This window comes from Rhamphochromis longiceps, linkage group LG16, assembly GCF_057381845.1.
Source record: "Rhamphochromis longiceps isolate RC_006_pf linkage group LG16, R_longiceps_female_GT1.1, whole genome shotgun sequence".
Taxonomy (NCBI): domain Eukaryota; kingdom Metazoa; phylum Chordata; class Actinopteri; order Cichliformes; family Cichlidae; genus Rhamphochromis; species Rhamphochromis longiceps.
In genome coordinates, this window is record NC_140572.1 from 24,332,892 (window position 1) to 24,404,980 (window position 72,089).

Below are 72,089 nucleotides of genomic sequence, written 5' to 3' on the forward strand. Positions count from 1 at the left end.
ATAAACTAAAGTGGGCTTCAATAACCTAACGAGCTTTCAAATACACATATAGGGTGAAATAATGATGTGCTTTCATGGTGGCTCTCTAGTAAATGGAGAATGAGCCGGTTCAACTCCAAACTGGTACTAGTATCACTCCAGAGCACGTGTTTCTTATTCGTAGTATGTTTTTGTCAGGGATCAGTGTGTTGGCCTCAGGACATAGCAAACTACCAACAAGAAAATTTATGATGAAACTCTACAAATCGAACACAACAATAAATTACAACTACCGTACAAGAAAGTAAAATTGTCTGTAAAATGGTTTTTAGTATTATTATTTACTATACAATGGAGTGGTCTGGGAAGAAATATCTCCCAGTTGCCACTTCAGCCTTTTGTTGATCTGGATGCTGAGACGACTGGGCGTTCACATCAAGAAGCTGTGTAGATAAAGGGGACGAGCAGGTTCTATTTCCTAAAGAGATCATTCAGTGTGTGCAGCAAAATGTTGATTTTCCATCACTCAGTTGTGGCGAGCGGCGTGTGCTGGGGTCTGTTGGGGGAGTAGCATCTGACCTGGTGACACCAACAGACTGAATAAACTAATGAGTGAGGCAGCTCTTTGATTGCAAACTGGACACTTTTGAAGCTGTGGTGGAGAGAAAGTCGCTGAAAATATTGTTATTTATCATAGATAAAGTGACCATCCTCTGCACAACTGACTGGACAGGCAGCGGAGCACCCTTTCACTCATTCAGCTGTGCTGCCACGAGAAGTGATACAGGGAATCATGTAGGGTCTTTACCTTACATTATAAAGCACCTTGAGACGATGTTGTTGTGATTTGGTGGTTTATAAATAAAAACTGGATGAAATTGAGTTATAAAACTGATGTTCTTTTTTTCTTTCTTTCTTTTTTTTTTAAAGTTTGGTTGTGTGTCATTTCACAACTATTTACCTGAAAGTAAATGCACGATTCCTTATGTCGAGATTTTAAACATGAGGCCAGAGATGTAAAACATTTTGAAGTATTTTCGCTACAAGAATCTTGATGGTAATGGATATCAGTGTGTATGATTATGAGTTGAAGCATTCTTGATCATACACACATTTGGAGTGGCAAATAATTACAGGGACATGTAGGGTTAATTCTGATTATTCTGCTTGTATTTTTTCTATCCGCCATTTTGGTCAGCATTTGTTATGTACCTCCCTTTCATCAAAAACCATTTGATTATTGTTTTGTAATTAATAAAGTATAGTGAGGTACGAGCCATTGAATGCCAAGCTCATCTCTCTTCTGACCAACCTCCTTGCGTTTGTGTTGATTACAACTCGGTGATGCTGACCCACTGTACAGACAAACTCATCAGCTAATTGCTAAGGGTATATAGAAAGGTCACTGAACAATTAAGGGAAATTGAACCTGCAGGGAACTGTGACTACACACAGCTGATAAGGGAAAAAAGTCAAAAGACAAAGGCTGACTCGTCTTAAGCGAGAAAAATAAAAACTGCAGTATCTTAAGAATTAAATGAAATCAAAAAAGAGACAACTACAGTGACACAAATCACAAATAATTTTTAAAGCAATCACATTGGTTTTACCCCATGTGTCTTTTGACATTTAAAGCTACAGTTTCCTTAAGCTAATTCTTGGACAATGAGTATATAATGACAAAAAAGAGAGCTGGCTTCCTTAAAATCTGCGGTCACACCTGTCCTCTCAAAATAGATTTGTAAGGTGTGTTTGGATCTATTGACTCTATTAATCACTTGTTAATCATTATCTGTTCTGCATTATGTAAACATGTCATTCTGATGCATATACCCAGATCGTTGATCGCTTTACTAAAGGGCTTTTTTCATCACCAAGTATAAAGAAGAATGCAAATGAAAAAAAAAAATCTCTCTTTTAAACCAACCTTGAGACTTTTCCACATACAGGATTTGTCTCCAACAATCAACTGCAATGAATTTTTCCCAAAATGTGTTCTTCTGTTCGTTAGCATGCTGTGTTGTTAATGAAAGGAAAACGAAAGACCCCCAAAATAAAGGAAACATATTTTTTTAAATTATTTTTTCGTTGTGCTTATATTATTTACGTGATCAGCAAGGTCTGCCATTGAAACATGTGGTGCATCCTATTCTTACTCTTTGTTGTTGTTGCAGTAATAATGTTATTGTAATAGTTAACCTTTGGACCTTACAAGTAGCAAGAATTAAAGGCAAAGAAACCTGTATTTTCTCTCACCTCAAGGACTAAAGAAAAAAAGTCTTTTTTTTTTGTGATTTTCAACTAGGAAGCATTTAGCAAGGTATGTCTGTGTTTGCATAAATGTAAAGTTACTGTTGTACTAGATTTTGCTGGAGATATTCTAGTGGCATTCCACTTGTTGAGTCTATAATTGTTCTACCTAAAAAGCAGCCAAGAGCAGGAATAGGAGAACAGATAATGGTTTTCAAAAATTGTCATGGTCTTGGGTCCAGTGCTTAAGGTTTTGTATTGGCCCTTTAATTATTATCATCATTATTATTATTTCAGTCTTTAGATTTGGTTAATTTTGTACTTTTTATGCGCTTAGATTTTCTATTCAGTTTTTAAAGTACTGATGAAATAAAGAGTCTTGTAGTAAATGTGCACAGGAAATCATAGGAATGTGTTGAGTTAGATACTACAGAAAATCTTTTCAGAGTGAGGGGTGGGGCAGAACAAACAAAAGCCATTTGATAAGGGCTTGGTTACAGAATGATGGTGCTTTTGTTTAAATAAGGGTGATAATGTAATCTCATGTTGTTTGACTCATATAGCTATTAATGACGACCGCAGTCTTTCCTTCCACCAGAGGAAAAAAAGGCTGCCCCTCCAAGAAAACGACAGCATCAGTAATTTCATTCTGTGCTCAGGATAACATATTGTTACGGTCGAGTTCAGCTAGTGCAGTGAAGAGGAATTATGATGGAGAAAATCTTATGATGTTAAACTAAACCTAATCTAAACAAATATAAATCTAAATAATCTCCCATCTCATGCATGTGTTTGATGCGTTGCATCAAAATGTTGTGGAAATTGAATTAAATGCTGCAGTTGAATATAAATGTAATGTGAATTTGTGAAGGGTCTTTGCATCCCTGTATCAGTGTCTGTGTGTGAGTGTGCGTACATGTGTGAAGAGCAATTCAGAGCATGAGCTTGAATATATGTTTGTATGTGTATATGTGTTTTCGTGCACGGAAGTGCTTGTTGATGTCTATTCTGTGCTCTTCTGCTCATGCACAGGCACTCAAGAGATGCCTGCACTAATGGAGGCTGAAGCTGTCGTAGCTGTATTGATTGCTCAGACCTGCAGATTATTGCTCTGAAGAGTGACCAACAACAACCCACTGAGGTAAAAACTTCTCTAACCAACAGGAGTCGGGCTGCTCTACCCTGAGAAGCAACATGTTTAATTGTTTGTGGTGTTCTCCGGCCCCTACTGCTCAGGGCCCTGAGGGAGGAAGGCAAGTCCAGGGCCTGACCTTTCCCTTCCATAGCCAGCCTCATTCACACATAGACTGGGAAATGTATCAGTGCTCCTCGCTTCAACATTGCTCCAATTACCAGACACAAACAAAATTGGAGCCCTTATCAACTGGAATAGGAACACTGAATCCTTTGGAGAATATGAAGCAGCTAATGCACTGATTTCCACAAAAGTCAGTCAAATATATCACAAAACAAGTTACGAAAAAAAGAAAAACTGATCTTTTTCTGATAATCTCATGTCATCTTTCTGAACTGCAGTGTACTGCAAGAGAATGGTATGATAACTGTATTAATTTCTACTTCCCACAAGGGTGTCATGAGCTTACGGGGGGGGAAAAAGTCATATTATGTTACAGACACCTACACTGAATGCCGTACAAATGCAATGAGTGAAAAAGCAGGACCGTGTTGGCAACTGAGCAGACTCCATCAGCATTCAGCTCAGTAGTTTGCAATTATAATGAATATTAATGACTGTTTTCTCATACATAATATTCTCATAATGACTCCACAAAGTAAATGCAGCCCTCCTAAAACAACCATTTATCATAACTATGTACCACAGCAATAACACTGTCAATGACTGCGAAGATAAAGCCATCAGTTCTAATCGCTCTAAACTCTAACATGCAAGTATATGCAAGTATATATATATATATATATATATATATATATATATATATATATATATATATATATATATATATATATATATATAACATGCAAGTATATGCAAGTATATGCAAGTATATATATATATATATATATATATATATATATATATATATATATATATATATATATATATATATATATATATATATATATATATATATATATATATATATATAGTTACTCAGTGTGAACAATAATGCTATATTATAATAAGCTCACTCACTATCATAGACATTCCCTACTGTCCCATGAACAAAAGCATTTCAGCAACTAAAACAAAATGAAATTCAACGGAGTGTATGTGCTTAAAAGAACTTCTTTACTTCCGTCAAATACCTTTCCCCGTGGGCCATTAAAACAACAGAGGAGCCAGGCTCAATCCTCACAGACATTATCTGTGAGCGACCGAACCCTATTTGGGAATTGGTAAAGCGTACAGAGAAATGGACCTGGGATAGAACACCCTGGCAAATTCCATTTCACATCTGAAGTGGTCTACTTGTGAAAGATCATTTGGTTTGGAGTGAGTAAACAGAGGGGACTCCATCGCTCTCAATGACTTATGTGTGAAAGCTGGGGATTACAGCTGATCAGGAAGTCTTGGAGCTGTTTGGAAAAGCATTGCCTTGCAAAATGAATCCAACTCTGGTCACTGTGTTTCACTAATATGTGCTTCTCTTACATTTGTCTTCACTATAGTAGGCAGCTGTGAATATGGTCTGGCAGGCAGATAGATAGATAGATAGATAGATAGATAGATAGATAGATAGATAGATAGATAGATAGATAGATAGATAGATAGATAGATAGATAGATAGATAGATAGATAGATAGATAGATAGATAGATAGATAGATAGATAGATAGATAGATAGATAGATAGATAGATAGATAGATAGATAGATAGATAGATCCAATTAAATTTTGTCTGCATAATGACAAATCACACTTATTGTCACATTACTTGTTGTGCATATGTGGGTTGCAGTTTTTGACAGTTTTAAACTCTTGACCTTTGAGCTAGTATTAAACTACTCATTCTCAAACACCAAGTATGTCTGAAATATTTGACTGATTACTTTTCACAAAGAGTATAATCCTCATTATCACGTGCTTCAGCCTTATCTTCATTTTCAGAGTTAACAGAGGCATCCAAAAATGGGAAAAAAAAGTGCAACTCTGCAGTGAACCTGGCATATTATTCTTGTGACAATGTGCTGTTAAAGAAATTGTCTTTATTCATTGTGTCAGGGTCACAGAAAGTGCTTTTAAAAATAAATAAATAAATTGGAATATTGTGAGCTTTTTCAAAAATGGCATAATCATTTGTAGTGCATGGAGTATGATCTAATGTATGAGTGTAAGGTTTTAAAAACTACTACTCCTTACACATTTGTCTAACTACTTGTATATAACTACTAGATAAAAAAGACCATCCTCAAAATATTATCTGGGTTTCCATTCCATATTTAACTAATGCTTATTTGCTTATGTGACCTTTAGCTTGCAAATTAGTTATGTCATATGTTTCTAGCATAATCTGCAAAGTGGATGACAAACATCTACAAAAGCTATTGTCAGCATACAGGGTTGAACATGTGGACTGAGAAATTATTGTCATATTTTTAATATCATCTATGATTTTCTAAAATATATATATATATATGAAATAAGATATTAAAAAAACATGGCATTGTATCTCATTTTTGTGTATCTCCTGATTCAAATGTTTTCATGGCAAATACAAATGATAGCTGTGAAAATAACACCCAGTTTGTACAAAAGGAGAAAAATAGCATAATTTCAATTCAGATATCTTAATTATTTCACTCCATTTCCATCAGCCAGAATAAAGAAAAATTGCACTGTATGATCATTCTACTTGGACACAAAAGCACTTAAGTGTGATGGGCAAAGTGGCACTCAGTTACTCTGAAGCTGATAAAAAGGGAGAGACATTAATTGAATGACCTTGGCATTACTGGTTTATTAAGCAAATGCACTTCAATGGAAAAAGAATAAAACTGGAGAAAGTTCTGCCTCATTGGCTATCTTATCACTGAGGTCTTTGACAGAGTCTTGAATGTTGTTTATTGTCGGTGAAAGCTTTGTTTAATTGTTGTGTTATCGGAAAAATTATAGAAATGCTAGTGTAGATTTCAGTAATTTATGACACGAGAGCGTCTTAATGTTCAGATGAAACTGGGTTAAAACTGAGTGAACACCAGTTTTAATGGACTGCTAATAAGATCGCTAACAGGATGTCTTAATAATAATATAATCAGAGATGCCACGCTGTCCTCCAAACACATCATGATATGTGCAAAAAAATAAATAAAAAAAATGCTGAATACTGAATAAGAGCCTATCATACTATAGTAACATGTTATTGGTGGTGAATACCTGAACTCCAGCTGAGGGCAGACACCGGCTGCTATGACAGATCCATCAAAGCAGCAGAGGCTGTCTCTCCTGATGTGGACTTCAGCGTGGGTTCTGCCTGCTGCTGAGAGCTGAGGCCGGCTCTGCATTGTCCACTGGCACCCAGCCAGACTGGCCCTGCTCCTATTGTCCTTCACCCTCCAAGCTCTGAAGCCTGCTATTCAATTAAGATACAGTAACTTTGTAATGCATGCTTCAAGAGAGCCTTTAAGCGCAGTTCCAATATTAGGACTGTACATTTGAATGAATGAGCCAGTCACTAAAGTTAATCAGGATCAGTAGACAGTAGAGAGTCTTCATGAAACTGTTTTTGTCATGCTTTCTTGCAGACCATATGACACCATGCTGTACAGTATGCCTTGGACCAGACTTCCAAACAGTCCCTGCATCATCTGGTGTATCTGTCACATCCACAATTACATTATTGCTGTTTCACTCACACGAGCCACTGTGTCAGAGCTCTGAAAACCAAACAGATGGAGCTAGTTGGCAACAGAAGGCATGCAAATCATGGATCATTTGATTGGAGTTCTTATTTAATTATTCAACCAAGTGGCCGTTTTGGCTAAGACTCAATACATGCTGTCTACTGTACAATATGTGTAAGCAACTGTTACAATCTTCAACTAATAATGAGTTACTTACAACTAATTGTGTTTTATGCACTGGCTTTTTTTTTTGGGGGGGGGGGGGGGGGGGGGGGAGTATACATTAAAAAAGCAAACATAAAATGCTGGAAATGTGCTCTCGCTTCATTTTTTTTAACTCCCAATTTTAGCGCTAATGATTGCTGGTTTAACCATTTGGCATTTTGTCTTCACTTTTACTTAGCAAAACATAATTCAGCAGTGAGTAGGAGGGAGCTACAGCATTTTCTATGTGTGCATTGATTTTGTGAAAGCAGCATTGCATCGCATATAACATACTAAGATTTCGTGAACACACAAGAGTAGATCATGAAATATGACTACAGCCACATACAGGTGTGATGTTCTTTTCATGTAAGCCTTGAATTGGAGGGGAAAAAAATAGTGAGAACTGGAGAGGCAGCAGTGACAATGAACCCAAATTACAATCATGTGAAACTAGACCACAGATTTCAAGTAGTGAAGTAAATTAAATGAAAATTTAGTGTTGGCTGAAATAGTTTGCAGGAAAAACAAAATGAGCTGTATTTAACATTCAGGCACAATGTTGAAAAGTGACAATTGCTTATCTCCATGGAGATCAATAATGGCTGCAGGATCATTGTGTAAAGTGTCTGCAGGTTTAATGCAGATAGGATGTCATTATTATTTTCTTTCTCCTAATGACCATCATTATGCACGGACACTGATTGAATTCCATTTGTTACCTACGTTTGAGCCTGAGTGGAATAATTACCATTTAAGTATCTCCATTAAAATTCATGCACGGATGTTCATACTCAGACCTTCTTTTAAAAATAACTAAAGTATTCATTGAATACAAAATGCATCAGATATAACACAGCCTTGCTTTCACACTTCAAAAATAATTACATGGATGCTATTAGAATGCATTCTTTTTTAGTTTGTATGTTTTTTATTTTTTTTAAGTGATGACAAAAGAAAAGCGAGAAACAGTTGCTGCTCAGTTGCTATCAATGCCTCACACTCTCTTAATATTTAATTAAAATGGATCTGCTGGTAAGTGTGATCAATATCCAGCACCCTGTCTAAATTGCTTTTTCAACCTCTCGAGTCACATACAAAATAAATATATTTCAGTCTTTGCATACATGTTCCACTTCTGTTTTTATAACACAGGGTAAACCGTGGTTGTGATGCACTGAGATATAATTTGAACTTTTTCTGCTGTTACAAGCATGAATGACAGCTTCAGACTCTATTGCTTCCCAAAGGAACTGAGTCATAGGTCTATAAGCCTATTTCTTTATCTATTGGTGCATAAATTTAGCAACAACAACACATGTCACTCTTTGTTTCTTCTTTAACTTGTAGGCATCTTGAGTGTATGGTCCCCCAAGTGGAAGTAACTCTGTTTATGCTGCAGGTAAATAAGGCAGTCTCTTCCTTAATATTGCCATCTTTCTGTAAATACACTGCAGTAGCTGAACAGTTAGTCAACAGAGGAGAACGGAAAGGGGATTTGGCCACACCTAATCAATCACTGACAGATTACTGCTAAAGCCACTTCCATACACATTAAAGAAGGACAAATGCAGAATTGCAACTGAACAAGTTCTAGTTTTAAGCCAACAGTGGGACTTCCTGGTGATTTATCAAAGTCACTGCTGCTGAGCAGCATGCCTGTGTGATTGTAGTTCACAGCAGACAGAACTGAGGCGCAGCATTGAAAAGAGTGTTTATGCCCTCAGCTTTGGCACTGTCAGCCTTGCGGAATTTACTGTAAATCACATTGCTTTTATTGCAAGATTTAGTAGCTTATCCTCTTGTGGGCTCTATTCACTTCAAGCTTGTCGCTATTAGGATTTTAGCCTAAGTCTATAAAGGGGCTTGGATACACATCTTGAAATATTGTGGGAAATCAAGTCTGTAATTTTTCACTATTTACACATCTTTCTCGCTATAATAGCCAAATGTTTCAATGCCGCAGCATCTTAAGTGTGTGTAAAATCTCTATTGAAGATGAGAATCACTGACTCTGATAGCCCAGAGATATTGTACAGTAGCTCTGCAAATTATGTTGTTTACACTATGAAGAGCCCCAAATCAAATTTGGTTAATTTGTGTAATGATAGAGAACATAAACACAGTGTGAAGCAAGGAAAATATTTTGGTGGAAGAACTCAATATATTGTTACATTTGTTAGAAGATGTGACACTACCTGTTCTATGGTTATTGTGAAACAACAATCGCAGTAAAGCTCAGTCAATAACTCTCCAAACCACTGATCTGGGGAATTTAAACTGTTACATCAAGTTGTATGCCCCGGTGCATGCAGCTGGTTTCTCCAGAGTCAGTGTTTCATGGCAGAGAAAAATAAATGCCCAGCAACATTGCTGAAGTGATCACACATGACATAAGAGTCTGTAGGCAGAAGGTTAAAAAACAGCCAGTCACATGCCATGTAAACCCCTAACCTCATTCCTGGGGAAATGAACAATTTCAGCTTGCGTGTGTGTGTGTGTGTGTGTGTGTGTGTGTGTGTGTGTGTGTGTGTGTGTGTGTGTGTGCGTGCGTGCGTGCGTGTGCGCACTTATGTGTGTGTGTGCATTTTGTGTGTCTGTGTGAGCATGTTAAATTTATAAACTTTTTATACTTCAAAAGTGTTCAAGCATGAGCATTATAATTTTTAAACTGATGTTATTCTGTGAGATAAATGAATATACTGAATATATCCTTTTTAGAAACTCAAATACATAAATTTTATAGATAGATAGATAGATAGATAGATAGATAGATAGATAGATAGATAGATAGATAGATAGATAGATAGATAGATAGATAGATAGATAGATAGATAGATAGATAGATAGATAGATAGATAAAATCATATCTGGCTAACCTTATTTTTTCTGAGGGTTTGATATGTGTCAAGGATTCAAGTGTGTGATGGACATGAACTGTGCTCCATGTAGCTGTATGTGCAGGTGTCTGCATGATGTGTGTATTGACGTGCTGTAGCAAGAGTTCAGGGAGGCAGCTGAGCAAAATAATTTAGAATGTCCTGCCTGCTGACACAAGGACAAAGGCACATACTGAACATGCCCATATGAGGAAGGAGACACCGGACAAAGCTACACATGGATATGCACTGCTGTTGTTTTCACCGTGACCTCCACAACACAGAGAGATTTTCACTGGCCGCTCCTACAAGCATGGACACTCAGTTTTGGTAATCTGAGACATTGTTCTCCTATTATTAGAAAATTATCTGAGCCCCCTCTGTCAATAATCAGCAGCAGAATGTATTTGAATTGACTTCTGTCATCAAGGCATTTTTCTTCATATCATCTCTAACAGAATAGACTTCCATGCAGCAGTAGCAAACGATTCTGGAGTGTATGAGCTTAAACTGCCATTTCCCAGAGAGTTTCAGTGGCTGCTCCATGTCCTGCCTTATGGGTAGGATTTCTCCAAAGAGTTTATGCAGTTGGAATTAGCATGGTGCAGTCAAGGGAGTACTGAAGGCTAAATCAATGCATCACTCCCAGGGCCTTGAGTATGGAGATGAGAGGGCATAATGCGACTTCTGGTGCCAAACCTCATATCATGTGTCTAACCAGGGTCTTTCTGCAGCACTACCCCAATGGAAAGAGATCACCTTCTTTTTTCAAGGCCACAGATAATACAGATCATAGTGAATAGTTTGAGAGTAACCTGCTAAAATATACATCATGACAATGAAAGGAAGATAACAGTTTACGCCACACAAAACCATGCCTTGGTAGTTGCCAGTTTGATACAAATTACAATAAGATGGCTTTTAGTTCATTTTAGGAAACAATGGGAAACAACTATGTTAGTTCTGTTTGAAATTAAAAAGATTTACCAGCACCAGCACTGATAGCTCATTGATTTGTATCGATCTATATATCTATATACAATATATAGATCTATATATATACCTAATAGTGTAAATTAATTTCAGTTTTATGGGGGGTTATGTGAAGGGTAAAGATGTGATTTCTTCTAGGCTTGATGCACTGGTTTCCAGTCTTCTTTTCAGTGTGAGGTTGCAAGGCACTTTGCATAGACTACAGTGTCTAACTACCTGCTGCTCGCTGTAAATTCGTACTCCCAGCAAACATGCATATGTCTACGTATTGCTTAATATTTTCTTACCCTAAACCAGTGCACTGTTGATGCACTGCATGTGGTTATTCACATTATTCATGCCATCATTTGGATCAACAATGGCAGAAAAAGCAGCTGATACGCTTGGTGTATGACCTGGAAAACAACAGATGCTTTTCATTCTCATTGTTGACTCTGTATATGTAAAATGTATGCAAAGCCAAACGAATTACGCATCATACCTACAGTTGAATAAATGTGCAAATACACATGTGGCTCAGAAGAGTGTTTACAGCAGCACACATACACAGTGCCAACGAGTTCTCAGCAGCGCTTGCAGAAGTATAATTAGATAGTTAATACGTCAAATTGCCCCAGAGCAAAATTTTTGCCATGATAGGCTACAAGTGAACTGCTGCTCATTAAGGCTCATTCTCTTTGAATTTGGCTCTCGCCGGACAGAACATGCGCAGTGTGCAGCGTACTGCCTTCAGTTAGTGGAGCAGCTGTCCAGGGTTTGGAATTCCAACATGGCAGAGGCTGTGGTCAGTCTTCACCTCACTAACTTGGAATGGTTTCAAATCGTGAGCAGCCACGCTTAACCCCAGCGAGCCATTCATCTGCACACTCACTGGATCGATGGTACTATAAACCCTGACGCTGCCCTGTCACCTACACAGGTAAGTCCTGTTATGTCTCTCAGTGATGCGAACAATTAAAAAGAGAAACGGAGCAGCTCTGCACGCACAAATGCTCGCAGCGAGAGAGACGGTGTCGCGCGTCACAGAGCTGCAGCGCAGTCTGTGGCCAATCATTCTGCGTTCTTCGAATCAAAATTACCGGCCGCTGCTTTAGAAAATACCAAAAGAAGATTATGAAGTTGGAAAGGGACTTTACAATTAACGTGCAACACTCCGTTGTGTGAAGCGAAGGTTACACGCACGGCTGAATCCAGTCTCCAAAATAACTTCCCTGCAACGAGAAGTTTTTGCATGTCAGCCTGAATAAAACTTGCCGCGATAACCGCAGGCGGGTGGTTAATAGATGGGTTGTCATTGCGCGCTTAGTGGGACAACTGCTGGCAAGTAATCTATTTTAAAAGTAAAGGGAGGGGGCATCACGCTGGTTTAGCCTCTTCCTCTAATGGGCGGCATGAAGAATGTGTGTTTTGTGTCATCCACAGTCTCTCACATGCTTCCTATTCTCTTGTTTCAACTCGCGCAAGAAGTGACAGCCTCCAGCCGCGCCTGTGTGGCTTTTGCGTCTCCTTCCAGGGCTTTTTCTTTTTTTCTTTTCTTTTTTTTTTGCTTCGAAAAATATGAGTCGCACGATGCGTTCTTCTTCGTTTTTATTATTCTTAATTATACGCTCTAAATGAATACCTACAGGAAGAAAAGGGGACCGTGCGTTTTGAAAGTTGTGAAATCCGATAGCTGAGCAAAAAGTGGCTGTAATGAGAAGCAACCTTTGGAATTCCTCCTCGTGAAAATTCCGTTTCTGCTGTTTTCCCTCTCCTCTTGTTTTTAGGCTTGAAGACATGATCACTAGCACCAGTATATATGGTATGTTCAATTTGTAATTATCTTTAATATTATTATTTTTAATTGTCATATTTGAAAAAAGGCTTCCATTGCAGTAAATGTGTGTGTGTGTGTGTGTGTTTTTCTTTGTGCATGCCTGGTTCATCTACAGAAGTTTACTTGATTTAGGTTAAATAATTTAATGATTGTAGCTCATAGACGAGGGTACATCGTGATATTAATTTTGTACAAGTGGCATTATCAATTAAGTTCAAAGTGCCTTGTGTAGGTTAAGAAATTTGCCCCCATTTTAATTGGTTTGGTTTCTGTAATTGACATACTTGATGTCCAGTTTTCATTTTTCTTTGTCCTTTCCCTGCTTTCATTTCCTTGCATGCATAACTCTAACAATATGACTTCTTTTGTTAGGGTTACAAATTAGTATTAAGAGCTCTCATTTCAAACCTACCAGCAATTCTTATATGGAGTCTGATTTTATAGTATAGTTTAACCATAAATAGAAATATTTGCCCATCTAGAAAATTGCATTTTTTAAACATAGTTTATTTTCAGATTTATGACATGGCTTTGAATTAATGGGTGTCTTCAGAGTTGTTAGAACATAAATATATTGTCATGGTTCTACAGTAATCAGGTTGCATCACAAATATACTATAGTTATGAAGCATGATCTAAAATAATTTATACAACAAAACTACTGGTAATACAAGCTTGCTGTCTTGTTTCAACATTACAAAATACCTGATGAGATAACCCAAGTAACCCAAGTTTAAGGAAAACACACACTGCTTTTATCTTTAGCTGTCACAATCCAGAAAGACCTACAGGTGAAACAATATCGTATTTCCTCACAAATTAGTTCACAAGCAACGTATAAAAAAATGCTGTCATTTATGATAAAGTGGAAATGATTCGTGAAAAGCCAGTAAATGAACGCAAAGTCAGTGAAGTAACAAGTTGTGTGCTTTCTCTCTTTTGCAAACACTTTGTCCTAAGTGAACCTTTTCCACCTCCATAGAACAATTTACTTAATTGTGTTCGCACATTTCATTTGCATGTTTTGCTTTGAGAGGAAATTAACATCATCAGCAGTGAGCTGAAGTATGTTTTCATTCCTCTTCAAAAATAACAGCATTCCAGCATCTGTCACTCAGTGGAAAAAATGTACATTACCGCCACGTTCATTATGTTTGAGTGTTTGGTTGTAATGTGTTTTTTTTTAAGTGGGTATTAATTTTGTCGGTTTGATTTTAAAAAAAAATGTTTTTCATATTTATACCCCATGTGTGGTAGGTATTTTTATTGCAGACTTTTGGTCTGAGCTTCTCTGACATGCACACTGGCTGACACTTAGTTTTAAACATTAAAAAATATATTTTATTTAATCTGTAGCCAGAGCTTGTAATCTAAATGTCATGTACAGTGTATACGATCTTTAAATGTATGATTTCAAATGATAGACTTGTGTAATTTAACTGACAATTTAAATATATATATATATATATATCGCAACGCATGCATTTTCCTGGAGGTTTACACCTACAGTATAATTTTTGTGGCTATTATGACTTCAGAGGTGGGTTTATGGTTTTATCTTGATAAATTTACAGTATTTGTACACACTAAATAGCCTTCTTACTCACCCTGAGCATACTTATCAGGATTCAAACCCTGGAAGGGTTCCATGTATGAGCTCCTGCAGCGTGTTAGCCGATTCTTGCAGATCCTTACTTAACCCCCGACACCTCTGTTGTGCATGGAAAAGAAGCTGACAGCTCTGTTTATTTCTGATAGGATAGCACTTATGATAACAACCTAAGCTGCTATTTGACACAAGTCTCAGTTTTGACTCCTGTTTTCATCACCTACTTTGCCTTATGTCACACATGTTCACACTTTTAAGAGTGAGTGCAAAGAATAACAAGAAGTTGCATGAAGTAAACTAAAAAAAACTGCATGTACTTTATGGCAGAAGGATATAGAAATATTGACAAAGGGATTCCTTGCTAATGGTGGTCAAAGAAATCCATTTCTTTTCCACACTGCAGTGCAATGTAATAAAATGTTTGGGTTTTTTAATCATACTTTAAAAACAATTTGGATATTTCACTTTTTTTTCTTGCTTATTTTACTGCTGCTTCTTTATATGTGCTAATAGCGTCACATAAATCTAAACAGGTTTCCTGAAACACAGTGTAAACAAATTAAAACAACAGGTGATTTCTTGATTTCTTGTTGAGTACATCTATAATTAAGTAATATAAGTACACAAACATGAAGCAAAAAATAATTATGACTGTGCATCTTGTGAATGCATCTTGTCCTTGTGAATCAATTTAGCTTCTCTAAATCTCTAAATGTTCTGTCTATAATCTAAAGTGTGTAACATTACTAGTGATCACTAAAATTGACAGCACGGTTTAAACTATTACCTTAGGGAAGTGGTGTGTGGTGGAACTGACACTTTATATATGTACTAATCACAACAATTAAAGCCAGCCCCTGAATACCTTGAGCTGACTCTCTGTAAACACCCCGTGGGATGTCTGCAGGGCTTTTGTAAATAGATGAAATGCTCATCTTTACAGACTGATCTATTTGTCGGTAACTAGATGAAATCCCATTCAGCCCCTTGACTACAGTGTGTTGTACCAGATCAGTGCAGGATTGTCATCTTTCAGAAAATATGTTAAGTGGTGTCTTTCCTGTTTTTCATATAAAAAGCAAGGGAGTCCCCCAACGGAGTAAGACTCAAGCCAAAGGGACAGAAAAAAAAACCCTCCAATCTTTAACATGTTCCCCCTCCTCTCTCTTTGTTTCTTTCTCTGTTCGTCTCCTCACTTGTATCCACATCTCTGTCGTTTCCCTTATGGCAGCTTGCTATGTTATCTGTGTGTGTTTCACTCTGCACTGACAATTCTTGCAGTGATTTAAGTTGGACTGCATTAGAAGGTGGAGGCAGCTGTCTGTTGCTATACTGAGGGACGTGTTTGCTCTACTGCAAAGATGAAGGACCGTGAATCCTTGACATCCTCCCTCTCTCTTCCCTCCTCCTCCTCCTACCATCTCATTTAGACACAGTGACTGTCTGCTCAGACTTGTTTTTTTTCCCTCTGAGTGACAGCATATGGCATAGACATTTTCTAAAATGCATGTGCCTACTATTGGCTGCTTGTACTTACCCTTCATATGTCTCTTAGCTGCGGGCCTGTCACATTTTTTTCTAATTCTAACAAAATACTCTGACATTAATTTAGTTTAACAGGTAGTAATTGATAAAACAATGCTGGCTTTATATTAAAGAAGCGAACAGATATTCAGAGTCTGCTTTACTACTGTCTGTAATTTAAACGGCCCTTTAGAGTTCCTTTGTTTATTGCAGTTTGTTTTATTTTTTCAGTCAAAAAAAAATGTGCAGTGGCGCTTTTGTGTGTCTGTGTGCTTGCAGGTCAGCCAGCCTGTTTTTCTTTGTGTATGTTGAGGACCAGTTTGAGGATGGACACGGTGCCCTGTTCTATCTTTAAAGACACTGGTCCTTGCATAAACATGCTATAATATCATTACGATCCATACCATAAAGCATAATATGATTACAGAGCTTAGGATTCAGCAAATGGCTAATTATAATGGCAACACTTTCATAGGGTACGTTGCAGGGGCAGGTTTGTCTAGGCCCTCATTGCCAGGCATCTTATTTACACAGTATAGCATTTGTTGCCTTAAAGTCCTTGTTCTTCTCATTTCCAGCACACTGAAACAAGGGCTTTGTTTCATCTCCTTCACATGAGGTGTCTCTACACTCATAAGAAGAGAAGGCAGTTCAGCGCCTGTTGGGGATTGGCTAGAATAGACAATTCCCAGGTGTACTAAACTAGGTTTAGCACTAAGGCTTTTAATCTGGACTTGTAGGAGATTCATGTGCATTCATAGATTTGCCTCTGTAATTATCATACCCCCAGTGGCAGCCACAGAGACGTTTGCCTAAATCACTGATGTCCTCATTACACTGTTTACATTTTAATTAGTCATGCAAAATTCTTTATTTCTAACCGACCAAAAAGATTTGGTTTCTGCCCAGACTGTTTTGTGGCTCTTTCTGAATAGTGTCTGCGTCTTGCAAAGAGAACTGTTGCTTTCCCGTGTTTTTCATCTGTTAATGTAGCTTTCTTTACATCTCTCAAGCGTTTTATAATTACATTTATAATACAAAATAGGGCTGAACGATTATGGAAAATAATCTAATTGCGATTTTTTGCCCCAATATTGCGATGCGATATGCGATTATTTTTTAAGGTCTTTGTCTTCTGTATTATTAAACAAAGACAAGCAATACATCATATAGTATGGCCAATACTATATTACATTAATTTTAAACTGTTCTTTCCTGGAAGACAGACCTCTGTTATGATGACATGAGGTGATGCATGAATTGATGACTGACATTTTTATTTAACTTCTTCAATCACAACAGTATATTTGAACATACACAATAGTTTATTTTTAGCTTACAAACATCTGAGCATAAAGTGCTGACAAGGAACCCTGGTGTAAACATTAAAATGAAAGTCAGTACAATGTGCAGATTGCAGAAATATACATTAAAAAAAATCAGTGGCTTTACCACACTCAGTTTTTCGACATCTGTGAACTACTAGACAGTCATTCAATTAAAAAATAATATTAAATAAATAAAACTAATAAATAAAAAATACACACATCTTACTGATCTCTGCAGTCAGTAACATTACACATAAAGTGCAAACATAATAGCAATTGTATAAACACACACACAAACACGCCTTTAAAATTTAAAGGCGTGAAATTGGACGGTCTAGTTCTGATTAGCGTCACCGCTGTCTCGGTGGAGTTTAATAAACTCGGCCGTCTGCTTCTTGCTATCTAAAATATAACCAGACACTGGTGTAAATTCTCGACTGTCTCATACTTCTGTTTAATAAGTTTTCTGTTTGACGTTTAGTCAGCTGTGTGAAAACCAAGGAGGAACCCACCCGGGGGATTAATAAAGTTTTATTTTATCTAATCTAATAACTTTAATCTCAGCCAAACCGATTTACTCACGAACAAACAAAACACTGAAAAAAGCCCAACAATAACATTTTTAGGTTGTCTAAGTGACTTATATATTACGTTTAACCCGAGCAGCGAAACTCCGCGGTGATCTGAAAATGATGTGCCGGGAGTTGTGCCGTTCTCGGCCGCATCAGTAACCCTCGAGCTCCCGGCTAGCTGTCGAGCTGGTGGGTAGCAGACGCCTCTGAAAACGTCGAAGCACTTTTGCAAATATGGGATATCTTGATAAACCGAGCAGATATTTGATGTTTACACAACTACTTTCTCGCCTGAAAATATGTTAAAAGTTTATTTTGTGACCCTGAAAGATTAGTATGAGTAATTTTAAAACTTAGTAGCGGCCGCCATTGCTGGAAACTGGAGTTTGGCTGGGCCGCGCTATGAATTCTGGGATATGGTAGTAATTTGGACAGCCTTCGGCGCGTCGCTGTGACGTAATCGGTCTACAAATGCGGCCTCAGGAGGATGCAGCCCATGAATTTGGACATGTCCAGAGTATAATCGCAGCCTTTGCGGTTAGAAAATTGCACTTGATCATGTCGCGATATTATCGCAAATGCGATATATCGTTCAGCCCTAATACAAAATATAATTGATTGACTGAGAATGTCATTCAGGTGCTTTATGAGCAAGGTCTGAATGAAGAGGCAGCAGACAACTCTAGATGACAGTTCGAGGATGTTATTCCTCTCTGAGAAATAACAACATTATGTCCTTATGACTGAATCTGCTTCCATAACTTTAATTTATTTCTTTAGCCAGATAATTTACTGCTACTCAGAGGCAGTGAATACCCAACACTTAAGGAGTATGATTAACAAAATCTACAATTCTATGACTTTTGAAAATAGCTGGCACTCTGAGCTGTCATTGTATGCCTGAGTACTGTTGCTTATCACTGAATAACCTTGGTGAAGAGTGGTGTTTGTTCCTGTCCTTCTTCCAAGGTGTTTTCTTTTTTGTGCTTGCTGTTGGGGAGGTTTTTTTATTGTGAAAGAGGAGCAAGCCTTTCACTAGAGGATAAGAAAAAAACTCAATATTTTTGCTGTATTGAAATTCCACTTGTGTTCTCACAAACCAGTGTCTGATTAAACTGGTAATCGAGGCCATCATTCTACTGATTTCACTGAAAGCCCATGCAACTAGACAACCTTAAATACTATTTCATTTCACCACGTTTGTCAGACTCATTATAGGTTATTCCTAGTGGTAAATACCCTACTTCTTTTATGTAAATTGTCACATTTGTCTTGGTGTTGGCTTGTCCTAATCAATATTTAATTGTGATAACAGCTGACTGGCTTTGATCCTGCTACTGTGATTCTAAATGTAGCTTGCTCTAAATTTAATTTGGATTTCTTTTTTTTTTAAGTCATTTTAAATAAATTTCTCTCACAGACTAACAATGTGTCAAAACCATTTTACTTTGCAATCGTCATAATGACAATATAATAGTGTTATAATTCATAGACTGGAACACATCCTTGTATAAACTTCAAAAATTATATTCAAGAGCATGCACACATTAGCTCTGAATATAAGAGTTCATCTTTTTTACTGTTTTTTTTTTCATCCCCTTTTCATCACACCTGAGGCTAATTGTCTCAGATATCAATTTGAGGCATTTAGCTAAAACGATGATCAGATGAGATGTGAGCTATCAGTGGTTTCCTTAAAGTTCTTAGCGACTCATTCATCCTCCGTGGAGTCCGGTGACTGCCGGGCTGGCATTGTGCCAGGAGCTAGCAGAGGGAGCCTTGAGTGCCAGGGTCGAGAGCGTGCGTTGAAGTTTGCCTGATGATGTGGAGAGGAGGGAGATGAGGATGAGTGGAGGGAAGGGGAAGGGGGGATAGAAGGTTGAGTATATGCTGCCATGAAGGTTTAAGGTGTCAGGCTGCGGCAAAGGCAGCAGGTGTCTGCAGTGACACTGTAGTGTGACCACAGCAGTCTGCGCAGAAGTAAATCGGGAAGACTGGATACGTGGGGAAAGAAAGAAAAAAAAATACTCGTTGTGTGACTATTGTTTAATAATAAATGTAGATAAGTTAAATTCATAAAGCTGTTTCTAACTCTTAAGTGAATAGTCCCGGAAAGCCTTGTTGTCTTGCATATGGCCTATTTGACAGTCCCTCTTAGAGTCCGCCTGGTATTAGATTAATTTAAATCAGGAGACGAAGGAGCGCAAGAAATGAACGTTCGAGAGTTCAGCATCATCACTGAGCTTTATGAGGGCTGACACCTCTTTTGTGTTCATTATCAGGAAATCACCTCAGGGAGTCGTGTTGACTTTGCATGCTCTAAAATAGCTGTTATAGTGGACTGCCCCACACTCGCTTGCTCACATCCACCGCAAGTATCTGGGGAGGCAAGGTGGAAATGGCAAACGAAGGTTTCGCTGAGAATAGCTAAACATAGTTGAAACTCCCACTTTCGCAACGGAAATCAAGCCATTTGTCCATTTGTCTGTCTAGGATGTTGCTGTCAGTAAAGAAAACCTTGTGTTCTGTTTGTGATACCTGCTTGTAGTATAGTCTTGTAACTGTAGACAGCAGAATGGTTTCATACTTTTAGACGACGTTTGCTGCACTGTATCCAAGTCACAGATTATCTTTTTACTTGGTTGAAATATAAGTTTGAAGTGTTTTTATTGATATATATTTACTCTAATGTTGTCCTTTGGAAGGAAAATATATTATTATATCATTGCTGGCTTTATTCGACCTGCACGCAGCATTTCTATATGGTACGGAACAATAGTAAATTCATTTACTTGGAGCGTGATGTTTCTGCAGCACAAGCCCCTGACTGCATCGCCTCTCCCACATCTTTAAATGGATCCCATGAGTCTTCAGCTCTGTTGTTTCCATTATTCATTTCAAAACTTCCATGTAGCATGGAGAGGCTAGAGGGGTGAAAAAATAATTTTATGTCTGAAAAAATTGATGTAAAGCAAAGTCACTGCTTCATGCAAAGTGTGCCATGCCTTGGGAGCATGCGAGCTGGTGTACTGTAGGAGGAGGGAGTGTTTTGGGCAAGGGATGGACTGTGTGTGTGTGTATGCGTGTGTGTGTGTGCATGTGTGTGTGTATGTGTGCGCACGCGCCTGTCAGTCTGTCAGTTAGGTCTAATGTGGCTCCCTAGAGGTACCTGGGGGAGACCCATCTAGCACCCAGTCAGCCTCTGCTGGCGGCCAAGTGGTGACAACGGGTTCCCACAGAGAGAGGAAGTGTCATAGTATGTATGTAAACTAGTGACAGATGACTGGAGACATGTGGCCTGTAGACACTGAGCCTGAAAGTAAAGCAGTTTTGCTTTGGCTTCCTTTCTTTCTTCCCACTTGAGACCTCAGAGAGTGAGCATCAGGCTCCACAACAGCGCGGAATACAGTGACAACAGTTCAAAGATGTGAATAAAAAGGATGCAAATCATTTGGCATGAAAAGACACATGCTATGTGCAAAGGTTTTGTTTGCCTTTGAAAAGCTGTAGCAAAGGAGTGAGGAGTTTTTAGTGTGCAGAGCTTCAGGCAGCTTTTCTAGGCCACAGGTCATATGGGTCAGTGTTACACTCCCTGCAGCCTCACTTCAACCCTCGGTCTTGAAATAGAACATGCAACGTCACCCAGCCAGGAGGGAGGTAGATTCCAGACCTCAGTGGCCACAGGCTGCACATGTGGAATCTGCTCGTGTAGTTGACCCCAAGTGTTTGAAAGTTAGAATGCTCCCAGTAGAGTATTGTTATTTCATGCATACCCAAATGAGCACGGCTGTACAATCTGCCTTCTACAAAGTGGACCGGTATACTTTACTGTATGTTCACTCTGTGCACCATTCATCATGGGAGCTCATACTAGCCAGAGGCAGATTTATTTAACTATCCACACATAAACCTGGAAAAAAGGAAAAAAAATAAAACAAAAATAAAACAAATAAACAGAGGAGTAAATGTTTTTTTATTGCACATTTCTGCCAGAAGGACTTGTGCCTACTTTCCTCTTTCAAACATTCATTGTAATAGAACAAGCAGCACATGGGCGATGGGCAAAAGCAGAGAACATTTAACAATCAAAGCTGTTTTTTTGGTGTTTGCTTGTTTGTTCAGGGTTTTTTTTGGCTGTATCAACATAAATCAGATTAATTAAAATTTAGGGCACAATAGTTGTTAAGAAAAACTTAAGAACAGAAGACGTAATAATAATGGATTGCATTTTATATAGCACTTTTCGGGGCCCTCAAAGCGCTGTACAATTCCACTATTCATTCACTCTCACATTCACACACTGGTGGAGGCAAACTACAGTTGTAGCCACAGCTGCCCTGGGGCAGACTGACAGAAGCGAGGCTGCCATATCGCGCCATCGGCTCCTCTGGCCATCACCAGTAGGCGGTAGGTGAAGTGTCTTACCCAAGGACACAACGACCGAGACTGTCCGAGCCAGGGCTCGAACCGGCAACCTTCCGGTTACAAGACGAACCGGGAACTCTTTGAGCCACGATCGCCCCATGTAAGACACAACATCACGCAGATTATTGAATATATCCTCAGTATTTTTTGAAAAGCCTTTTAGTCACCCATCTTTACTAAATTCAGACACATTATAACAATATGTGTAAATTAATTAACATTAATTAACATTAATTCAATGAATTAATTCATTTCTTTCTTTTTAAATTTAATACGCTTTGTGTAGTTTGGCACATTGCAGGAAGAATCTTAGCACATGTTTACAATCGCAGAGGGACGAACAGTTGTCTTTCAATATTTGATGATGAATAACATAAAGCACAGTGCTGCTGTGTTATGTATATAGTAAGACACGACCATTTGTTAGCTTGGATATCAAACTCCTCACCAATTTTCTTACAGTGACCATTGAAGAGAAAGCTATATTTCCAAGCGACGGTCCTGCTTTCTGTCAAGGGAAGTAAAATCCATCAGCACTGATGAGTTCGTGCTCCATCGAATATATCCATGCCAAACTGTTTATTGTGAGGTCTAATAGTGCTATTGTGCTATTCTCTAGTCCATGTGGTCCAAGACCCAATTCACATTTGGGCAATGGGTGACCCTAGGTTGTGTATATTGATGAGTGGGATTTGTTTCTTAATAGAATTGTGTCTAATTAATTAGCTTTAAATTGCTTGAACTCTGAACATGCGAATACAGCACAATGCGGAACAATCATTATTTTAAACGGTATAAAGAACCGCGTATTAAGTCGACGTAATGAAATGCTGGAGATCTTTGTGCCTGTTTATCCTGTTTGTGATACTTAACGCATTGTAGTGTATAATTCACATCTCTGAACTTTCTCAAGGAATGGATTTATAACCCTTGAAAAGTGTTAGTCGAACAAAGAAAATGTAGAAATAGTTTTAATGCGCACCTCTCAATTTCTATTAATTACCTCATTTATTTTTCACAGTTGCTTTGTGACACAGATTGACCTTTTTTCTTTCCTTCATTTCATAATCTATTAAGGAATGCTCTGGAATAATTCTCATTTCACATCCCTTTCTGCATTCATGTCTCATTTATGTCAAAACACTCTGAAGGCTCCCCATCTCCCACTTTCCTCACACTGGTTTACAATTGCACTATACTGCCTCACTCATTTCTGCTTTTGGAAAAATTAAAGTATTAGAATTACACTAAAGTACACTACACTATTACCCTTCTTAAGCATGGATATAGTTGCAACAGTCATCTATACAGAAGATAAGCATTTATTCCAACCACAGATATCTGGAATTTAAACCCTATTACAAACGTCTAAGCCCTATAAAATAATTTCATGATTTTGAGTTTTACAGGGCTGAACTTCATTTGATGTCATGAAATTTCCGTAGAACCATTGTAATGGGAATTTTAAATGATGATATGTACTGTACAGAGATACAAAATGAATGCTAATATGGACTTTTTCAATAATCCATAATGCGTTTTCCATAACGTTACCTTATGTTGAAAGGTCATATTATCCTGCTATTGTCACATGCAAAATTTATATCAAAATGTTTTTTTTCTAAATTGATTTTTATAATAAAGCAAGAAGATTTAAAATTGTGATTTGACAAAATATGATCCTGCTTTATGGAGAAACCCTAACACATAAGAAACAATCCAGAGATCTGGCAGCAAAAGGATTTTAGGTGTTTTCTAAATTATTATCAGATTTTTAAAAAATAACTATTTTTTTCACTTGCTTTTTTAAAAAAGTTCTTCCTTTTTCATTTGTTTCACATTGGATTACTTAAAGAGGTCGTGTCAAGGCCAGCTTGAAAAATTACAAAACTCTGGTTATGAACAAGCCATAGAATTTTATTCTGGAAGTATGTTGGAGAACACTGTGCATCAAAGGGCAGGTTGAAAATCACGTTCACTCAGTGTCTCTGCATTTTACTCAACAGGTGTTTGTGTATATAATCTAAACTGAATATGCTTGAAGATAAAAATAGTTGTGCTGTCTGTTATTTTTCACAATTCAAGTTCTGAACTCTATAAGGAGGAATGGATACTTCATAAAGTTGTCAGTGTCTTTATGTTTTACTTGTTCCAATATTTGTTTGCTGTTAAGTGAAAGATGTTGGTATCCTCCCTCACATCACTGTAAATATTACTAATATTTAAATATAACAGTCATATTAAAGTTATTTGTATAAAACACTGAACAAAACGTCTCCTATACTGTCATTGGATTTGTTTTTACGGTCCAGCTGCAATAAGAACTGATCTAAGCAGGTATTCTTGGTTTGTCACTTTAAAACCACTACAGTGGAATATTAAAAGATTTACACCCTTTTTTTTCCAGAGCATTGCTTTCATCACTTGCATAAAACTTCCAAATTACATTTGAATTTAAACACACTTTTAAAAACAAATGTCCTATTGCATTTCCAGGGTATTGTGCTCACCATGCCACCTCTTACAGTAGAAGCCATTGTTTGCCAGTGGGCGAACCAATCTCCTGGACAGCTCTTTCCTTGTAAAAGTTCCCCTTCACTACTTCACTTCAGTAACTTTATTACAGTATAGCTGAGAGATTTCTATTTCATATTGACCTAAGATTGCTTCAGTTGTCTCATTTCACCTTTTGTCTGGCCTGTGTTGGAGAAGTGACCTTCTTTGAGACTTGCAGTCGATATCACAGAATGCTTCAGAATGCTTCAGCGAAAGGCTGACAGCAGTTACAGGCAAACATCCTTTTTCTGTTCACTTGGCTATTTTCAATTAGAGTTCAATTTGAACTTTTAATCACTTCAATGTGTAAGAAATAGTAAATAGAACAACAGATGGCCTTGGATTTCTAGTGTATGCAAAAATAACGGCCATTTCCTTTTCCATAAGTGCTTTTAGACTGAATTTTGTAGGGAATGACTTGGGGCAAATTTAAATACGTTTTGTCGCTCCTTTTTTGATTTGTTTTAGGGTTTTGATTTTTAGTTTGTTTTTTGGGTTTTTTTGACCAGTAATATATAACAATGGATGGCTCCCCATTGGCAGTCTAGCGATTTAAAACAGCGGCCATCCAATGAATGGTTCAAATACCCCAACTGATTGTGTCATTTGGAATTTGATCAAAAGGAAAATAAAAAACAATTCTGATTTGTGCCTCAGCATTGGGAACAATTACCTTTTTTTAATAATGTCATTGCATTGATGTCTTAACCAGGTTAATATGGCTAAAAGCCTAATATTTGGAAGTGGAAAGCAATCACAGTTGTGACTGGACCAGTGAACAAGATAATCTGTTAATTTCCAAAGGGGCTTAGCTTGTTGTTTTCTAATTCAAGTAGCAGGTTTTCGGCGAGACCAGTTCAATACCTTACATTAAAGTACAAGTGATAAAAATCACAGAAACAAGAAAACAAGCTAATAAATAAATAACCCAAATTTACACCTTACTGTTTGCTTTTTTCCATACTCTTGTTCCTCTTGGACTGGGGAGTTCCTTGGGGTAACAGGACGTTTGGGAATGAAAATGTTACTGAATAGCTTTTGGTCAATGAGCCTTCGTGTATCAAGGTCACAATCTGCCTCTCTTCTCTTTTGAAGTGTGTAAGTGATCCCTTGAGGAGTGGAGTAGCAAAGTTCATATAGGCTTGCAAGATCACTGCTTCTACTGTATGTGTGCTCTATGGTTAAACAAGCTTCACCCAGTGCTTGAGTTCAATGACTGTGTTCTTTTGACTAACAAGCCATTTGAGTATTCATCAGTATTATGCACTACAGAACACTATGAAGGCTCTCTCCTGTAATTGTCTTAGTTATATTCACTGTACAAGTTTTACTTGTGCATGGAGGGCTGTTAGTTTAGCATATGTGTGGATTTAGCTATACTTAGGGTAGTAATGGAAGATGTAGCCTCAGGGGCTTCTTGGCCTGAAGACTTATGGTTTAATGAGCATCATTTAGACGAAAAAATGATAGCTCAGAGATTTTCTCAACCTATGATTTACTGAATTGCAAAGAAATATGTGGAATACATGTTACCCTAGAGCGAATATTTGGAGTACATAGTAAAAATGCATTACGCTTTTAGATTTGAATTTCAAAATTATAGAGATTTACACTGAATAAAGATAAACATGTGACGATTATGTCATCATGCCATGTAAGCAGGGAATACAGATCAGATGACATTATTGACCTTTTCTATGGTTACGTTAATAAACATGTATTCAAAAGGAGCTTCGAATTCTGGTTCAAAGCAGAAAAAAACCAACAGTCTACTTTAATCGTTTTGTTGATCCATCCATTTACTCAGATCTCATCAAGTACAAACTCCTGCTCCTTTTAATAGTTGCTTTGTCTGATGCTGTTAAAGTGATACATATGCACTTATATAAAATGGTTCTGTAATTTGAAATCCTGGTTTTGCTGGGATTTTCAATATTTCATGGAAGTAAAGATGGTACAAGGTGTTCTTCCATTTGTTCTTCTACATGCCTTAGTAATGCAGAAATCAAGTGACCACTGATTGTTTGAAATGTAGCTGTAAAGACAAAATATTTGACAATCCTGACTGGCTTCATGTTAAAAGCCCTCACAAGACCACTAGTTACATGATTAAGAAACCGCTGTTCCATGTTATGATCCCAAATGAGTAATGGAATGGACAAATTTGAAGGTCTAGACTTAGCTCGGTTCAGTTCAGTTCAGTTTTATTTATATAGTGCCAAATCACAACACCGGTGATTTTGTTGTAAGCAGTGTTGGTCAAGTTACTTGAAAAAAGTAATCAGTAACTAATTACTGATTACTTCCGCAAAAAAGTAATCCCGTTACTTTACTGATTACTTATTTTCAGAAGTAATTAATTACTTAGTTACTTAGTTAGTTAGTTACTTTTTAAAAACACGATTTACAACCTGAAGAGGTGATAAAGCAATAGATCTTTCAGCCCAATTCTACTTTTTCTACATAATCCATCATACAAAATGTAATCAAATGGAAAAGTCTCTTTTTTTAACTTGTTTTATCAGTTTTAATCTTTTAACTTTATGCATCAAGAAAAATTTTTATTATATGCAACATTCTCTGACTTGAATAAATTAGTTTAACATTTAAACCTATTTTCTACACATTCCAGCACATAAAAGAAAATATTTTTTGTGTTTACACTCACTCTTTCAAATAGATGCAAGTAAAACACAGCAGGAAATAAATAAAGTCAAAGACTCAGCGGTCCTGTTGCTCTATTTTCACCTGTAAAGCAGGACTAGGGTAGGCGGAGGTTTACCCTGGTGCAGGTGTGCCGCGGTCAGTTGAAGAATCCGCGAGTTTCTCTGTGAATTTCCCATTATGTTGTTGCGCACTCGGTGCTTGCTTGGAAGTTTAGCGTTTTTTTTTTTCGCTGTAAAAAGAATTTTTTTCCCACGCACGATGGACGCTAATGTTTTTGTCACTTTTTATGGAATGAAACTCAAAGTAAGGTCAGTACTTCCACGCTTTAAACGCTGCACGCTCATACTCTCTCCCACAATCGATATGTGATCCATTGTTGATCTGCACACAGCTGTTGTCACCAACACAGCTGTCGTGAGACATTCTCGCAAAAAATCACGGTTTTAGTAACGCAGTAACGCAGCATTCCTACGGGAAAGTAACTGTAATCTAATTACCGTTTTTGCAATAGTAATCCCTTACTTTACTCATTACTTGAAAAAAGTAATCAGATTACCCATCTCTGGTTGTAAGCGATAAATTTACTGTCAATTATAACAGCAATAGAGAAAGATGTAGTTTTTAAATGTCTGCTTTAGTGTTAGTAACATACAATGAGTGCTACCTCAGTAATGGTGATTGCAACTACTAGGGCCACTTTGGTTAAGCTATTACTGTAGTGATGACTATTAATAGGTGGTCTACTAGTATTGTAATGGTAATTTTATGCCTGGCATTAATACCGTTTTTTAAATAAAATATTATGTATGACTTTAAAGACAAGTAGTTTGCCTCACATTTGTTCAGCTAGTTTATATCTCTGCAAAATAGACCACACCAGTTTTTGAGATAATTTAGCTAACATGCCTGGCTCATAATGGTAATCCTATAATCTTATGTAAAAACCTAATAAGCAACCAGTGCATTAGATTAGGGGTGCAAAACATGCAGACTTGGACCTAGCAATAGTCCGAAAGAGGGTTTGCTTTGGTGCACCACATGACTTTGCAATTTAGAAATTGTCAGACATAAAATAGTTTTGATAAGTTACAAAAATTCTAGATTTGAAAGTTTTATTAATTCAAATCTACTGGTAATGACAGTCTTAATTCCAAGTAATCTTAGCAGACAGCCATCTCTACACTAGCTAATACAAGTGAGTTGGTGTGTAGATGTGTGGCTGTCTGTCTCTCTATGTTAGGCCTCTAATGGACCGATGACCTGTCTAGGGTGTACCCCGCCTGTGACAGCAAGGACAGGCTCCAGGCTTCCCACAAACCTAAGCTGTATAAGCGATCAAGAAAATGGATGGATTTTATTGTTTTGGGTGAATTCCTATTCAAGGCCACATGTTATTTTGCCCACCACAGACAATGTCACTCGGTGGGGGGAATAGTACATGCAGTTTGGTTATGTGTTTTCACGATAGGCAGTGATTACATGTGGGACACCAGTGAGGGATGATGATGATGCGCAACAAACTCTTTGTGGTAGGTGAGGATGCCTGAACAGAGTGGACTGAGATCTTACGGAGTAAAATGAATTTTGTGTGTGTGTTAAGCCTTTGGTGAAGTGCCCTTTTTGCCGGTGCAAAGAAAAAGATGACTTTGTAGTTATGTGTGAAGGAGGTAAGCTGTCTGTTTGCTGCCCTTCCCAGGAGGAACTAGCAGTGACAAGGTCAATAGAAAACTAAATTATGAAAAAAAAAAAAGCCTAGAGAAGTCTTTGTGCAATTTCGAAACTAAGAAAATGTTAACTAATCTTGTACCTCTAAATTTGATATTAGATGTCTATGGACACATACGAGAAAGAATTGTAGAATTGTAACTTGTTGTCCCATAAGTTATAACAATGGCATAATTAATTTATATATGAAATGTATTCTTGATGCCATATTTATATATTACTTCACCAACTGGATCCTGATTAGTGGGATTATATTAAAGTTTTAATTTCTTTGAGTTCTCATTGCCGGCCTTTATAAAGTATTTCAAGTTAAATGTCCTGGATGCATTAAATGTTTTTCTCTAAGCAAACTGTGTGTGTGTGTGTGTGTGTGTGTGTGTGTGTGTGTGTGTGTGTGTGTGTGTGTGTGTGTGTGTGTGTGTGTTAGGGTAGCTGTTTGAATTACTGACAACTAGCCCTAGTAATTTCAATTACAACATTTTTTAATAAATATCAAATTAATTTCAGTACTTAATAATAAACTTAATTTGCAAAACTTTTTGTGTGGAAGATGTTTCTACATTTTTATTGCCTTTTAAAATTTGATTCTTAACACGATTCAGTACATTTTCTTTAAATTTTCGGTGTCAATGTCTTTTTTTGATATTCCAGAAACAACCCAGTTAAGTACAATAATAAATGGATAAAAAGTAGTATAATAAATAATAAAATGTGAATTTTAAAAATCCTCCTTTAAACCTGTTTTTTTCCATTATTTATTTTATTTTGACAGGAGATATAATATGTAATATTGTAATATACATAAATTATCTCATTCATTGTTAATCTATCAAATCAGCGGGTTCATTGATAAATTACATTGTTTCTAGTTATCTGAACTGTGCAAATGGCTCAGCATTGGGTAGTTTTAGATAGATAATGTTAATACATGTGCTCAGGCTAAAGTCAGACACGTTTTCCTGTTTGCTACTTTGAAATGGTGCTTCCTCTGTTCCAATGGGTTTCAAGCTCATATCTTCCTGTATTATTGGCATTATAAAAACACTTTCAAAAGATGCCATAAACATACTATAAGCACATTGTACAGTCATTTCCTCCTTTTAAGTTTGGAGTAGAATAGAATCATATGGCATCATTTGACTTTGATAGTCTGGAGACCTGTAGTAATTTGCTACTATGGATAGACAGACTGAAATGTATAGGCAGTAGCTGCGGAAAAGACCGTAACTGAGGAAGGCATATCGTTTCTAAATGAGGGGTTAAATGGCACTCTGCCATCCAAAGATTGGAGCTACTGCTACATGGAGCTCTAAATTGAGTTTAAATAGTCTTAACTTGATATGTGAGATGAATGACTGTAGCTATACCGATTACCATTTCACATTGTATTAGAATGTTTTGCCCCACCCCTACTTAGAATATCTCCAGTGAATTTGAATATGAATATCAGCTTTTTTTTATTTATAAACATAATTACTGTCTGTCTGCAATATTTTCACGCTTGTCAAGTAGAGAGCTCTGTGTGCAGAATAAAAGCAAAAGCTCCCATAATTATGTTTACGTCCAGCGATGAAAACCCCAGGGTTGTAATGATCAGTAATTATAAATACTTTTCAGCATGTCTACTGCCTCAGCTGGGACTATTGTGTGGTGTGAAGTGCAGAGTTTGTGCAGCTTAATTATGACATTGTACATGACTAAATGTACCAGTCTGCTTTAGCTCTGCAAAACACTTCCAGTGCATAATCACACTCAAGTTTGACTTTAAAGAGCTCATTACAGTTAGTTTTCTAAAGAGCGGCTTATTAAACACAGTTACCTAATAAGCATCTTTGGTGGTGCAAATTGGTAAAAATGGTAATGAGTCTGATTAGGCTGCGTTTCAATTACGACAGCTTTCACCCCCCACCTCCCCAACCCCCTGATTTCCCCTCCCCCAAAACCAAAAAGAGGAAGGAAAGTCCAGCTCTTTATGCTTGGGAACCCTCCTGGAAGGCATTTTGCTTTCTCTCTCTCGCTCACACTCACACACATAGACAGAAAAAGGAAAAGAAAACCACTCTGCCACCTCTGTGCTTCCTTTCAGCAGCACAGTAATGAATAGAGAATTGTGCAAGCGGTGGTCCAATTTACGCACTAGGAAATTGGATGGACAGAGTGGAGGCCCACTCTTGTTTGCTTAAAAACGGCCTAGGCTACCAGATTAATAGTTCCCAAAAAGGTCAGCATCTCTGTTTCATCGATGATGATCACTCAACTTGAAATTAAACACCATAACACAGCATGGCATAACATGCCGAATGTATTTTCTGATCTTCTCTGATGATATTTTATTTATAATGTATAACTGAAATTGTTCTATATTATTCTGTGCAGGACAATTATGTGTTTTATCAGATAATTCTTGCCTTTATCATGGGGTCAGTCAGATGTCTTATGAACTAAATAACTCCAGAATTGGACACATTTTCAATACAAATGTTTACTTACAATGATCATCTTAAATATGCCATAGAGGATTATTGAGACCAATGAATTAACAAACAGAGAAAAGTCTAACAAAGGCCTTATTTGTGAGTCGCTGATGAGTGGAATTTGAGCTCAAGCCCTGAGGCTATCTGAAAACATTCCTCTAATAGAGTTCTCTGTAATTATACCATTTCAAAGAAGGACAAAGGATCTTGTGGATGTTGTATTTGAATTTCTATGAGGGTACAATAAAGAACAACGTTGTCATGTAAAACCAAAGTAGGTGCTTATTATATTAATTTGCTATGTGTGTGTACACATGAATTTATGCCTCTTGATGGATTAGTGTCTATATGTGTAATTATTTGCCTTTTATTTATGTATAGTATTTATTCATATGCTTTCTTTTGGTATGCATTGATCATCCATTCTATAAAATTTGTTCTTTATCAAGCCATTCTCTGATTTTCGTTAAAATACTACTGTTTATAAATGTTTCAGTATAATTAAACTGGTTGATGCATTCAAACAATTTCAACACCCAGTGATACCAATTAAGACTGGAATGTGTCGTGTTATTGCTGGTGTATGTAATACCCATTTATTTAGGCCAGGTTTAGGTGTAAGTTTTTCTTTTTCTTTTTCTTTTTTGTAAGTGCAAATGTACTTTATTTTAGCAGTGCGTTGAATTTTGATCATCTTGAATGGTCTCCTTTTTATAAAATACTTGATGTTCAGTGATCTCAAGTATGCTTCGCTAGAAGCACTTCTTTGCTTGTCCAAAGTGGCACATTGTTCAGAGAGGATTAGCTGTAATAGAAAAAGCTTACTCAATAAGCTGCGTGCAATTTTGTTATTGACAAAATGTGCCTTGAGTGTTAAAGAAGTCTATTGAATGATTTTACAGAGATTTTACAGATATATATATATATATACAGTAGAAAACACATTAGCAGAGAGGAATAAAGAAAGGGGGTGTCAGACTGTAATGGAAAAATATTTTTTCCTCTGCAGACTCTTTAATTTGCATTTGACCCACCTACATACCTAGTAAAACAGTTGATCTGGAATATAATGAGTGACTAACACAGTAATGTTAGTCAGTAACTACTTTTGGAATTCTCAAGCGTGTAGACGCTTCATTTTAAGTTCATTAATATTAGAAATATTAGATTAAATACACTTTTTGCAAGATTTTGTGGTATGACATGTATGACTTTTTTTATTTTATTGTTTCAGATTTTAAAGTTTATCACTGTTCTCCATAGTAACAGGATTTGTTTTTACATGTCATTTTCTACATATTGGTAAACATTTCTATTCAACTACAGTATAGCTATGCTATTTTTATGTATTGGCTTTTTGCCTCAGGTTTTCTTTCCTTTATGATTAGCTTGGATGGTTGACAACCATGTGAGCTATAGCATGGATCTCTTTGACTAAAACCTTGTAAATTAACACAATTAGTGCAGCATCATCCCGCTAATTAGCTGCTGGTGTCTAGAGTTGCTGGTGGGCAAATAGCTGGGAGGGAGTCAGAAGGGAATCGACAGCATTTGTAATCTGGACATTAGCTGATTGTTGCTGTGGTATGGACTTAACCTACTGAAATATACAGTATAACACTACACTGCCTCTTTAACAAAGACAGACATTCTAATGGGCAGAAACAGTTGAGTTGAATGCATCCTCTCTCATATCTTCTTGTGGCATTTGGTCAGATTAGTGTTCATGAGAGATGTGAGACTGTGTACACAATCAGATTGCCTTGAGCTGTAATCTCTAGTAATCTAAATTCTTTGGGGATATAGTACACCCTCTGATAATCTCAGAGTAATAGATGACAGCGTGAGTAAAAAGTTTTATTTGCAGATTTATTTTAGTATTTAACTTGATTATTTCTGTCATTCAAACCTTTAAAGCTACATAGAGAGGCTGGGGAGAAAAAGACAAGTGAAGCATGGGGGGTTTTTTTTGTTTTTTTTCCCTCATCCTCACTCTGCCGATGAGGGAGCAGTAGGCAGACTCGATGTGGATGTAATTCATGCTGGGCTGAGGGGTTTGTGTGATGAAAGCAACAGAGCGCTGCCAAGGAAGATTGCTTTGCTGCTGTCCTCCAAGCAGATTTGAAACTGTCTCAGAATGCCTCAGATGAGAGTTGGATTATAGACTGACCTGCAATGTCTGTGTCACTCTGCTCTGTGTTGGGTGGATTATACCACCGTTACCAAGTGATGGGTCCCACATCCTCATCGTGTCTGTGATGTGTATTCAGATAGTGTTTTCTGTCATAAGAGACATGTAGAGATTATGAAGCAAATAGTATTAAACATTATATTTCTGATATTGTATAAAATGTACTTAGTACATAGGTTAAACAAATATATCTTCTTCTTTTTTTTACTTTGTATGTTTTTTTTTACTCCTCTTACAAAACGGTCATAAAAACACCTATGGACTTCAGTGTGTTTGAATTTTTATAATTTGACTGTAGAATATTATTGCATTTAAATGATGGTAAACCACAATTCAATGCTTACATTGATATATTTCTTCCCTATGTGAAATATCCAGGTCTAAAGATGCAGTGGACCCCAGAGCACACACAATGGGCAGAGCAACACTTTGACATCTCATCCACTACTCGCTCACCAGCACACAAAGTAGAGGCCTACCGGGGGCACTTACAGCGAACATACCAGTATGCGTGGGCAAATGATGACATCTCTGCGCTGACTGCCTCCAATCTGCTTAAGAAATATGCAGAGAAGTACTCTGGGATCCTAGAAGGCCCAAATGAAAGAACCCTGCTGTGCTCCTACTCTGATAGCACTACTGGACTCATGAATGGACGAAAGTCAGAGAATGAGTCCTGGCAGGAGGGGATTTACCCAATGAACTGTGCTCCAGATGTTATATCTGTGAGCAAAGCTGGAATGACAGCTGCCCTACCCCCTACAGATGTGTCAGCTAGCATAGGCAGCTCCCCAGGGGTGGCCAGCAGTTTGTCTGAGCCTAGCTATTCCAGTAGTAACTGTGGAAGTCACACAGCCACTACTCTCCACTCGGGCCTCCCCTCTCAGGAATATACTGCCAGCTACAACGGTTCCTACCTGCATTCTAGCTACAGCGGCCAGAGTACCCCCGCCCTCCCATCCCCACATCCTTCTCCTTTGCACAGCGCTGGGCTATTACAACCCCCTCCCCCGCCTCCTCCTAGTTTAGTGCCGAGCTACAACACTGGGTCTCCAAACCTTCCCAACTACAATTATCCTCCAACAGGGTATGCTTCGCAGGCTGCAGTTGGCCCTGGTTATAGCCCTGGGGGAGCACCCCCTCCTTCTGCTTATCTGCCGTCTGGTATTGCAGCTCCTACACCAATCCCTCCCTCCACATTGCCTGGCTACACCTACCAGTCCAATAATCATACCCCAATTGCACCAACACCTTTGAATGGCAGCACATCCAACTCATTAAAACGAAAAGCTTTCTACATGAGTGGACATGGAGATATGGACTCAAGCTATGGTAATTTCAGCTACAACCAACAGCGCTCTGCACAGAGCCCCATGTACAGAATAGTAGATGGCAGCATCTCAGACTCAAACAGGGGCAGTGGCTTTGAAAGAAATGCTGAAGCGACATCTTTAGCTTTTAAACCAACGAAGCAGCCAATATCTTCTGATCAGCAAAGAAAATTTAACTTGCACTCTGGCAGAGCACTAACTCCTCCATCATACGGCTCAACAAAAAGCTCTGCAGGTGATCTTAGAACTACTGAGCCCTACAGCAAGTTTGAATCTCCCATGATGAGCGAGCAAACCGAAGAGCACAGACAGCACCTCTCTCACTCCCTAACGGGGTCTGATATAGGTACAGCTACCTCCTCCATCCATGCTGCAGAGGAACAGCTGAAGAATAGTGATTCCAACCTTGTAGAGCTGGTAACCACAGAAATCCTTCAGCAAGGCTCCCCAGTGGACTGGAGTGACATTGCAGGTCTGGATATGGCCAAAGCAGCCATAAAAGAGGAGATACTATGGCCCATTTTAAGGCCAGATATGTTCAGCGGACTGGCCACGTTACCTCGGAGCCTCCTTTTATTTGGACCTCAGGGAACTGGTAGGACACTTCTGGCACGCTGCATGGCCAACCAACTGGGGGCTGCCTTCTTGCGATTAAGCAGTTCAGCACTGGTGACCAAGTGGTTGGGAGAAGGGGACAAGATCATCCAGGCTTCTTTCCTCATGGCACGTTGTCGCCAACCAGCAGTAGTCTTCATCAGTGAGGTGGACCTACTGCTGTCAGCCCAGCTCAGTGAGGAGAGTCCTGTGAATCACCTGAAGGCTGAGCTTCTCATACAGCTTGACAGTATTTTGACCTCTACTGAGGACCATGTTCTTGTGGTCTGCTCCACAAGTAAGCCTGAAGAGATCCCAGAGTCCCTGCGGAGGTACTTTACCAAGAGATTGTTAATTCCCTTGCCTGATGGGACTGCACGCCATCAGATAATCAGTCAGTTGCTCTCACAGCATAACTACTGTCTTAGTGACAAAGAGATGTCATTACTTGTTCAGAGGACAGAAGGCTTTTCAGGACTGGATGTGGTCCAACTCTGTCAAGAGGCTGTCGTAGGTCCGCTCCATGGCATGCCTGGTACTGACCTGTCAAACATCCACCCCAGTCAGATGAGGCCAATCTCTTACCAAGACTTTGACAATGTGTTTTGCAAATTCCAGCCCAGCATATCACAAAAAGAACTTGATGTGTACACTGAGTGGAATAAAATGTTTGGTTGTAGTCAATGAAATGGGACCTATCAAACACAGTTTCTTTAAAACCAGTTGTTAAGTACAAATAAGTGTTTAGCCTTCAGTGAGGAAGAAAAAAAAACAAACAGTGATGACATGAACATGCTATATAGAGTAAAGGAAATTTCCTTTTTTGGCTTCTGACAGAAGTTATCAGTCTGGACGTCAGACTTTGGTTAAAATCAGAAAAGAAACTTTATATGGCTAAATCCATGTGTTAACTACAACTCAAACAGCTTGGAGAAGATGCCCCACATTTTTGTATATACATATATATATATTTAAATATATATATACTATTCTGCTGATCTTGAGATTTAGTTGCTATCAAGTGCCTGAGGTGGTGCTGTTTAAGTTTTTTGTTGTATTTTTTTGCCTCACAATCTTCATTGGTGAAATGTGCTAATACAAAAAAAAAAGCTTTACAATGTGACAAAACCTTGCTTTCTCTTTATTATTGAACAGTGTTCTTCAGCTGTGTCTGTTTTGTGCTCTCTGTGAACACCCGTGGTTAATTTGAGCTGAATTAAATTTACTGGCATAATTTTAGTTGGGGTTCATTACCTTACACAGCTTTTATGCATGTGTAAGTCATTTACTTACCATAACTTTGGTATATCCATTATTTTTAGGTGGAGAATATGAAAATATGTTTGTTTGTTTTTCACTCAACTTAAATTTGGTTGATGTGCTATAAATAAAAGTGACAGTTACATTTTTTGAAAAAAAGCTGACACAGTGAATTCAATTTCAACATTAAATTACTATGTAATTCTTGTTAAAATATCAGAATAGTCACAATGTAAAATTCTACCATTTTTTCTTTTGATGTTCTCTATTTGACAACTCAGGAAAGTGATGATGATGTTGATGATATGTCTAGTACCTCATGAGCTTGTATCAAAGCACTACACAATACACAAGCATCTGACTTGCATTTAAAATCGCATCATCTAACCATGAAAGGCTATTTAATACCTCAAAATGAGAAGTTTCCTGCAATGAATGTTTGAGAGTAATTCTCATTTATTTGTCTAGGATTCTTTAACTTTGAAATTAGTTTGAAATGGAAACTTGTTCTATGATCAGACAATTGCCTTTAAAAATAATGGAATCATTGTGTATCTTGACTTATAGCCTTAAAGAAATTTCTGTTTGGAGCATTTTTTCCCCTTTTGGCTGTCAAAAGAAAAAAAAATCTTCGTTTACATCAAATAAAATGATCCTGTTGTTTAGTTCCCAGTTTGCAGACATAAATTCCTAGCTTGTGGTTATGCAGAACTGAAAGAAATACAAAGGGTGTAGACAAACATCTTGGGGTTGAGAATGACGACTGCCCCAAGCGATTTCATTCCATCTTGCTGCTGTTTTATCATTAATGAAACCTAAGGATTATGTATAGCCCAAGTTTCTTTCTACCTCAGTTTCTTTGTTATCTCTGAAAGACAAATTCATAGGGACAGCAAAATGTCAGCATCTCTTCTGCTTGTTCGATTAGAAAATCCTTTGAAAACGAACAAAACAATTTCTGGAAAAAAAAATCTATTAGCTTTACATTTTGATAACTGCCAAGAACCTTGTTACTCACCATATGATATACGTAAAGGGGAATGCCACTGAATGTCAGGTTTGTGATACACTATGCCTTTGCCTTAAGGATAATTTGCTCTGTGTTAGCCAAGATTCACCAGTGATCTTGTTGCTGTACCTTGCTAGACCCCTGAATCTTTGTCTAACATAGACGTGTGTAAGCCTGCACATGTTTTGTCTTAAAAATGATTCCATTATGTTGAAGTTTACTTTTCCTTCTTAGGCTATAAGTGTAACATCCATGAATTGGGTGGCATTCCCTTTTAGGGACATTTCCAAAGGCTAGTCTTGCATTGTCTGGTAAATTGTTTTTATTTTATTATAATTTTCACACTTAAACTCGTACAATGTTTTCAATCACTATTTGCTGCCATTTATCAGTACATGCCCATGCAACATTTCCAACAATAAAAGAGCCAATCTGATAGCTGAATTGGCAAGTAAAAGTATTGAATGTATTATGTACTCATAGTAGTAAGGAAAGCAAAGCACTCGCACATTGAAAAATGCCACTGAAGTAGATGCAGATGTAGATGGGTAGAGGCACTTAAGGACCGTATTTTTTTTTGTTGTTGTCTATTGCACATATTTTATCTTTTATCTTTTATTAGACAACATTCACAATGATCACTGCTACCTGGTATGATATCATTAATTTTCGAAGATCCACATCAGGATGTTTTCAAAGCATTTCGAACAATTACAGAGCAAGAAATCTACCAGCTGCACCAAAAGTCTGTTTCTAGTTTCATATAATCTATGTAACACTTTACAGAAGAGTAATCTAAGCAGTTTAATTAAATCCATACAAGTAATTGTAACTGGTAAAACGGTAACTAAACCCGACACATTTTGATCAGCTTAGGGACAGAATCATTGTATTTGTTAAGTTTGAAAATTGTAGACCTACACATATTTGGAGAAACAGTAATGAAGAATATTCATGCCCTCTTCACTTATTTATTATATTCAGTAGTTTGTTTGTAACGCACGACTACAGTCAGGATCGATCATGTTCTGTACATGTAATACCAATGGTAATTTCCAACACCAGTTCTTTGAAGGGACTGGAATTACCGGGAAGTTATAAAAAAAATAAACATACATTCATTGTAAGTTCATTAGTAGTAATAATTGTCGCATTATGTCAATTGTAACAGTCATACTCACCAGTCACATGCAATTTTTCTCAAATGAAATTATCCTAAAACATTGTAACATTGTTACATGAAATTTGGCCACTGCTCAGGGCAAACACATGAAATTGGAAAAAGTTGATGCTACTTGTAAAAGCCCTTACACATCAAGTATTTACTGCCTTTTATGCGTCTGTTTGTTTTGGGTTTTTTTTTTTTAATTTTCTCTCCTATATAAGATGAAAACAGTTTTAAGGAAGCTGCGAATTTACCTTTATTGCCGGATGTATTTATGTATAATTGGAAAATCTCTTGCCATCTCACTGGGCATTGTTAAGTTACAGAATCAAAGTATGTTAAATGTTTAAGAGATACATGAGCTTGTGAAATAATAAGTTTCAAGTCTCACCCCATCAAAGTGAATGGACATAGCATATCTGCATGGAAGACAAATACACATATGGTTAACTTGTTTATTACAGAGTTTGGTAGAAAATGACACACTGGAATATGAGACTGAATATAGAAGTTTTTTTCTTCTTGTTGTTGTTGTTTTTGTGTTTTTTTAACAAGTAGGTACTAAGAAGCCTTGAGCACGATTTACAAGCACAGATTTCACAAGTACAAAAGATCAACTGTTCACAAGCAGCAGAGATGTACATTGAAAGGGGGAATAGTCCACTCAAATTAAGTTGTATGTAAGTAATCTTTCGTGCATTTTAGAGAAAGCTGTCTCCCAAACAATGTGTAATAGAGCACAATGTAACACAAGGCACATAAAATGTTACATTTCTATGATTTTATTTGTCATGACAGCTAAACGGTAAACATTTTTTTGACAAATATCTGATATGAGGAAAACTTAGACACATTTATCAAAATACATTGTAAAGTTCAGATGTTGTAGATGTTATTATAAATCATTCAGTATTGAAGGTGATGTGGGTATACAGTCACAACATGTCAGCAGAACCTTTGATAAGCACATTGACTCTCAGTCACTTGTATCATCTTTTTCAATATCTTTCAGTTTTTCTGTGATTTGATTTTGCCGAACTGCTTAAAATGGTGTTTCCATCATGAGTTTTTTCAGTCTGGCATTCTTTATAACCTTTTCTACCTCATTGCTACATATTTTACATGTAGTACTCATGTCCTGTCATTTTGAATGTCATGCATTTGTGGATAAAAATTTAAAACAAACAAAAAAATGCATAAAATAAAAGCTTGCCCTTGAATTTGAGCAGTCTACCTCACAGAGACTGTCTTTACGCTGTCAAGAACTAGTCACAGAAAAAAAAAAGGCACCTTGAAAACAAAGATGACGTTAACCTGCACATACAGTACTGACGTTCAGTATATTCACAATATCATGTTTCCATTAACCTTGTCTCTTGCAAGGTCCCCAATGCAAATTCTTTTCCTAAAAAATAACGACTTGCTTTAATCTTTTGTGAATTGTTGTAGTGCGCATGTTATTGTGTATATCTGTGCACTTGCAATTCTACATGCAAGTGTGAGGGATAACATTAAAATATGAAAGTTCTGAATTTTTACTTTTCATATACCTGTACAGAAAACAAACTTGCACATAGCTGTATGTATTGTACATTTGCTAATGATATACAGCGTACATACGGAAGTGCACCACATACATGTTTATATGTGTGTATGTATTGCCATACTTACAGTACAGTCGATTTAAATGTATTTTAATTTCAAGGTACATAAAGGTTATTGAATACTGAATAAAGGTGTTTTCTTTTTTTCCTGAACTCTGAATGCATTTTGTACTTAAACTTACTTGATTAAATTTGCAACGGTGTGATAGACTGTGCTATTTCTTTTTCGAGTTATTCATTTTGAAAGACAATGTTAAATCAATTACAGCGTGATAATTTTTTTTTTTAAGTTAACTGGTGTTTTAGAGTAAAATAAATCAGTTAGCAGCAGTTCGAAACATACTTTTTTATTACGCACCGCCCATCAATGACACCTTTCGTGATCCATGAACATTTATAAATTCATAATTGATGTTTTTTTAGTACACGCTGGAGAGATTATATCTCTCGGCTGGCCTGGGAACGTCTTGGTATTCCCCCGGATAAGCTGGAGGAGGTGGCTGGGGAGAGGGAGGTCTGGGCCTCTTTGCTTAGGCTGCTGCCCCCGCGACCCGGCCCCGGAAAAAGCGGATGAGGATGGATGGATGGATGGATGGATGGATGTTTTTTTAGTAGAAAGCAAACAGGTATGCTAAAGTTCCACTTTATGGTGTCATTAAGATGTAGGTGGTACATGCGTGGGAAGGTTCTGTGCAATTAACATGAATGAGGAAAGACACTTTATTAGTACTGGTTATTTTCTCTTTTTTTAAATTGTGTATGCATGTTAATATTATTTGTGTGTGAGTTTATCATGAAATCTAACATGTGTCTTTCTCATTACTATAAACATAAAGATAGTGACACTGGTTTGACAGGATGAAAAACATTCTGCTTGTATTATGTCCTTCATTCCTTATTATTTGGAGAAACATACATTTTGTAAATTTCCATATAGCTGTTCTAAATGAAGATTTGAGATTTGCATTATTTAAATTAGTAAAATTACCCAACAAAAAGATGGGTTTTTTTTTTTTTAAATTGAATTTCGTATTATCAGTGCCTGTCACTATCTGACTTCATAAGGACTGATAAGCTTGTCAAGGCAAGAATACTAACACTTAAAACACTGCAGTCTCCCATGGAGAACTGTCCTTGGAGGACGGAATTGTTTTCAGGCATTATTTAGCATGGGTCTTATGCTTTAGCACATTACCTGGAAATAATTCTTTAGTAATTTAGTCAAGATAATTTTATCTAATTTATGGCTGAATGACAAAAATACTCTTCAGATTTATTTCCTTTGCCTCATTTATTGTGCCCTCTTTGTTTAATTGGATGGATGGATGGATGGATGGATGGATGGATGGATGGATGGATGGATGGATGGATGGATGGATGGATGGATAGATAGATAGATAGATAGATAGATAGATAGATAGAGTGTTGTGAGCTCTGAAATTCTAGCACCAAACATGCCCTTTGTTTCTTCCCTCTGAATTTTTAAACAAGAGGCATTTGACCAGGAAAAAAAAAGCAGGACAGATAAGAGAAAAATAAAGTTGAGTCAAACAAATTACACTCAAGTTATTAGTGGCTATTTTGTAAATATCAAAGATCCACTTGTCCCAGTGTTCTGTGCTTCATTTGCATTCTGATGAAACTGGAGTGGATGTGTGTGAACTCGGAGGTTATCTGTGGAGCTGCAGCGCTGAGCAGCCGAATCAGACAGCTTCACAACCGCATGGCTCAAGAGGATGAGCCACAGACCTCTCTCAAATCACTTCCTTCATAACAATTAAAATATGCAAAGTGATAATTTTCCTTAAGTAGCCTTAAATGTGCAATCTATTTAAATGTGAGGGAAATTGCCTAAAGCTTGCAGTGTGTGTATGTGTGGTAGGTGGGGTGGGGGATAAATTATGCAAATAACAGAAAGGACTCTTGAAAGCCTAATTTTTCTGTAATAAGCATACTGTTTCATTTAATTTTTTTCCTCTTATTAAAAGTGACAGTTCTTTTGCTCTGTCTGATGGCTATATCTGACACAAGCCCATGAAACTGACTGCTAGAGTAAATGGTAAAGCATTTTTGTAGCTTTTAGATGATGGTTACATTCACAAAGTAATTATGCACTAGAAAGTCCAGAAATAAGGTTTAATTACACAGTAATCGCTTCTGATGGACACGAGGAAGTGTGAACACTGCCAGACTGCAATCCATCAATGACAAACCTCTGGCCAGTTTTAATTCCTCCTCATTTGCATCATAACCTCGGCACCAAGTTGCACAAATGCTGTTAAATGTTAATAGGACCTGTCTCTCCACTCAAAATGAATGCTTAAGCCATTTCAATTCTCCCTTTCTCTCTATCTCGTTCTTTCACTCCCTCTCTCTCACCCTGTTTCCTTCATAACACGCACACACACACACACACACCCTCTATCTCACACAGTCCATATCTCCTCTCTCTCGCCTCAATTCTCACATTCTCATGAGTCTTCACATAAATAGACCCTCTTCAGAAGGGAAGCTGAGCACAGGAGACAGTGCACGGTCACTGCTGTGCTAATTGGGAGCAACATGTAAAGTTTTATCTCTTGAGTGCTAACAAACCATACAGACAAGTATAAATTCTTGCTTTGTGTGTACGCGCATGTGTGTGTCTTTGAGTACAATTGGACTGTGTATGTGTCTCGCACACACCAACAGAGCTACAGAGCGCAAAGGTTTGTTCACACCACATAGAAGGCCCTCAAGTTATCCCCGTCCTGGAGGACTGAACAAAATTATGTTTTCATTAATTGAAAACTGGGTGTGAAAACTGTTGGTGTGGCAGATGCAGCTCTGTTCCTCTTCAGACTTTTATAAGGTTGATTAGAGCCAGGATGTCTCATTATAAGCCTGTCTCCCTCATATATTGTAAGTATACTCCTTATTATACGCTGGCATCCCAGTGTACTGCAGTGTATTTTAAATATAGATGACAGCTTGCCAAAGGTAGACATAAGGCCCAGCGGACCACTTGTGCATACATTGTCGACTTTTTGTATTTATTGTAATAGCGCATCACATTTTCTACTTCACTGATCCCACTGCTGCATCACACCCACCATACACTCTTATCATACTTATACTATGACCCTTTTAATCCCCAGGCATTCAAAGCATCTCTGTCTCGATTTGAAAAAAAAATAATAGCAATAATAATTGGGCATATGGAAACCCAGAAAATAAGTTGGTCTGCAATGCACAAATATAATTAGCATGTGTATGTCTTCCATGTGATTTCTTCTTTTTTTTTTTTCCAAACATTTTGAACTCCTAATATTTACTTTAGAAGCTTTTCAGACTGTCAGTTCTAATTATCAAGAAATGACTTTTAACTGTTTTGCTTTGGTTTATCAGTTCTCTCATGTTTTGCATTTGAAAAAAAAACTGATTGCAAAGGACAGTCGTGACTTTAGTGGAACCGAGGAAGCAATATAAATAAAGAAAAAAATAAGAATAAATAAACGCTGTAACATCATCCCATTGGATGATTTTGAAGGCTCTGCATTTGCCAGTTGGTCAAACATTTGTGATTTTCATGAATTTACTTGTTGATGATGGTTATGATTATTAACGGTGGTAATAGAATTTGAGCCTTTGCTAAAGCGCATTAATCGATGCCGACAATAAATTATTAGATAGCAGCTGAAGCGATCATAACATTTTCTTTTTCAGCAGAGAGAGAGCGAGACTGACTCCACAGTTGAGGTCAGAGTTTTTCAGATTCGGTGGCCTGAAATGGGCAAAGTGAGGAAAAACTCAGCTGGAATTACCTATAGTTTATATCAACTTAAATTAGTGTTGCAACAGTGGGAGAGATGTCCCTCTGTTTTACCATACACTGGGCTCGATAACAAGCAGACCCCCTCCACAGGTGTCATCAAGTTTACATGTCCTCAGGTCAGCATCATCAGCTCTCTGCTTCCAGTTTCCAAAACAAATTCTAGGTTGCATACTGTTGTATACCTCTGTATGTGGATAATTTCTTTACACATTTTCATAAAGTAGCCAAACTGGTATTGCCATTAGAGGAGTTCTTTTGAAAAATATAATGATGGGCTCACAAATTACTCCTGGAATACCAGGCTAGCTATAAAGCTGTCTAAAATCAGTGGGATAACAGTGAGCAGAAGGGAGAGACCCTTTTTATTTTTCTCTTCTCTTTTAACCATTAAACAGTAATACCTTTAAACTGGCCTTAGCTCCTGAGATCTTTTCTTTTTCAGTGCTCACTAGTCAGTGTATTAAGTTACATCCATAGTATATAATGCTGAAAGCTGTCTAAATTCTGATTTTAAAGAATTATTTGTGATATTTGTTGAGCGACAATCAGCACTGTAACATTAATAAGGTTGACAGTTTTTTACCATTCCTTTGGATAAAAGTTCATGTTGTTGAAATACCATCACTGACACACAGAGCCTTTGACTGGTCAGATTGGTGGATCTCTTTAGTCTGTCTTAACCCCTGACTGGGAACAAGTGGACCTAATGGGGAGCAAAGACAGAAGAGTACATGTCCAATAGCCACACATCCCCCTGTCAAGGCAATCATGGGAAACACAGAGCGTCACTCTTTCAATTTCATCCTCTTCACAGTGCAAGCCGCCCTCTATAACGTCATTATCTCCAGCAGATCTGCAGGGTCCTCTGACAGGGCCATGTTATCCAGGCACTGGGGAAATGCAAATTGATTTCATATCAGCCATGGCATTTTTAAAGCCTCCACATGTTACACAGACTGTCATTTCAAGCAAAGATATGAAAAGCAGAGAGAAATGTCAAACTGTGGATTGACTATATTATACGGAGCGTGTTGTTTACTCTGATCACCGGCTCATGGAACAAGATACATCTTAATGCCGCATGGTGAGTTTACAATTTAAGAGGTCTCTATTATGTTTTGAGTCTGTGCAAGTAGAGGAAATCTCCGACATTGGAATAAACTGACTGACTTGATTAACAGGAATATAGACGAGTAAGGTAAAGGGCTCTTACATATATATAATCATACTAAAGCAGCCATAATAATTTGCGCGAGCCAGCAATCAACTGACCTGCAATTCCACTCAACCCTACAGGGATTTTTAGGGTATTAAAGCTTATTTTTTTAGATTTTAACCCACAACTTTAGCCTTGCCGCTTTTATAGTTCATATTTCATTACTGGAGGTAACAAGCAGCTACCTGGAATTGGCTACAATTTAACTTGTTGCCCACAGACGATGCTGAAGATTAAGCAAACCGCATTTTTCAGCTGTTTGGTGCATAAGACAATTTCCCAAAACCAAATTTTCTCCATATCAATGCTTTCTGTATATCTGTAAAACAGTAACCTAGGATTTGATTTTGGTTTAATTGGATTTGATGAGTTCACCCATTTTTATGCTCAACTATAATTTATTTTGATCACAAAACGACTGCAAGGGTGTTGTGTTGATCCCGAGCTTCAAATCAAGTCTAATTCAACTGTGCTTAAAGGTTGAGCACATGGATCAGTTGTCAGTTGTTGTGTTAGCTTTTCTCTGTTGCGCCTGCACCAGTCATTGCAAGTCTAAGATAAATAACAACGAATTGTTGCTTTCAAAAATGGCTTGTTTTCAACCATTTCCCATTTCAAGTATAGTTGCTTTCAGGTGAAATAGACTATGGAGGTCAGGGGGAGATAAGGAGGAAGAGGAGAAAGCAGATGGCTACAGACGAAGGCCAAAAGCAATTGAGAAGTTTGTCAAAATTTGATGACATAAGCAATCTGTAAGCAGTTATTGCACCCACGCTTGAGGTGCAGAGAAACATATTGAAATTACAAAAAAACACTGCAGCTGCCAGCACACTGCCAGGAATGATTGCCCCGAGTGTTTTTTTCTTGCCTTGCTTTTCTCTTTCTGTCCCTTAAACCCCCCTCTCCCTCCATCCTTTCTTCACATGCATGGCTGCCTGCCAGATGTGAAGAGAGGCATATCTGGATTTAATGATATTACAAATGCTTTTCTTTATGCTCAATAATAACTCCATTTTGATTGGTACAGGGCTGCCAGGGCCTTATCTAGATACAAATAGAGTTGTCTGTCATCGAGCCTTGAGTCATCAATTTAGCTGGTGATGAGGCTCGTTTGCCATACCTAATCATCTGTCACGTTGGCAACCTTCTGAGGCTGATCAGATAGCACTTGTAAATACTTCACGGCAACAACCATCACAACACGAGCTTTCAGGGAAAATTGAGTGGGTCCCATTACAGCTTGCACTCTTAGCAATGTCCGCGGTTTCTTTGTACATAAAGCAAAGCCTGGAATAAATCATAGAGTACACCCACATTTCTATTGATTAAAACTATTCACATGCCTGCATCTGGTGAATTGTCCACAGAATAAAGAGCAGCTTTATATTTTGTCCTGTCAAAATGTTAGGTCATTCTATCAAGGCCAGTCAGTTCTATACAATAGCACAGTAAGTCTGTTGAAAAACACCAAGAGCCAAAGAATGAATTTTTTGTATTTTCAGCAATACGAACCAGCTAGGAAATAAGAGTTGTTTTATTTTGACAACTAGATATTATAGCTTTATTGTGAGTAAATCATAAAAGTCTGCTATATTTTAGATCAGGTCATTTCTCGGCCAAATGTGCATAAAGGACAAAATTAGGAAGACTGTTGTGTTGTGCATGATCAGATATCCAGTTAAACTGCATTTTAATTTATAGTTAATGTGCATAGCTTCAAAAGTTATGTGACACAATGTGAGTTTATGTGCGACTGGTGCGGTGACATGTTTTGGCTGTTTATAACCACTAGTTATTTTAAACCAGTAATCTATTACAATATACTGTGTGTTGTCGCTGGTTACTTTCTAATGTGTCAGTATTATCACACATAAGACAAGTGCTCCCTGTCTCCTCAAAAGCATTGGTTTGCATATTACTGCATCCTATACAATTACCCTGATGAGAATTTAAAAGACCTTTGTTAATGTGAGAGTGTGAGAAGGCCCGTAGCCTCTAGACCCTGCTTTCATTCATCTCACTAACATCAGGGAGCTCAAGCTTGGCGTCACTCAAAGCCTTTTTCCTTTGAAATTCCCCAGGCAGACCCACAAATTAAGCTCACTTCTGTTTGACCAAAGATGAGACCAGCCCTGAAGTAAGGCAGCTTTCCCTCCCTTTTTTCACAAGAGTTTGCGATCTATCCCTCAGAACTCCACAGACCTATAAATCTCTTGAAAATCTCTCTATTCATTGTCAGCCTGCTATAAAGAAGCATATAAAAAATTCTTTCAATCCAAATATCAGTCATGATCTGACAGCAAAGGACAAACACTGTTTGCTTGTGAATGTCAGGAGTGCAGTTGCAAAAAAAAAAAGAGTTTTATTTGTAAAGGATTTTTTTTTTCTATTGAACAAACTGTAACTGTAAACATTCTGTATTTCAATGGTAAATGCAGCAGAAACGCAGGGAAGAAATGGCGCAAGTAATTTCTGAAGAGCAAACTTTTCTTGCCATTAAACAGACAAGCCTAGTTGTTTGTGTACAGTATTGAAAATGTGGCATTTTTAATCCACAATTGTAAATAGATAGCTACCTCATTTGTAATGATAATATAGTGTTTGGTTGAGGCTTGATTTCCAGGGAGGAAAAAAACAGCCAGACTTTTTCTATGAGCTGGTGGGTAGAATGTATTGATTGAGGATTGTGCAGCTTGCAAGTAAATATTCATTATAAAGTATGATTTTGAAATCGAAAACTTAGCACAGATATATTGTATTTCTGTGATTTAAAAGAAGCACAAAGTTAAGGTTATATCTTCAGAGAGCAGGGTGTATCTGTGGCCAAACCTCCCCAACTTAAGAGAACATCTCATGACAAGCAATCACTCTTAATAGGATTCTTCTCCTCGAGAAAGATTCAAAAGGAAAGATTATCTGAATCTATTCTGAGCACATTCAAAGGCAAGGGACCATGCACTCCCCTTGCGAGTTCATTATCATTCTCAGGTTATCCCAGGCCCAGTGAATCTGGAACGCAAATGAATTAGTGAGAATTAAGAAGTCTCTGTGGTCTGAAACCTCTCCAAATCTCCTCCAAGATGAAAGGTACATAGCCATGGCTTATGCACCGTCGCTCTTCTCACCTGAGCCCCCACAGTAGTCCTATATCTACAGACCTACCCCACAACACCAGACGCCCCCGCTACATACCCCCGCCCTGTCTCAGAAAATGGAAATGGTACAGGCAGTTAATGTTGCCTAACATCTCCTGACCGCAGGTTTTGTCGTGAGGGAAAAGTTGAGCGATGCTGCAAGACTGAGACTACCATTGCTGGCGATTAATTACAGCACTGTGGTGCTGGCACTTAGGCAGAGCTGATCCCTCTACAGGCAGGGCTTCCTCTCATCTCCCCTCTGTAGCTTTCAAAGGACTCTCTACTGCCTGCAAGACTGAACCTAGGCCAGGTAAGAAAGATGCCATGGTTCCTCAGTGACTGTACTTCACATATTTCAATGGGACTTCAGTTGTAGATTGTGTTAGTATCACTCCCCCCTGCCCAGTGAGTTATCATGAGCCATAACAAAGCTGATAATTGGTAAAGTTTTACAAAGGCTAATAGATAAAACAGTTGTGAAACATACAGAGTTAGAAATGTTTCTTAATTGATTTTGTGAAATCATTTTTTGTAATGTTTATCTATGTTTTCCTCACACCAAATTCTCACAAGTTCTCTGTGACCATTTTCTCTGACAAAATGGATGAAATGTAGTAATGGTCTGTCTGTGCACAGTATTTTTTCCCTCCTTCCCAACCTATCAGACCGGCCTTTGTAACAGACTGCAGAGGCTGCGTCTCTCTCTCTCAGCTCATTCAGCATCACACTCTGCCCTTGTGCTGGACATCAAATGACCAGCTCACCCCCTGAGGAGCTCTCAAGTTTCTTCATTTCAGCAGCCGCCTGGCTCTCCCCTGGTCAGCAGCCGGCCACGCGGGGAGAGGGGACATCTGCCTGTCTGAGGATAAGGGACAGGCTGGCTCACTATCCGTCTGTCAGCCCCTCAGACTGGACCCCTCACGTCACTGCTCCACTCCCTCCTTGTTATTCTGGAGAGAACGCAGGGATCTGATATGCGGCATTGTTTGTGGCAGTCTGGTCAGAAAGACAGAGGGGGCTAAGGCTAATGCACTGTAGGCAGTATCTGCAACAGGAAACATCAGTGTTTGATACAAGTTGCTCACAACACACACAGTATATAACTGAAGAGGAAATTTGTTGTATGTTTAATCTGTGTTCAAATGTGCTCAAACGGGTAATAATTGTCAAGAGTGTTCAAACTTTTGGGAATCTATATGAAACACAGCTACCTTTATATGCCGATGTAAACATGGCACATTAATGTTTATTCCATAATGATTGTCTCGATCCAACTACAAGCAGTCTCTCCATCCCTTTCTGTCAAAGATAGGCAGAGAGATCAATAGACATATTTGCATAAAAATCTATTTCACCTAACTGTTAGTGTCAAGTCCGTGCTCTCTGGATAAAGATGCCTTTGGCCTTCGCTCCATTCTAACCTGCAAAGTAATTTATTTGCTTTCTAAACTTAATATTTGTTTTCTTCCATGGCTGATTTATAAATGAGGTTAGAGTGCATTAGCATGTGGCTAAACTGAGGAGTCTCAATGAAAACACGGACCAGTATTAATTATCTCGCAACCTTCTCCGCAACTCTGTGGCTATTTGGATTGTATGGAAACACATGCTCGTAAATTTTCTGTAATTTGTGAATCTCTACCTTGCTGTACATACTGTTCCTTTCTGCATTGCAATTACCAAGAACTGAGGCGTAAGATGTGACACTCCACTGCTCAGAGAGAAGTGTACTGTAAATGATCCTGTATGTTTAACTGTTGGCCAGCAGCCACATCTATGAGGTGAGGAGGACCGCTCCAAAGAGCCCACACCTCGTGGACTGAGCCGGAGGTGAAGGAGAGAGTATCACACTCTCCTTGTCAGCTGCAAGGGTAATTACTGCTGGCTGAAATTACTCAACATTTGTTTATTAGCTCCCCAGAGCACACTGTAAATAGATTGTCTGTTATAGTCCGATCACATTAAAACCCTGTGCTGTCTGAGAACACCCCCCCACACACACACCCTCCCCCTGCCTACTGTTTGCTGTGAGCCAGCCTGCTGCTCACTTATTGAACAGCTAGAACCAAGGAGCCATGTTAAATGTGATTGTTTTCCATTAGCTACATCCTGTCTAATACCTCACTTGTGCTTCGCAATTACTGAATTCTGCCATGCAACATAACCTTCATTAGCTGACTGTAGAGTCCTGCTGTTCCAATAGCCACTTACCATTATTCATTTTTTTATTCATGAGTGGGGAGTGTTTTAATTCAATATTGATTTCTACATAGACAATTTGTGCCTGTGCTTTGTGTAGTACATGGTTGCCATGCTGTAAGTGTATGCAGTGATCGAGAAAGAAAAAAAAACTCAGCAGGCCGTGTCTTCCCTTGTATTCATTGTGCTGGTTGGTTCCTGTCAAAAATGACATTCTGAAACATTTGACCCGCTAAAAATGAATTCTTGGCCAGAGCCCAGTGACAGTGGAGAGCAATTCGTTCCCCGAAAATGTAAAGAGATAAAAAGCAGAGGCATGCAATTGGCCTGTCAAAAGAAGGAGAAAGAGAGGGAGAGAGAGGTGGAGAAAAGAGAGAAAGTGAGTATATTAATGCGAATGAAAAATGTGAATGAAATTTTTATTCACAGCTGTCGGCACCGAAATCCTTTCGCACAGTTTGAAACATTACACCAAATAACTCATTTCTGCAACGCTGGACCACTTTGGTGATAATAGCCCAAATGTTGTTCCACAGACAGAAACATTTGTAACAGAGATATTTAGCTGTAAAAATGAACTAAAACAGCATGCTTTGTGTGCCTCTGACAGGTAGAGCATGGCTCCCTGGGAACCAGAGTAATAAAACGCTATCTTTCTGTGGCATTCTCCCTTTTCCTCTAATGTTACCCTAATAAAAGCAACCGCTGAGGTGACCGCGCGCAAATAAGGGCCTAAAGCTGCTGGACATCTATCCCAGCCCCCTGGAGCCACATTACACACACCTAATAGCCACTCGAAGCTTCATTAGGATATTAATTCTCCACGTTTCTGAAGTGAATCCATCCGTAATGTGACTGTATCTGGCTGCTACCAAGACAACTTGTTGTTATTGTTGTCCCACTCCCTCCGTTCTACCCATTTTATCCTCCACCCCTTCCTCCTCTAAGCATATTGTTATTCTTATAGTGCCACTGTCTCAGTTTTTCTAGGAAAGAGAAATCTGATAATACTTGGTGTCCTTTGAGATGGAGGCCAATGGAATAGCTCTGAGTACTGCCAAAAATCATAGCTCCATCTGACCAGGGGAGCAGATGGTCAGGTCCACTCTGGGTCTGGGAAACAAGCACTAATGCTAAATATTAGATGTCATTTTGCTTTTTTAAATACATATCACCTCCTCCCACCTGCAGGAAGGAAGAGTCCAACATTCACAGCCAACAGTCATGTGGAGTCCATGTGGCAATAATGGATTTGTTTCTAAAAGGCAACAAAGTAAAGCAAGGACAGCAAAGTCAAAGCACCATTAAAGTCTTTTGAGTAACATTTTATTTTAACACCTCCTGCTAGTGTTCAGTTGAAGTATCCAGTATAAATAAAGCAGAAAATAAATTCTAAATCCTAAAAAGTTAATAAAATAACAAAGATTTTTTTAAAAAGAACTCAAGCTTACCTATTTGTAGTTAAGTACACATAACAAAGCTGTGGAAATTATGTACACAAGACTATGATATGATGTAGATGAAGGTTTTTATAAAGCATTTATTGAATGTAAAACCTCTTGCACAAATAAAACAAAGGCAATTTTTTTGCCTCTAATAGGAATTCAAATGATTATAAGATTTAAGATCTATTTAATGCTTTTAGTTAAATTTACTTAACGTTGCTATTTTGATTGACATATCGATTTTTTTTTACTTGTGGAGTGTTAAATACCATTGATTCTGGCTTTGATGGATGCTTTTAAATGAATGTATTCTGCATTTGTTTTCAGTCTCCAATACTCTGTTGTATGGGCTAGTAATTCGTTTATATTTTCCTTACTGTTACAAAGTAAACTTGACTTGAGTAGCTTTTTATTTGATTATTTTTCATGCTGTAATCATATCTTACTGCAGTATTTTAATACTCAATGGTTCTGGATTAAAAATAAGTCAGCAACCTCCTTGCAACTAGAAATAACCGACTGTAAGTAGTAGAGCAACCGGTTGCTCAGAAGTTAAGGGTGTAACACCCTCAAACTCTGCGTTCCAACTCTCAATTACAAAGTGATCACACACGTCACCTGGTGGGAAACCTATCCCCAAACAATCGCTCTCAGATAGACTGGCAAAGATCTGCAAATAACTGTCATCATACTAATAAACAAAAACAGATTGGCAACACATTGCAATCAGTCTGAGTCAGTCTGCACTGATGAGCTCAACCCATCTGTCTCTTTGCAATAAGAGACTCATGTCAGCTGGTTGGCATCTGGTTTTATTCTGGTTCTATTCCCATATAAAAGCAGGATTGCCAAGTGCATGGTTTTGCTCTTAAATATCCTGCAGCAACTATTTGTGGGACTATTCATGGAAAAACTTCATAATTTCTGATTGTAAGCAGTGTGTCTGTCTAATATGAATTTCTGTATACGTAGATGGCAATAGAGTTACAATTTTTAGCATAAAATGTAAAAAAAATGTAAAATGAGCTTTGTGTTCTTATTGGTGAGCAGCAGTTTTTGCCCTGGAACTCCTCCATAAATGTCATTTTCAGTCTCTTTCTTATTGTTAAATCATGAGCGTTAAACATCTGAAAAGGTCATGGTGTGTTGTTCGAACCTGTCTTCAGTATTTTTCACAGCTTTTTCTGACTCTTTTTCATCTAAAGATTTGATCAATTAACAAAAGAAATCTGCAGGTTAATCATTAATTGCAGCCCAAGTTGTTTCCGTTCATATTCAGCCTTGCACTCGTGCAGAGCCGGGCTAATTCAAAGCTAAAATATAGTCAACATTACAAGAAATTCGTTCCATCACTGCTTTCACACCAATTAAACCTTAAACCTAAAGCCTCTCCGCCACTGTGATCCTATCACTGCTTTGCTCACATCCTCTATCTTGAAATAGCGCAGCGGTTTCTTGGAGAATATCAAAGTAGAGGGAAATGAATTGGGAATATTTAAAATGCAAAGAAATTCTCTTGTTTCAAAGACTGCAATATCAGACGGTTCAGGGATGGTGGGAGAGGGCTACTCATCTGTGTCGGTGAAGAATTCCATTCATCCCAACAAGGCTCCTTAAGATACAACTGAAGTATAGTATTTTGACATTTCTGAAGTGAAATAATTATTGCCTTTAAAGACCAAGGAGAGGAAAGAGAGAGGAGATGAAAGATAAAAGGTTGGAACTAAAGAGAACATTAGGGCGGTGAGAGGGAAGGCAAAGCACAGAGACCAGCCACATAAATAGTCATGAAATGAGAACTTTTTGCTTTGTATTGAAGTTAAGGAAGAAACATTCAGCGAGAGGCCAACAGGGCAGACTAAATAATCCTTGACTGAGCCTCCCATTTTGAATCCCATATTAGCAGACCAGATTTTAATGTAAATATGCCATTACACTGTCATTACAGTGATCAGACAGCATGGCTTACAGGTCAGCCCAGCCACTGTTAATTTTGCAGGCAAAAGCTTTTTTTCTGTCTTTTGAAATGTTAATAACTTTCTATTAGTTAATGTAGCGTGACTAAAATTCAAATTAGACATAATTTATTTTAATATCTGTGACTAGCTTGTCTGACCATTTAGCAATGGTCTCCCGCTGAATATAACACTCTAAATTGCGGTAATTTGCATTGGATGGTTGAGGCACGCCTTGTCTCGCTGTTGTGCTGTTGCGAAGTCAAGGATCATTCATTTTTGCTCCTCGAGGTACAAACATCTAGAATTAAATAATGCCATTCGGCACGTTTAACACATTTGCTTTTGCAGGGGGTGTAATTCCTACAGTTGAAATAAATAAAAGACTTGTAGATTCATTTTGAGTTTCAGAGACACTGACAAACTGTAATAGGCAAGCTTGTGTGTTTTTTGTTTTGTTTTGGGGTTGTTGTTTTTTTTTTTAATAACTAGAATACCCTGTTAAAGCCCGTAGGGGGAAACCTGCTTCTCACATCCTAAATCCCCTCACTTGGTCCACTCTGAAGCACACTGGACAGAGCGCACTATATATCTGAGCTACTGACTTACTTTACATTTTAAACTTTACCTATGCCAAATAATGGTCTGGGGTTTATATTAAAATACGTTTTTTTTATGTAACTTTGGTTTGGCATGAGTTAGACTAAATGCAATGCCTTTAAAGGTAATGCAATACAGTGCAACTAAAATTAAGACCAGTCAAATTTTGACATAAAAAAATGGGCTTTTAATTACAAAAATTCTTCTTCTTCTTTTTAATCCTAAAAGTTTCCCAATTTGTGCCTAATCAAAGATTTACTTTGTGTCTTTTCTTCTCAGTGCTCATTATTTTTTATTACTTTTGGACACAAAGGACCTTACAGTTCTCTAAACACTTTACAATCCAACACTCATTTGCCTATATAGCTACAATTTGTCTCTTCCAGTTTATTGTGAAAACTGGTTAACACCAAAGTCCTCTACATCTGTCCTGGTTCCTTTTATCCTGCTGTTATAATTTATAAGTACATGTGCTATTTTTGTCTGACATGGAGACAAGGTGACAAAGCAGAATATGTCAGTTTTCCTACTTAACTGCGAAGTTGTAAACTAACAGATTTTCTGTTATCATATTTTATGTTTTAGATACTACAAGCTGTAAAAACATGTGGCTTTTTTTTTACTGTGCAGCCATACATACTGCAGCACAACAGTTATATTAATTAAGCCAATTAATTATCAGCCCTTCTGAAAATAGCCCTGAAGGATGTAACATATTTTGTCTTACCATTTATTAAAATGGACAGAAAACAAATATAGTTCAGTTAAATAATAGGGTTAAGAAGAGTTAAAGCAATATAAGGCACCTGTCAGTGAGTTATTACATTCCCATCACTGTTATTGGTTAAAAATCTTACACTGAAACATTACAGTGAAAACTTGCTCATAAAACTCTTTGTATTAACTGTGGCTTTTGATTCTTTTAAAGGAGTGGAATGTGCCAAGAGATCAGGTGATGAGTTGGGGGGAAAATGTAAATTATTATTTGAAATGTCACCAGAGCTTTCAATTAATCTGATTTTCTCATTCACACACTTTCATAAAATGTTTCCAGTGGTAGAGGGTGACACTCCACACTCAGTACAGAAAGTGGTGGAGGAGTATTGGAGAAGTCCAGCTGATTGGAAACATCTGGGTGATTGTAGGGAGCACTCCCACATCATCCAGCGTTGGCTGAGATTTGACAGTGCCCTCTGAAGTGACAGCTTTGACCTCGGCCAGTGTGCATGCGTGCAGCTGCCAGAGACCGGTCTGGCTGAAAAAGAGGACAGAGCCAGACGCTCTAGGCGCTGGATGGTACTGCTGCTTTTGATGGGAGCTCTGTTGACAGCCAACGTTGCAGCAGGAGTAAAATACAACCAGCCTGTTGGTACCAAAAAAGTGACCATGCAACAGCTTTTCAAAATATTTGGGACACATTCTTCAGATGTATGCCACAGTTTGTTGTTTTCTTTATGATTAACTGCACAGAGTCTTTCTTGTTCTCTCCAGAGGAAAAGCTAAAGATATATAACGCAGTCACTGTGTGTCGATATCAACGTGTGGCTCCATGTTGCTGAAATATATGATATACTTTTTTATTCGCCCTCTAGAAATGTCATGATATATTTTCACAGAATATTTAATGGAGGTTTTTTTTGTTTGGTCCTTTTTTTTTTTTTGCTCCCGTGTACAACCAAAATGCAGCATTTTAAAATCTGTTAAGTTCTAGCAGATGTACATTGTTATTCTAAACAGCTATGCCTGTGAGAAGCAAAAACACTGAAGGTGGAGAATATATTGTAGATCTTACCTGCCTGACAAACAACACATTGTAGCATCTTTTTAAAGACGAGTAAAACATGTTTGCGTTCACAAAAAGACATCATTGTCATAAATACTGAAGAAGCAATTACATTTATTTGAATTTCTTTCTATTTTTGCAAACACTGGCATATTGAAACATGTCATTAGATATTTTAGCTCAGCATCACCACATAATGGCATTAATATTAATGTTTATGGTAATGCGCTTTTTTTTTTTTTTTGAAGAGCAACACTTATTCATGTTTGATTCATTAATATAATGAATGCAAGGAGTGATCAGATAATATGTTCTTGCGTCCTTGATATGCAACAAGGAGTATTTGACTGCCTTAAATTCGAGATAGGTATGCCTAAGCCGTATTAATCTGTACTAGAATATGGAAGCTATAAACTCAGTGAGAAAAGACTGCAGAAAACCTACAACATTATAGATTAAACAAAACAGAGTGAAATGGAGTTCATTTGCTTCACCCTCCTCTTTTCAGAGGAGCTAAACTGCTTACCATTATTCAAAGATATCTTTTAAATAAGGCCCAAATATGCGGGTGAAACCAATTTAACGAGTGGCCACCAAAGACGTTTGTCAAAATGATCTATATTGAGATTTTGACTGTGTAAGCCTCTTATCATAACCACTATAAAACACACATCATTCTGTTTCAGGACTGAATTTCAGAGATATGGAAATACAATAAATGTGACATTTTAAAGCTTGGCTTACTTGTTAATTACGAAGCCATTTAAAATTGAACTTTAGGAACTTAGTATGTGCATTTGTGTTGAGGAATGAGATTCACTCTGAAAAGGAAAGAATCCCAGCTAATGTGCTCCACCAGAGATCAACTAAAGGTCTGGTACTGCAGGTCATTTGACTTAACTGCAAGTTAAGTTGCATTCCAGGTGCTTTGCTCATTTAAGCGACTCGGAACCCCTGTTCTTTTTATTTTTTAGGCAAAATACAAAATCGTTTGTGTTGTCTGCATTCCCTCATTATTTAATGTTGGCTGCATGAAAGACGTTACAGTAAATGCAACAAAAGATTGAAAGGAAAGCACATTTGCATGAAGCTGGAGACAATAAAGACAATACCACTCAAGTGGAAGAGCTTAATTACCTCAAAGAAAAACAAATTAATGCTTCCGCTTTAATTGTCTGCTGATCATCGGCACAGAAGAAAGGAATCGCTGCACACCTTGTTCAACAGCTGCATGCACCATGATACATCATGTGTAGGTGTCTTCTACTTAAACATTAAGCTGGGGCACAGTGTTGCATCTTTATCGGGCATTCTGACACTTACAAATTCTGACAACAGATGCAGGTGCAGCTATGTTTTGTGCCTTAATTACAAATTTAACATTAGCAGTTATTCTCGTGTCAAATGTAACAAAAACAGTCTCTTATCTATCAATAAACCCTTTCGATGAGTCTAATATAACTGGTCAAATATCTGCTAATGAGCTGCTACGAACCTGATAGCCACTGTGGATGTCTCTGTATCATTTTTTTTAAAGGATCGCAATGCAAATTCGGCTGCTGGCACTAATAAATAAATCTAATTTCTTGAAATTGTCATGTGGAACAAATGAGTACTCTAAGCCAATGCCAAAAATCTGATACTTTGTGCTGCGTTCTTTACTTTAGGTCTTTACACTTACTGTGTGGCTTATTAGGGTCTCTGTCTAGTTCAGTAAACACTGCACACTCCACACACAACATGGTAAAGATGGATGAGCAACACTCCTCGGTTACTACAGCCACATTTATTTAGAAACAGTGGGGAGAGTTTTGGAGGTGAGGAATAATTCTAGCCAGCGGTTGGTGCCCAGTTTGAGAAAGAGGAGGAGGACCACCATGGGGCACCTGACAGTGATGAAGAGCATGGGCACATGCTGGCAGATTCATCTTGAGCCACAGTGAGAGAGGGAGAGAGGGTTAGAGAGAGGTGGTGTGTGTGTTTGAGAGAAAGAGAGGGACTGAGAGAGAGGGAGGAGGAGGAGAGCTGAAGCTCAGGAAGGGGGAGGAGGGGAGTAGACAATGGCTGAACACAGGTTTAACAAAAAAAGCAGCATAGAGTGTTGTCTTTGAGGTTTGTTCTTCAGCAGCAGGTGCTGTAACTCTCTGCAACCTGCAGGAAAGAGTGAGGTGGAGTGAGAGGAAGAGAGAGAGAGCGCGAACACAACAGAGAGAGCTCGAGATTTGATATGCCTTCCAAATTGACACGGGGCTTTCAAAATATTACCTGCTACTTGGACGGTGTTGGTCAATTACCTGACATTTCTCAATTCTTTTATTCTCCACTTCCTCCACTGTGTCCCCAGTGTGGTATTGTGATAGGGCTGATGCTGATCAGAGTCCCTGGCTCTCTGCGGACCAGCCAGCTGTCAGACAGGAGCTGATCTGTGTGCTGGGAAACCAGCGATGTAAAAGAGAGCATGCCTTTGATAACTGGGAGATGCGCCCTTCTAGTTTGTATTTATGTATTCAAGCTGCCCTCTGCTGTTCGCATTACCAATGACAGCAGATGGAACAAAGGGATATCACAAAGTTTTGCATGAAATCACAACTATTATGTCCAAAGTCTGACATGTGAAATATTTAGCAGTCTTCAGCTTTCTTTCCTGTTCCTTAGCTTGATTCACGATTTTTAAAAAATATTGCATTGAGCTATGTTAAGCTCCTATTACTGTGTGTCACAGTTACTTGAATGTAGAGCAATCAAAAGGCACGTGACACTTTACACCTGTTTTTCTTCATGTGATTGGCAACACTGAGGTTGAAGAGGTGGGTAATATAAGCATAAAGTGGAAACTACACAGCTGGTAAAGCTTTCCTGCTATTTTCAAGCATCAGAAGATCTGATATTAGTGTTGTATACATATAGAGCTTCCCAGTGTTAAACAGTCACATTTTTAATGCATTTCAGAAAAGCTATGTCCTTTATAACAGAAATGAAACATGTAAAATAATATTCCACCAAGCAAAAATTCTTTGAGTTTGATTAACAAAGACTTTTTTTTTCTACCAATTTATCTTTGCCCCTAGTCCATTAAATATTTTTTTCTATGACAACTAGATTATTACTGTTATTTCACAAATGTGCAGGCTGAATGATAATATGTTCCTGAAATGCAAGTGGCCCATATGCTAACGAGGGCAAAATATTTCCCCTTCACATTAACATATAATCTGAATTCGGTTACCTGACCCAATTGCAGAGATCAACACTGTTGATGTGTCAGCTACATGTATGTGTTGGTACGTAAAATAGGCTGCACTGAAAGTCAAGTGGATGTTAATGCCCCACAGACCCGTCAGTCTGATTTCCCTCATAACGCAGGAGAGCATTTGTGCAATAGCTCTCCTTACATCTTTTAAAAGAAAATTGTGGAGTTTAACCTCCCAATATTATCTCTCCTTTTTTCTTTGTGCAGGGAACAGGCGTATATCCACAAGGAATTTGGCACAGTCCACATAGTCAAGACGCTGATAATCCTAAGTCTTTGACTGCTGATAAGACAGCCAATTTAACATAATTATAAACCAGTAGTATGAATAGTAACGATTCATTAATTTAGAGGAAGAAAATTCATATCTAGCATTTACTCACAATTATCACCCATGATAATGATTTCATTAAATCCTGCTTAGTTTTTGGCATTATAACATACTTGTAATTGCAATAAAAAAAAGGGTTTAATATAATAAAATGCTAGATTGCAAATTAAAGGATGTCTGTACTGCATTAGAGAGGTGAGGCTGACAAATCCCTCTTTCAAAACAAATGCTGTTGACCAATACTATTATTACCTCCACACTTAATTACTTTTTTTGCTTTTTGATTTAATTGCTTCAATAAAAATAATCTATAACGCTTTTTAAATTACACTTTCCGAGTGACCTATGTAAAGAGAATTTTATTATGTGAGCTCGGTAATTACCCTGTCACAGTCCAGTTAGGGGCTATTGTCTAGCTATCCTTTGCGTAGCTCTTACTGGCATGACCAGCATGCTTAACTACCTATTTAGTGAGCTCATAACTTTTTCAATAGTTGCACAATATTCAAAGCACAGGCGCATTTGCTATTATGTAGACATTATGTAGAGAAAGAACGAAAGATAAAGGCAAAAAAAAAAAGCCCTGCCCAAACACCTTTTAATACTGTGTGTGTGCAATACCCAATGAAGGGTTTGGAAAGGAAATGACAGAAGTGAAACAACATCTGAAACATGCTGCGTGTCGTGTCAGGTGCAAGGTTTTTCTATTTATAAATTCAACAGTGTAAATGCTGCAATAATTTTAACTGACTGGTGTTGTGTTGCTAATGAGCTGCTAGAGCATACACAATAATTTCTTAAGCATAACAAAGTGCTTAAGTGTTTATCACTGTGTTTGTGTATTTTGTGTCACTGTTAGCATATGACTCGATATTTTTAATCTGCACCTATAAAATATATATATATATATATGTATATATATTTCACCAATCTCTTTTTAGAGTACTGTCCAGTACTTCCTGAATACAGAAAATGATTAAATAATTATAACCTCTAAACTGTTAACAGAAGTTATTAGAAACATAATTTTCTAATATTCTGATGCTATTAAATAAAGACAATAGTTTCACACCCATTGAGACTGATAAAGAACCACAGTCATAAATGAACCACTCAGTGGGTATCAAAGTAATTTTCTGTTTACTGTGTTCTGTACACGTTCATTTTCCAGCCCATCCCCCCACCGACTGACTACACGCTGCCCCTTTCTTTGTCTGGGTGGCCTTGTCATCCAGTTTCCAGCAGCCATGGCCTCTACTATTCCTCCAGTAGGTTAACAGCCGCTTCTCTTGAAAACGTGTTTTCCAAGATACAATACAAAGAGATATATTAATTAAACATTTTTTTCCTTATAGAGTATGGATATGTGGTTTAATTATATGAGCTTCTCAAGGCTTTAGCGCTCCACTTACATAAAGCACAAATTTATATGCAATATTCAAAGACTGATGAAAAAAAGAAATACATAACTATACCACGAGACAACTTCTACTGATTTCTCAATTATTAGGGTTCTGCTTTTTCTGCTGGTAGTGTTCCACAATATATTTGTGCTTCTTATTAAAAAATAAGTTGGGTAAACAAGTATCAATTTACAAAATTAATAATCAATTAAGTACCAGGTTTAGTGTTCCTCTTAGCTACAATATATATATGTTTATATGGGGCTATATAGTAATACTAGCACTGGTCATGTTGAAAGCAGACTTTCAAAGACATTTTAAATTGCCAGCTTTACTATAAGACAGCCACAGAAACGTAAAGCCTCAAAGCAGACGCTATATCGTCCACAGAATCTCTGAGTGAGGGTTGAGTGGGGAGCAGTGGAACAGCCTTGGGACTGGGGGCCTTCTTCATGCTGGCTTGCCGGAGAGCTGCCCAAAGCATGGACAATTAGAGGGGTCCCTGGTGCCTCTTTGCTCTCTGTGCGCCTGGTGGGCTGCTCCGTAAGGCACCGGGGGGCTCAAGGAACTGACTGGGTTGGCTTGGCTGGCTGGGCCAGAGGCATAGAGCTGGGGGAAGCCTGATCTCAATAATCCCTTTGCCCCAAGAGGCTGTCACACCACTCACACTGCTGGAAGCAAAAATGGAAATGGACCGAGGGCTTTCTGAAGCTTTTACCTGCTTGAAGAGCTCATCATTGAGAGACAGAGACATACTGAGAACTCAATGTGCTTCAAACACAGAGACAAGTTGTTTTTATAAAACTGAACCAGCGCCATTGGCTTGACACTCAGCACTGTAAAACATTCATCTCTCTTTTTATTAAGGTGCAGAAATTTAATTTTATATACTTTAAATTGACCTTCTGCTGAAGTAGTTTGAAGCAATTTTCATTTTTTCATCTACACAAATAGAAAACTAATGTTTTGTACCACAGACATCTTCACCTCTCGTGAGATCTGAGACTCGTCTACTAAAAGGATGTTGAGGAAAAGAGCAATAACTCTGTCACAATGCTTCTCCACAGCCATTCTCTGCTTTCATTAATGTTCAATTTCTTCTTAAAATTCCCAAGACTATGGCATAATCTATTGGCCTGGTGGAGTATATATGATGTAGAATCACCTTGTTGTACAACTTAAAGTGAGCTGTCCCATATGAATATGGCCACAGTCAAAACCATTGGCCTAATTAGACCGACATGCCTCCGAATGTGAGGGAAAACTTAGTGCAAATGGATAAAGGTCTTTCAGCACTGTGCCGCTGGCTGTCTCAGTCCCTTAATGTATTACCACCTGCACCCACAATCAGCACAGGAACATTTAAATGACTGCGATTCAGAGGAGACCAAGCTCCAAACTGGTGGGTAACACATGAGAGGTGATTTAAGATATTGGCTGTAATGAAGCTGACCGTTGGCAGGTCTGTTCTGAATGTGATGGGGAAAATTAGGGGCGGGAACAGGTCAAAGGCATACATATACTGAGGGCAAGGCAGCAAATGAAATGCAGAGTAGAAGTCTACAGTCCAATATGCTGTTCACTTCGTGTCACGTAAACATCAACCACTGTGAGCTTCGGGTGTCTGTAAAGATGATAAAATCAATGTTTTGTGTTTGTTTTCTAACAGCTGGAGTATATTGTGGTGTTCCCGTCTTATCACCTCTGACTGCTCTCTTCCCCAACATCAGCCCTCCCTTTTATAGACTCCAACACAAATACAGAAACAAACAGCCTCCCATGAGGTCGAAAATAACACATTGTCTGCAGCCGTTTTAGGAGCAGGTATATCTTTCATTCTATATTTCTAAATAATAAATAACCCAACGCAAACACATAATAAAATGATCAAAAGTGTCAGACCACATTAGTTTATGATCTGTAAAGGCAGAAAACTCAAACTGCAAATAATGGAAAATGGATAGTATGTGGAGGTAGAGCATGAGGAGATGGAAGACAGGCAACATCTGGGTACGGCTTCTCAGAATGATGGCTGCTAACTGATCCTTGTGATTGTGATTGACAGACACTGACCACCACTCTACTGGCCCTGGCTTCTCCACACTGCTGAGCACAGCAGGTAGTGTGAAGGCTCGCTGAGATTCCCAATAAAATGGACATTACAGGGATAAACAACAGCCGGCCTCACAGAGGTGAATGTTGGGCACGTAGCACTCCTCCATCACACAATGTACCAGGGTTCACTGACTCTGCACTGTTTCGGGATTGCAGAATAGAGAGCCACACTCAGGCAAACATCTTATTGAGAAAGCTGAAATGACCAGTGGTTCTGTGAAGATATGCTCTTCGCTCAGACAAGAGTTCACCCAAACAGAAGAGTGAAAATCAGATACTGTAGCAGTAGTGTTGTTGTACCGTTAAAGATAAGTATGCGTAATATAATCTACATGGAACTGGGTTTTGTTTTGTTTTTAATGGTAAAAGAAAAAAAATAACTGCCAGCTTCATTTTTTTTGTCAGGTGCGGCTGTTAAAAGAATGCTTTAAATAAGTGTTTGCTGCTTGTCCTTGAAAATGGTTCAGCAGTATTCATATGGTTTCCAAAAATGAAAGTATATGTATAATGTGGGTTATATAACTGTCGTCTTTACCTGGTAAATATTCCCACGAGCAATGAGAATAAAGGCTCAAAGCCATTTACATTCCTAATTTTCACATCCATTAAATAGATGGATGCTTTGATACCATTGCAGTGTTTATCTACAGCCCCTAGGGATTCATTAAAGTGAACACTCCTTTCAAAATATAATCTATTGCTTAATTAAACTTCCCAAATATGAAATTTGAACCCACATATCTGGAGAGAAGTTACTGCTTTGTTGTTCCCTCATTTGCACAATATTTTAATGAACAAGTTGCTAAGATATATTGCCATTTGCATGTAAATAAAGCTTTTCCTCAAGCACTTAACAGCTTTGATTTGGATTATATGCATTGTTTTTTGCACTGCTTCTTTTTTTTTAAATACTTTGTGTGAATGTGTGTGTACATGTGTAAATTTTGTGCGCTGAATGAACCTCCCAAGAATAGGAACGCGAGCCCACTGACTGCTTTGTAAATTTCACAGCTTCTAGCTCTGAAGCACATCATTACAATGTGTGAAATTTTAATCAGAGATGTTGTGAAGAAACAGAGATCAGCCGACGAACATAATTAATGTCCTCTGTCATAGAGATTATGATGGCAAATTTGAATGTGCAAGTGTTTTAAAGAGCAAGGGGAAATGCATTAACTAAATTACATAGCATGACATGAATAAGCCATCATGCTTTTCTGTCAGTTTGTGTATGCTCAGATATCCTTTATTATATAGGATGCCATTACTTCCCTTTTAATTGAACAGTGTTTTGTTTGGCACAGGCCTACTGAACTTTGCATCAGTCATGCATAAATTTTATGCATGGCTTCCTCATACGTGTCCCAATCAAAGCAGATTTACAAAGAGCAAGACGCAACACGTGACTGGGTGTAGGTTGAGCATATGATGAGCCAAAACAGAAATCAAAAAGAAAAAAGCTTTTGCGCACTCAAATTAATTTTAAATAAACTCTAAAAGCACTTTAAAATAGAATTATGATGATAACTTATCTATAAATGGGTTAATAAAATATTTCATTGCTATACTAAGCCACAGCTTTATTGTAAGAGTTGCTGTTGCCAGGACAATTTGTTTTATAATGCTTACTTGCTCATTAAAATGCAAATTGTGCATATGCTTTCATTTTCCAGTACAATAATCCAGACTCAGACTGTTTATCCAATCATCAACTTCACTATAAAGACAAGCTGGGGTTTACAGGGTGCTGCCGCTAAGACCAGGCATATGCACGGACAAATGCACCCACTTGCCCTCGCGCACACATATTCACACACTCATACACATACAAAAATTTATATAGTTTGAAGTTTAGTGCAAAAGTACTCAAAGTACTTCAGAACTATACTTGACTGAAGCATAATTCAGTACTCACTGTGAAGGACCAAGTTTTATGCAATTCTGGAAATATTTGTGCATTTCATGAGTCCTGCAAAATAGTTTTTTCTCTTAAAATAGAGGTTGTTCATTTGAAGAGTCCTAGCAATCGCATTTTGTGCCGGTGAGAGAAAATAAGCAAAAGCTGGCCCAATGCATAATGACATGCAGAGAGATAATGCCACTAAGTTATCCCAATGGTCACATTGTGGGTGTCGTTAATGTGCTGTTAATGTGTGTATGAGAGACAGAGCGAGTAAGAGACTTGCTGCAAGGAAAGACTGCACACCTGGCATTCTGCCCAACAGTTGCCAAGGCCATACTCTTGTTTCTGTCACCACCGTTTGTTTCACAAGCCTCCTAATCAATTGGAATGCAGCCCCTGAAATAGAACTTGGCACCAGACTCAACTCCTCTATTGTGCCTGCTGGTCAATGCTCAGAGAATACCACCCGTCACTCATGTCACTTTCCAATTTCCCCCTTTAACATGGAAAGCGGGGAAGACATTAAACAAATTTTACATTATTGGCCTGCCAGCTTGTAAGAGGATTCCTACTGTACAACAATTTACTCTGGAATTGTTTGCAGTGAGTGTTCTGCCAGGTGTGTGTCCTTTTTTTGCGTATGGTTGACAAGCAACATTAATGAAATCAGAGCTGATGGCATCAAGAATAAAGCGGACCGCTTAGGCTGGCTAGTGAACACTCCCCACGGGCCCAACTGGAGAAACCTGAATTCATTCTAATTTGCTTAAGACAGCAATGAGTGGGATACACACTCAAGTACACTGCCATTATTTCATTTGATACAATATCAGGCACTGCGATTAAATTTGCCGATTTCTCTCGGAATTAATAAACAGTGGATAAACAATCCCCAGCAGGAAACTTGAAAACTGATAGGTCATTGCCTTCATGACACGCCACTGCATCAGCCTCTGCATGTTGACATGTGTTCCCCAGCTAATCAAGGGCAGTCTGCTTCTCGCCATCTCCTTCTTGGCCTGCCAACAGATTCATCTCTGGCTGGGTTAAACAGGAATAAAAACACATTAGTGTCATGTTAAACTGATAGAGCAAAGTGTCTGGATTGGCACTGCACAATGGTAAAAGTCTGAATGTGTATTGATTTGTGCTACGTAAATCTTGTTTTCTGTCTGAGTTAGTGAATCAGTTGTGACCCCTAGGGTTAACAAACATTGTTGAGGCTTTCAGCTGGCGTGTGAGCCAACAACGCCCATGCATTGCAATAGCCATGCCCCATCTTGTCATTTCTCAGCCTGCCTGGCTTTACTAATTGCTGGCAATCAACAGACAATATGATGGGGCTGAAAGAGGTGGTGGGTTTCTTGTGGTTTTTGGCTCTAACAAGGAGGTTTGAGGCTCCTGCAGCCAAAAACTATCAACAATGGATGTGAATTGGTCAGCAGGAGTCTGTGAGTTACAACCTGCATTAATTGGCATAAGGGCATCCAACATGGTTAGTGCCAGATCACATTAAGCTGGTGAGATTTGACTCAGTAAACTTCCACAAAGGCAAATCCCTTGTTACAGTGACTGGATGATACTATAGCATGTAAATTTAACTACCTATCTAATGCTCAGTGAAAGACAAAAAAGAAAGAAAACTTTGTGTAAAACTATATCAGCAGCTGAGTAATATACATCCACTGGGAAAACTAGGACACAACAGCTATGTCTTTATAAAAGACGACCGTTAGCTTTAGAGGAACTGAAAGCAACAAGGTAAACAATATGTAGGTTGAGCAATATGAAGGCTGCTGTATTCGAAAGGTCCCCTGCTGTTTGGACCTTTTTTCATTGTAGTTGTTGTTTTAATAAATCACCGAGACAACAGGTGTTAAATTGCTTAATCTTTCAGTAGTATATGAAACCCATTTGTTTGTGGGCTAGGAAGATTACCATTGAAAAAGTAATTACATTATTTCAGGTGCTATTATCATCATTTATCTTTCTGACATTTAAAGACGTACTAAATGCCAAACTGCTCCTCAGAGACAAGCGCTTGATCCTACATGATGTTCAAACACTTTTAATTACAGGGTCTTTAAATTCTAATAGTGGCAATCTGCAAACTTGAAGCATAACAGGAATATACGGAGAAAACATGTGAATAACTTTATGTATATGACACTTGAATAACCTCAGTGGTTTCATTCCCCCCTTCAGTCTGTGTGTGTGTGTGTGTGTGTGTGTGTGTGTGTGTGTGTGTGTGTGTGTGTGTGTGTGTGTGTGTGTGTGTGTGTGTGTGTGTGTGTGTGCTGGTGGGTAGGGGAAAAAATGGAGTAAGTTAAAGAGAGAGAGGATAACAGAATTAAACAGCGATATATAGGAAAGGGGGGATGGTGTGTCTCTAGAGGCCTCCACACCAGTGCTCACCCTGCTGCCAGGCACGCTACACACACCAGAGACCTTATTTACCCATCAGCCCCGAAGAGGCCTGGGCCCCGGATCTTATTTACTCAAAGCCTGGGCAACCATCAGGTGCTGAGGGGATCTGGCCAGCAGCAAAAGCAAATACCCCAGATCAAAACCAACCATGGAGGAAGAAAGGGGAGCCCAGCCAAAGCCTTGGTCAAGTGCTAATGTTTACTCTTTGGTTTGAAGGGCTGTGGATGGACTCCATTTGAAAAACTCCAAATTGCCTCCCCCACCCTGACTCTCCACCCCACCGCACCTTGCAACCCCCACCCAACACCCTCCATGAAATAAAAGAGGAAAAAAAAGTATAAACTCAGATGGCTACTACTGTCTCATATCCATATGTCTAGAGCACCTGCGGTAATGTGGACTTCTCTTGTCTTTTAAACCAGCACTGCCACCGGTCTTCAGGATCAGACATGGTGTCGGGGGAAAGAGAGATGAAGACGGAAAAAAGCCCAGCTAATGACTAGCTCTTATGCATCAGTGCACTTACTAATGAGCTTCCAGGGAGAGGCTGGCAAAGCCAGAGCGAAGGCTGAGCCGGGATGTGAGAGGCCTGGGCCATCACTTCCCCGCTGTGATCCCTGCCTTCCCACTCACAAGGAGCCCCGGCTTCCAGCCACTAATGAGTGTTAGAGGGAGAGTCCAAGCTCGCGTCCACCTGCCAGCCTTCAGAGCCCAGTCTGCTGCAAGACAGTAGGGGTCAGACGCATTCCTGAGCTCTTAATAATTTACATCATATTGATTTCCTCACTGTTAGACACTCTCACCTGCATGGACTCTAACTCCCACTTTCTCTCTCAGCCTCTCTCTCTCTCCCCCTGAAATAAGCACATTCCTCCAGAAAGAGGAGTTTGAATGGTACAAAAGCATGTAGCTTTGCCCTGGCTCCAAACCAGTTAAATGCAACATTCAATTTAATAAACTGTGGACAATGTCTGTGTCAGTGGGGACGGCAGCTAGTCTATGTACATCAACTGCTACTGGGCCTTGAAAAGACTCATTAACAAGCAGGTCCTGCACATTAAATATTATGCACAATGAAAGTTGAAATTCATCTTTAACTTTGACACGCTAAACACAAATAGCACCAATTATCCCTCATTAGCATTCCGCACCTTTCCACATTTTCAGTTTTGAAAGGGCCGGACTTTGGCACAAAGAAGTTATCAAACCCAAGAAGAGCCAAATCAAAAGGCAGAAAAATGCAAGAATGAAAATGAATTATGCAGTCTGCATTCTGCTTAACCTCTAATCAGACTCAGAGAAGAGGACATTAGTATTCTTCCTTTGTCAATATGATGATGTGTATACTCAATCCTTTAAATATTCATCATTTAAGAACATAGAGTTCTTCCTGCTCTGATTCATAATTCAAATGATATGAATGTTACATAGGTATGGCACCATTTCCCCCCTCACAAGAACAACTTTCTATCATCAGTGCCACACTTAAGAATGACTTTTAACACCTTCCGTCTTTCTGTATTTTTTATTTTATTTTAGAGTCTTCAAAGTATACTTAGTCTGTTCCCTAAGAAAGATATCTGTCTACCTATCTGTCTCTCTTTCTAGTGTCTCTGTAGTTCTCAGCCGGCCTCAAGCCTTGATAGATTTATAACTCTTATCTCTTAATTTTCAGTGTAGCAATCCAGCAGACACCGTGCCATCAGTTTAGTCCTTCCAGTCAGATCGCTCTGACAGCATTACCATTACGATCCTCAAGCTTGACATAATTATCATGTCACCTCACAATGTATGTTTGGATGCATCATGATACAAGGCCCTTTTTCACATTGAGTTCATTTTTCAAAACTCTACATGCAGTTAACAAACCAAAAATGCAGATAATTTTCCATTGCTCACAGCTACCTTTCATTTACACCATAGTCTACATTCTGTTCCATGGATGGTGTTACTTTTCCTACCGTACTCTACATTACTCAACCCCGCATAGGCATTGTTTTCACCAGCCACAAGATCAGATGTCTCTCCTGGATGCAGGAAATGCTAGGTGTCTAGATATATCTGCAGAATATAGTAAGGGATGGTTCAGGCAGGCAAACAGTATTTTCCCCAGGTGTATTAAATAAGAAAAGAATATATATGGTCTAGATAGATATAGATAATGTTTTGTATAGAATTTCTAGATTTATTTTAGTTTCATTTTAACACTTGTTGCAAAAGTATGTTTAAAACAAACTAATTAAGCTCATTGTTACACAATTTTTGCAATGCATACTTTGCAATCCAGTAAAAGGAGTAATTCACTGGATCTTTTTTTTTCTCTGTTTTTTTAGTTAATATGATTTCATCAGTCAAACAGTAGACTGTGAGCAGCAACATATTAGCATTACAGCACGATTGTTTCCTATGTTCTGGAACTATAGATCACAAGTGTGTCCTGTTGTGTGTTAACAACTGTAATTTTAAATGTTAAAAAACTGTTTGTGTTTTTCATATCATAGGGGAATTTATGGGCAATGCCTCACAGTCAAGAATTTGAAGCAACTGTAAGATAAATAAAACCGGTTGACTGGTCTAGTTTTATTTCTTGTTCAACACTGCCCTCTTCTGTTTTACATGTCTTCATAAATATCTGTATATGCAGCAGGAGAACTTTTTGCCAAATCACTTAAATCAAGGAAAACAGTATTTAATGGTGAAGGCATCCAACGGAGACTTTTGTGCTTAGTTTGTGGTTTTTTGATGCCACCTCCATTATTTATAGCAGAAACACTGATGTCCAAAGGCCATTTTACAATTCTACTCCTCAACTGGTCTGATGCAATTCTCTCATCAGGAACGTCGTTCTCACCAGCCACATTAGCATTTCTTCTTCATCTGACTGACAACTCCTCAGAACTGTTTTTCCAGCATTGCATTAGTGTTTTCGCTTTACTTGAAGTTTCTTTAATTGTTTCTCAAGTCAGCTTTGCATAATAACTGATAAATTGATAACTGTTGTATTGTTAGAATAGTACCACCACCTCACCATTTCCGGTAGACTGGTCCTTCTGCAAACAGGAACAATGAGAGAGCTCAGCCTCTCTGTACAGGTAAGAATAGACATATTTTCTCTATTTTCTAAGCTAATATTTCTAATGTTCACAGCTAAGAGATGGCTTGAGTTGGAGGCCAATGAGATGCTTCACAATTTTGTGTACATGGTTGAGGAAGGATTTGACCTGAATAAAATAGAGAGATATTACATGAACATCATCCATGGAAGGACCACATATGCCAGGCCAGCATGCTGCTATTGCTGAACATGTGGTAATTCATGTGGAACTAAAATGCCCTCATTCCTGAAAATGAAAGTGGTGATTGTGAGAGCCAACATGCTACTTCATGTGGTGATTTGGGACTATGTAACTTTTCACCAGCAGGTGATAATGGTCCATCCATCGTCATCCGCTTTATCCAAGGCCGGGTCGCGGGGGCAGCAGCCTAAGCAAAGAGGCCCAGACCTCCCTCTCCCCAGCCACCTCCTCCAGCTTA

The 72,089-nt window shown here is 38.2% G+C and overlaps 1 protein-coding gene across 2 annotated transcripts; it reads left to right on the plus strand.

Annotated features, from left to right (window-relative positions):
* The first annotated feature begins 11,875 nt into the window (after nt 1-11,875).
* On the plus strand, nt 11,876-41,195 carry fign (fidgetin). 2 transcript variants are annotated; one of them, XM_085384737.1, is made up of 3 exons: nt 11,876-12,046; nt 12,894-12,928; nt 34,393-41,195. In XM_085384737.1, the coding sequence occupies exons 2-3, from the start codon at nt 12,904-12,906 to the stop codon at nt 36,624-36,626; spliced, it is 2,259 nt and encodes a 752-aa protein (XP_085240863.1). In that variant the 5' UTR covers nt 11,876-12,046; nt 12,894-12,903; the 3' UTR covers nt 36,627-41,195. The 2 variants fall into 2 exon arrangements, with proteins under 2 accessions (XP_085240863.1, XP_085240864.1); XM_085384738.1 differs by lacking the exon at nt 12,894-12,928.
* The last annotated feature ends 30,894 nt before the right edge of the window (nt 41,196-72,089 follow it).

Bases quoted from the DNA above. Each gene is read 5' to 3' on its own strand.
- fign (XM_085384737.1), top strand. From the start codon at position 12,904: ATGATCACTAGCACCAGTATATATG. The intron at 12,929-34,392 runs GTATGTTCAATT...TGAAATATCCAG, and splicing joins CACTAGCACCAGTATATATG to GTCTAAAGATGCAGTGGACC.